This window comes from Nerophis ophidion, linkage group LG03 (assembly GCF_033978795.1).
Source record: "Nerophis ophidion isolate RoL-2023_Sa linkage group LG03, RoL_Noph_v1.0, whole genome shotgun sequence".
Lineage (NCBI taxonomy): Eukaryota > Metazoa > Chordata > Actinopteri > Syngnathiformes > Syngnathidae > Nerophis > Nerophis ophidion.
Genome location: NC_084613.1, coordinates 1167451 through 1232823, shown reverse-complemented (window position 1 = coordinate 1232823; position 65373 = coordinate 1167451). Strand labels below are relative to the sequence as shown.

Genomic DNA, 65373 nt, shown 5'->3' with positions numbered 1-65373 from the left:
CCCCTCTCTAATTATGTAGCACCACTTCAAGCTGGAGGGCTGCAAACATGATGTACACCCTCTCTCTAATTATGTAGCACCACTTCAAGCTGGAGGGCTACAAATATGTTGTACACCCCTCTCTAATTATGTAGCACCACTTCAAGCTGGAGGGCTGCAAACATGATGTACACCCTTCTCTAATGATGTAGCACCACTTCAAGCTGGAGGGCTACAAATATGTTGTACACCCCTCTCTAATTATGTAGCACCACTTCAAGCTGGAGGGCTACAAATATGTTGTACACCCCTCTCTAATTATGTAGCACCACTTCAAGCTGGAGGGCTGCAAACATGATGTACACCCTTCTCTAATTATGTAGCACCACTTCAAGCTGGAGGGCTGCAAACATGATGTACACCCCTCTCTAATTATGTAGCACCACTTCAAGCTGGAGGGCTACAAATATGTTGTACACCCCTCTCTAATTATGTAGCACCACTTCAAGCTGGAGGGCTACAAATATGTTGTACACCCCTCTCTAATTATGTAGCACCACTTCAAGCTGGAGGGCTACAAATATGTTGTACACCCCTCTCTAATTATGTAGCACCACTTCAAGCTGGAGGGCTACAAATATGTTGTACACCCCTCTCTAATGATGTAGCACCACTTCAAGCTGGAGGGCTACAAATATGTTGTACACCCCTCTCTAATTATGTAGCACCACTTCAAGCTGGAGGGCTACAAATATGTTGTACACCCTTCTCTAATGATGTAGCACCACTTCAAGCTGGAGGGCTACAAATATGTTGTACACCCCTCTCTAATGATGTAGCACCACTTCAAGCTGGAGGGCTACAAATATGTTGTACACCCCTCTCTAATTATGTAGCACCACTTCAAGCTGGAGGGCTGCAAATGGCTCCCGGGGCCACAAGTTGTACATCCCCTCTCTAATTATGTAGCACCACTTCAAGCTGGAGGGCTACAAATATGTTGTACACCCTTCTCTAATGATGTAGCACCACTTCAAGCTGGAGGGCTGCAAATGGCTCCCGGGGCCACAAGTTGTACACCCCTCTCTAATTATGTAGCACCACTTCAAGCTGGAGGGCTGCAAATGGCTCCCGGGGCCACAAGTTGTACACCCCTCTCTAATTATGTAGCACCACTTCAAGCTGGAGGGCTGCAAATGGCTCCCGGGGCCACAAGTTGTACACCCCTCTCTAATTATGTAGCACCACTTCAAGCTGGAGGGCTGCAAATGGCTCCCGGGGCCACAAGTTGTACACCCCTCTCTAATTATGTAGCACCACTTCAAGCTGGAGGGCTGCAAATGGCTCCCGGGGCCACAAGTTGTACATCCCCTCTCTAATTATGTAGCACCACTTCAAGCTTTATGCTCTTTTTTTGACAAAACAACAGTGTGAGCTCCTAAGCTAGAAAACATGTCCCAATATGTCCTTGGTTGGCTGCAAAAAAGTTGCAAATGGGTGTGAAAAGCAGACAATACGTACACGTTTGAGTATGATTGTGTAAATGTTGTTGCGATACATTGCGTCACGTGATTAGACAGCGCAAGTGTTCCTAATGTTGTGGCCTTTCGCAATACATGATTAACAACAACAAAATATGTTGCACATCAACAACAAAATAGCGTCCACAATCAGTTTGACAACATACGGCGTGTTATTTCAAGGTAAAACGCCAAAACGAAAGAAAAAACAAACAAAAAAAGGACATTGTGTATGATGGCCGTAAATGACGCATTCACGGTCAGTCGGATGCCGCAGTGCTGAGATGATTAAAGGCCATTTCTTTGTGTGCAAAGATCTCCTTAATACCTGTCTGGATGCGTTGGCAGACGTGTCCCGCCTGTCCGTGTGCAGCTGCGCGACCAATGATGACGAGCAGCGAGTATTTCTTGCCTTGCGGGAGCTTGGAGTCCACGCAGCGGCTCACCTCCTGCAGCCGGCCGGACGCCATGTCGGTGGCCGCCTGTGACGTCATCAGAGGAGCTCACTGCTGGAGTCCAGGATGGGAGGAGGCAAGGATGTGAGGACGTGAGGAGGCAAGGATGTGAGGACGTGAGGAGGCAAGGATGTGAGGACCTGAGGAGGCAAGGATGTGAGGACGTGAGCAGGCAAGGATGTGAGGACGTGAGGAGGCAAGGATGTGAGGACGTGAGGAGGCAAGGATGTGAGGACGTGAGGAGGCAAGGATGTGAGGACGTGAGGAGGCAAGGATGTGAGGACGTGAGGAGGCAAGGATGTGAGGACCTGAGGAGGCAAGGATGTGAGGAGGCAAGGATGTGAGGACGTGAGGAGGCAAGGATGTGAGGACGTGAGGACGTGAGGAAGGAATGTGTGAGTATAAGATCACATCTCCCAATCAATAGCCTGCCTTTAGATACTTTTCAGTAAGGACTTCTCGTCATTTATTTCCAGGCTGAGGTTTCTACATACTCAGCAAAAACAATCACATTGACACATTGCAATTTCTGATCATTATTCATATATCTTCCAATTATTTTGTTTATAAGCTATACATATTCAATTGAGGCAATTCATCATAAAATACATGAATTGACTGTTTTTTTATCATCATTTCAACATTTGTTTACGTTATTCATAGTATTTTGCATATTGTTCATACATAGGTAGATAAAATGTATTAATATATTTTTGAAAGTTGTTTTTAATATTTTAATGGAGATTATTGTGCAAAACGTTTTGTATAATGCATATATAGAGATTCACCTCAGGCAATTGATAATAAAACTCACAATATTTTTAATGTCTACTGACATTTTTTGAATTTGCTGTTTGTACATATTTGTTGTATTTTTCAATATTTTGTAACATACTGTACACTATACAAGACAATACATACTTGATAATGAATAATAATAAATCATTAAGTCATAGATCACAAAATAATTACTTTAATTTTCTTTTTTTCCCCGCACATTTTTTGACATGTTTTTTTTCCATTTATAGCTATTTATATATTTTCTGTATCATTTTGCATCTAATTTGATATATTTGGAAAAAATAATCCATCCAAAATCACCCAATTTATTGTTTACATTTTATTGTCATTTATAGACATTCTATAAAGATATTTTTTCTAATTTACTTTACATATGTTTCTATTATTTGGTCCAGCTATTATATAGATATTCAACTAAGGCAATTAATCATTGAAGACAAAATTATTTGATGTATTTGATCATTTCACCATTTTTAATGACATAATAGTAGAATTGTTCATATTTATTTATGTTTTTGAATATTTAGCATATAGTTTGTAAATATATTCTTCTAAAGTAATTGACAATAACAGACAAAATTTAATGGTATATTTTTGTTGTACTTTTTTTATTTTAACTGACATAACGGTGAACATATTTATTTGTATTTATTTTGCATATTGCCAATATAGATATTCAGAAAGGTAATGGATCTTAAAACCCACAATCAGCTATTTTTTTTTTGTCTACAATTTTTAGTTACATCTTCAGAATTTGCTATTCATGCATATTTGTTGTATTATTCTGCATTTCTAATGTACACTAGATAAAGCAGTAGAAACATAAATTACCAAAACGTTTATTTAATTTTCTTTTCATTTACACATGTTTTATTGAAATGATTTTAGATTTATAGAAATGTATATGGTTTTTGTAAATTAATTCATCACAAATCAATCTATTCCATATTTTGACTTGTACTGTTATTCATACATATTCCATTAATGTCTGCTATGTATTTACATCATGCATTTTTGTGTATTATTTACAAGATATTCAACTAAGACAATGGAACCCTAACTCGCTAGAATGTTTGACTTTCTTTCAATCCATACATGTTTTATTAACATGTTTAAAATGTATAGCTATATATATATATATATATATATATATATATAGCTATACATATATATGTATATAGTTTCTTAATATTTTGCATTCGCTTTCATACATTTAAAAAAGAATCCCTCAGAAATCACTAAATTCATTATTTATTATAACCCCGAGAGAGACAAGCGGTAGAAAGTGGATGGATGGATAATTTTTAGACTTTTTGTAAATATTTTGCTGCTTATTTGCATGATATATTTTCCTAATTTATTGTATGGTTTTATGTATTCAAGTCAAACAAAAGTTGTACTGCAAACTATTTTCATGGCATTCACAAATATTTGATGTAATTCCATCCATCCATTTCCTACCGCTTGTCCCTTTTATGTAATTGATTCAATTATTTTCTTGACACATTTGTAATATATTGCGATTACGGTACATATTTGTTATTATCTATTAATCTATAACAGGGGTGTGAAAGTCAAGGCCCGTGAAAAAAAATGATCTATGGCCCCCAGGAATTACAAGTGGCCCACGGGCCGCAGCCGCCTGCTGCACCAATACTTCATCACTGTTGGCGCTAGGAATTTTCCAAATGGGGTCCAGGGACCCCATCAAGTCATAAAAAATGTCTGTAAGCGTTTTGAAAACAAATGTAATTTCCTTTTATATCTGACATTCTATATTGTGTTTTGGAAAAAGCTTTATTCATTTAAAAAAATAATACAAAAGAAAAGACATTTTTATGCATATTTGTATGCAGTTATAAACATTCATTGACTTTCTTCTTTCCTTCATGGATCTAAACTTTACCACTGACGCTATTTTTTTCTAAATTTCTATTGTAATATTTCCAGAATATGTTTGTTCTACTTTTGGCCAAACTAAGACAAAAAAAAACAATTGGAAGTTGTCTTCATTCTTTAGTTTTAATGCCATGATTTGTGCACAGATATTATTCAAATGAGTTTGACGCCTGTGATCTATGTAGTATTTCATGTCGTATACATCTGTAAACAATATGAGTTGAATTGGAAAAAAAAAACATAGATTTGAATGTAAGTATTTGTAATTATTGCTACTAATCCAAAAAATGATTCTGTCAATGAAACAACATGCCAACAAAGGATGCGTATAGAAAAAGATCTTCCCTCAGCTTCACACTTTAGGCGATGATAAAATACAGCAAATTGTTTCTTCTTTTAATGAGAAATGTTCAGGAGGCCACACAACCACAGCACCATCCGATGCTATTCTGGCTTTTATAACAACATCAGATGTATTAAACACCAACACTCCCCTTCAACATTTGCAAAAAATCACAACAATTTTAATTTCACTTAAAAAAGAGGCTTCAACAAATGTTTGCTCACCAACCCCCTTTTCTTTTTCTTTCTTTTTTCTTTTTTATGTCAGGACTGTTCTCTTTTTTTTTTTTCACAAACACTTGAGGACATAAAAGTTACAGGAAGTCCCCCTGGGACAGCTGCAGAGCGTGCCGATACGTGCGCCTTTCCGCACGGCACAGGGCTCCCCGGCGTCGCACTGAGATGATGACAAAAAGCAGCAGAAGGAGGAAAATTAGGAGGATGAAGAGAATTATCATCAAACATCACATCGTGCTTCCAAGTCTGCAGCTTCACTCTATCGCAGATTGGTTCAATATTTTTTAATTCCACACTTTCACGCATAAAATGACTGGAGGGACTACAAGCAGAGTATGTGCTTTAGTATCATGGCCACTGATTGGCTCAGCTTCAGCCAGCATTACAATTAGGGATTAAATAAGTGTAAAGGGAATTATCATATGTTGTTTGTTTTTTTAAGTAATTAGAACAATGTTTTTATGCTGTAGCTTTGAAAGTATTTGATCTATAATTAATAAATCCTACTTTGCGGAAAACACAGTTAAGCAGTTAACAGCGATAAGCAAGTGTTTACTGTAAATGAACAGATAAATAAATCCAGAAAGGACTAAACACGACAACAAATATTCACATTATGTTTCATGTTGCATTTTTCTTTTCCTGCATGGGGAGAAAAAAATATTAATGTCATGAAAAAAAAAATACATTGACAGTCACAATGTCATTTAAGACAATAAAAAGCAACATACATGAAGAAAGGGTCTGATTTGGTAATTAGATTAAATTAAATTAAATTAATTGTTGGGTCCCATGTAAAATTTTAACAGATTTTAATGATTTTAACACATTTTAATGTCATTTCATTTCATTGACTTGTATGCTAAAATGTAAAAACACACATTATTTTTTCTATTAAAACATGGATAAATAACTAAATGAATTGGCAGCCACACTGAAATATTGAAGCAAAATAAGAAAATAAATATTTAACCAAATAATTCAATATAATTGAACACATTTTTTAAAGTTTTACACTGAAATGAAAAAAAAACACACACTAACAACTGATAATAAATGAGTTGAGCAAGACAAGAGTTAGATAAAAATCCAATAACTATTGATAGTCATACTGAAATAATAGAAGCAAAGTAAAGTAAGAAATATTTTGATCATTTCATTTCATTGAATTAAACCTCATTTGTCAAAATAAATGAAGAAAGTGAAGAAATGGGACTGCAATGAAATTAGGACAGTAACTACAAATCAAATCAAATCAGACTAAATTGAGTCCATGTTGATGAATAATGTGTTGTACTTACCGATGGAAGCCAGCCAAGCTTCTTCTCAGACGGCATCTCTTTGTTCCTCAACTTCTCCAGGACTTCTTGTAAAGCATCAATCTGCATTCAAAAGACATTTGCCAAAAACCCAACAACAACGCCAACCCCATTGTGTTTTTAATGAGCCATCATCTCACCAGGTCTTTTTCCTGCTGTCTTTTCAGCGGGAAGTCCAAGGAGCGCGTCTCCATGGAGGCGTCCTCGGCCCGAGTCAGCCGCAGGAAGTGGCTGCAGCAGCAGACCGCCACGGCGAGGAGGAGGGCTCTGCTGTTGACCATGGTGCTGCTGACGGGAAGCTTTCTAGGAGGCTCTTTATAGGGCTTTCTGACATCATCAGCAGCTGAAATATTGATGGAGACGCTGACCTGGGCTGCCCCGATTGCCACCTTTGGAGGGTCCATGGTGTCCATCGGACATATTGGATGAATGAAATGGTGGGATGAGTCATTGCGACCACAGCCAATATGTCCATAGTCCTGCATGACAGGACAAATAAAGCAGGAAGCAGGCTGGTTAACCCGTATTGACACCAATCTAAAATCCCCACACAATTTCCTCTTGTTGGAAAAAATCCAGTCTTTTTCAAGTAGTGGGGCAGATCTCCTTTGGGTGGCGCATGTGACCCCGGGAACAAGCTTTATCAGTATCATGAGTCAAACTGCGCTTCAAAAAACTGCGCTACTAAACCTGTTCATTGCAGCCATTAATCCTGACTTCCTCATTTTGATTAAAAAACATCAGCACAAATTGCTTTATTTGTTTTTTGTGTAAGTAAAAGTGGTTCTATATTGTGCTATTGAGTTCATATTTGGATTCATTATTATATATTATATATAGTTTGGGGACGGTGTGGCGCAGTGGGAGAGTGGCCGTGCGTAACCCGAAGGTCCCTGGTTCAAATCCCACCTAGTACCAACCTCGTCACGTCCGTTGTGTCCTGAGCAAGACACTCCTGATGGGTGCTGGTTGGCGCCTTGCATGGCAGCTCCCTCCATCAGTGTGTGAATGTGTGTGTGAGTGGGTAAATGTGGAAGTAGTGTCAAAGCGCTTTGAGTACCTTGAAGGTAGAAAAGCGCTATACAAGTACAACCCATTTATCATTTATTTATATTTCATTTAAATATTCTATTACAGACTAAAAACAATGTCAATAAAGCTATTCTTTGTTGTAAGGTGATCCATATTTTTTTTGTTTATTTTTTTTATGTGAATGAGGGTACAATGTTATGCAGAGGTGTTCTTATAACCATTTTATACATAAATGATACTATTTGTAGTCACAGTGTAGAGTGTAGGGTGCACAAAATGTTTTTTTGAATCCGCAACAGGAAATAACTTAGAAGCACTGGAATCTGGAATAACCTAAAGGCAGTCGCTTTGATGTACAACACCCAAAAGCAGTGAAGTCGTCACCTTGTGTAAATGCTAAATAAAAAGAGAATACAACAATTCTTTTTAAACTTATATTCAATTGAATAGACTGCAAAGACAAGATACTTAACGTTCCAGCTGAAAAACTTTATTATTTTCTGCAAATATTAGCTCATTTGGAATGTGGTTAAGTTTGGTTATCAGCACTTCAGTCATCAACAATGGTATCATGTGAGAAATGGTTACCATGAATTGATTAACGTGGAAGTTGAAAAACTTATCTGGGTGGTACCATTTAGTGGTCAATTCTAGGGAATATGTACTGTACTGTGCAATCTACTAATAAAACTTTCAATCAATCAATCAATGGACATTGAAACAGTGTAGGTGTGACTTAGTAGGATATGTACAGCCAGCAGAGAACATAGCATAAGAACAAGTATCCACATTTGATTATTTACATTTGATTATTTGCAATCTGGGGAAGTGGGATGTCGTGGGAGGGTGTTAGTCTAGGGTTGAAGTTGCCTGGATGTGTTCTTTTAGAGCACTTTTGAAGGAGGATAGAGATGCACTTACTTTTACACTTGTTGGGAGTGCATTCCACATTGATGTGGCATAGAAAGAAAATGAGTTAAGAGCTTTGTTAGATGGGAATCTGGGTTTAACGTGGTTTGTGGAGCTCCCCCTGGTGTTGTGGTTATGGTGGTCATTTACGTTAAGGAAGTAGTTTGACATGTACTTGGGTATCAGGGAGGTGTAGCGGTTTTTATAGACTAGGCTCAGTGCAAGTTGTTTGACTCTGGCCTCCACCCTGAGCCAGCCCACTTTGGAGAAGTGGGTTGGAGTGAGGTGGGATCTGGGGTGGAGGTCTAAAAGTAACCGGACTAGCTTGTTCTGGGATGTTTGGAGTCTAGATTTGAGGGTTTTGGAGGTGCTGGGGTACCAGGAGGTGCAAGCGTAATCGAAGAAGGGTTGAATGAGAGTTCCCGCTAGAATCCTCAAGATGCTTTTGTTGACCAGAGAGGAGGAGGAATCTCGTTCTTTGGTTGACCTTTTTGATGACCTTGGTTGCCATTTTATCACAGGAAAGATTAGCCTCTAGAATGGAAGCTAGGTAGGTGATCTCATCTTTCCTGGTGATAACAATGTCACCCACTTTTATAGTCAAGTCACTGACCTTCTTAAGTTTAATATGGGATCCAATTAGGATGGATTCCCTTTTACCTAAGTGTATGGATAGCTTGTTGTCAGCGAGCCTGGTGCAAATATTGAGGAGTTCAGCACTGAGGATTTGTTCCACATGTGACTTGTCCTTGCCGGATACCAGCAGGGCCGAGTCATCCGCAAACAGGAACAATTGACAGTGTCATGCTGATGGCATGTCATTGACCTATATTAGGAACAGTAAAGGTCCTAGTATTCTGCCTTGGGGGACTCCACAGCTTACTGAGAGGGGAGGGGACATGGTGCTGTTCACCTCTACCACCTGTTTCCTCCCCTCCAAGTAAGATTACATCCAGCACCATGAGGTTTTATCCAATCTGATTGCTGTGAGCTTATCCAAAAGTATGGCGTGGTTAACGGTGTCAAAGGCCTTCTGAATGTCCAGCAGTATTTATAATGTCCAGCATGACCATGCCACGGTATTTATAATGTCCAGCATGACCATGCCGCAGTATTTATAATGTCCAGCATGACCGTGCCGCAGTATTTATAATGTCCAGCATGACCATGCCACAGTATTTATAATGTCCAGCATGACCATGCCGCAGTATTTATAATGTCCAGCATGTCCAGCAGTATTTATAATGTCCAGCATGACCATGCCACAGTATTTATAATGTCCAGCATGACCATGCCGCAGTATTTATAATGTCCAGCATGACCATGCCGCAGTATTTATAATGTCCAGCATGACCAGCAGTATTTATAATGTCCAGCATGTCCAGCAGTATTTATGATGTCCAGCATGACCATGCCGCAGTATTTATAATGTCCAGCATGTCCAGCAGTATTTATAATGTCCAGCATGTCCAGCAGTATTTATAATGTCCAGCATGACCATGCCACAGTATTTGTAATGTCCAGCATGTCCAGCAGTATTTATAATGTCCAGCATGACCATGCCACAGTATTTATAATGTCCAGCATGTCCAGCAGTATTTATAATGTCCAGCATGACCAGCAGTATTTATAATGTCCAGCATGTCCAGCAGTATTTATAATGTCCAGCATGACCATGCCGCAGTATTTATAATGTCCAGCATGTCCAGCAGTATTCATAATGTCCAGCATGACCATGCCGCAGTATTTATAATGTCCAGCATGTCCAGCAGTAATTATAATGTCCAGCATGACCATGCCGCAGTATTTATAATGTCCAGCATGTCCAGCAGTATTTATAATGTCCAGCATGTCCAGCAGTATTTATAATGTCCAGCATGACCATGCCACAGTATTTATAATGTCCAGCATGACCATGCCGCAGTATTTGTAATGTCCAGCATGACCAGCAGTATTTATAATGTCCAGCATGTCCAGCAGTATTTATGATGTCCAGCATGACCATGCCGCAGTATTTATAATGTCCAGCATGTCCAGCAGTATTTATAATGTCCAGCATGTCCAGCAGTATTTATAATGTCCAGCATGACCATGCCACAGTATTTGTAATGTCCAGCATGTCCAGCAGTATTTATAATGTCCAGCATGACCATGCCACAGTATTTATAATGTCCAGCATGTCCAGCAGTATTTATAATGTCCAGCATGACCAGCAGTATTTATAATGTCCAGCATGTCCAGCAGTATTTATAATGTCCAGCATGACCATGCCGCAGTATTTATAATGTCCAGCATGTCCAGCAGTATTCATAATGTCCAGCATGACCATGCCGCAGTATTTATAATGTCCAGCATGTCCAGCAGTAATTATAATGTCCAGCATGACCATGCCGCAGTATTTATAATGTCCAGCATGTCCAGCAGTATTTATAATGTCCAGCATGTCCAGCAGTATTTATAATGTCCAGCATGACCATGCCACAGTATTTATAATGTCCAGCATGACCATGCCGCAGTATTTATAATGTCCAGCATGTCCAGCAGTATTTATAATGTCCAGCATGTCCAGCAGTATTTATAATGTCCAGCATGACCATGCCGCAGTATTTATAATGTCCAGCATGTCCAGCAGTATTTATAATGTCCAGCATGTCCAGCAGTATTCATAATGTCCAGCATGACCATGCCGCAGTATTTATAATGTCCAGCATGTCCAGCAGTATTTATAATGTCCAGCATGACCATGCCGCAGTATTTATAATGTCCAGCATGTCCAGCAGTATCTATAATGTCCAGCATGTCCAGCAGTATTTATAATGTCCAGCATGTCCAGCACTATTTATAATGTCCAGCATGACCATGCCGCAGTATTTATAATGTCCAGCATGTCCAGCAGTATTTATAATGTCCAGCATGTCCAGCAGTATTTATAATGTCCAGCATGTCCAGCAGTATTTATAATGTCCAGCATGACCATGCCGCAGTATTTATAATGTCCAGCATGACCATGCCGCAGTATTTATAATGTCCAGCATGTCCAGCAGTATTTATAATGTCCAGCATGTCCAGCACTATTTATAATGTCCAGCATGACCGTGCCGCAGTATTTATAATGTCCAGCATGTCCAGCAGTATTTATAATGTCCAGCATGTCCAGCACTATTTATAATGTCCAACATGACCATGCCGCAGTATTTATAATGTCCAGCATGTCCAGCAGTATTTATAATGTCCAGCATGTCCAGCACTATTTATAATGTCCAGCATGACCGTGCCGCAGTATTTATAATGTCCAGCATGTCCAGCAGTATTTATAATGTCCAGCATGTCCAGCACTATTTATAATGTCCAGCATGACCGTGCCGCAGTATTTATAATGTCCAGCATGTCCAGCACTATTTATAATGTCCAGCATGACCGTGCCGCAGTATTTATAATGTCCAGCATGTCCAGCAGTATTTATAATGTCCAGCATGTCCAGCAGTATTTATAATGTCCAGCATGACCATGCGGCAGTATTTATAATGTCCAGCATGTCCAGCAGTATTTATAATGTCCAGCATGTCCAGCAGTATTTATAATGTCCAGCATGTCCAGCAGTATTTATAATGTCCAGCAGTATTTATAATGTCCAGCATGACCATGCCACAGTATTTATAATGTCCAGCATGACCATGCCGCAGTATTTATAATGTCCAGCATGTCCAGCAGTATTTATAATGTCCAGCATGACCATGCCGCAGTATTTATAATGTCCAGCATGACCATGCCGCAGTATTTATAATGTCCAGCATGTCCAGCAGTATTTATAATGTCCAGCATGACCATGCCGCAGTATTTATAATGTCCAGCATGACCGTGCCGCAGTATTTATAATGTCCAGCATGTCCAGCAGTATTTATAATGTCCAGCATGTCCAGCAGTATTTATAATGTCCAGCATGTCCAGCAGTATTTATAATGTCCAGCATGACCATGCCGCAGTATTTATAATGTCCAGCATGTCCAGCAGTATTTATAATGTCCAGCATGACCATGCCGCAGTATTTATAATGTCCAGCATGACCATGCCGCAGTATTTATAATGTCCAGCATGACCATGCCGCAGTATTTATAATGTCCAGCATGTCCAGCAGTATTTATAATGTCCAGCATGTCCAGCAGTATTTATAATGTCCAGCATGACCAGCAGTATTTATAATGTCCAGCATGTCCAGCAGTATTCATAATGTCCAGCATGACCATGCCGCAGTATTTATAATGTCCAGCATGTCCAGCAGTATTTATAATGTCCAGCATGACCATGCCGCAGTATTTATAATGTCCAGCATGTCCAGCAGTATTTATAATGTCCAGCATGTCCAGCAGTATTTATAATGTCCAGCATGACCAGCAGTATTTATAATGTCCAGCATGTCCAGCAGTATTCATAATGTCCAGCATGACCATGCCGCAGTATTTATAATGTCCAGCATGTCCAGCAGTATTTATAATGTCCAGCATGACCAGCAGTATTTATAATGTCCAGCATGTCCAGCAGTATTTATAATGTCCAGCATGTCCAGCAGTATTTATAATGTCCAGCATGTCCAGCAGTATTTATAATGTCCAGCATGTCCAGCAGTATTTATAATGTCCAGCATGACCAGCAGTATTTATAATGTCCAGCATGTCCAGCAGTATTTATAATGTCCAGCATGTCCAGCAGTATTTATAATGTCCAGCATGTCCAGCAGTATTTATAATGTCCAGCATGTCCAGCAGTATTTATAATGTCCAGCATGACCAGCAGTATTTATAATGTCCAGCATGTCCAGCAGTATTCATAATGTCCAGCATGACCATGCCGCAGTATTTATAATGTCCAGCATGTCCAGCAGTATTTATAATGTCCAGCATGACCATGCCGCAGTATTTATAATGTCCAGCATGACCAGCAGTATTTATAATGTCCAGCATGTCCAGCAGTATTTATAATGTCCAGCATGTCCAGCAGTATTTATAATGTCCAGCATGTCCAGTATTTGCCGGCGTCCACCTCATGTTTGATGTGGTTGGTCAGATAAAGAAGGCATGTGTCAGTGGAGTGTTTAGTTCTCAAGCCACATTATAATTTGTACATGAGTTTATTAGTAGCAAGGTATCCATCAACCTGTTCATAAACTACTTTTTCCAACACTTTGGAAATGGAAGTGAGAATAGAAACAGGTCAGTAGTTACCATGTTTTAATTTGCTTCCTTTTTTTATAAAGGGGAGTTACTCTTGCTATCTTGAAATCTTTTGCTACTTCTTGGCCTTGTTTGATTGACAGGTTTATTATGTGTGTGATTATTGGGGCAATGGTGGTTTATTATGTGTGTGATTATTGGGGCAATGGTGGTTTATTATGTGTGTGATTATTGGGGCAATGGTGGTTTATTATGTGTGTGATTATTGGGGCAATGGTGGTTTATTATGTGTGTGATTATTGGGGCAATGGTGGTTTATTATGTGTGTGATTATTGGGGCAATGGTGGTTTATTATGTGTGTGATTATTGTGGCAATGGTGGTTTATTATGTGTGTGATTATTGGGGCAACGGTGGTTTATTATGTGTGTGATTATTGGGGCAATGGTGGTTTATTATGTGTGTGATTATTGGGGCAATGGTGGTTTATTATGTGTGTGATTATTGGGGCAATGGTGGTTTATTATGTGTGTGATTATTGGGGCAATGGTGGTTTATTATATGTGTGATTATTGGGGCAATGGTGGTTTATTATGTGTGTGATTATTGGGGCAATGGTGGTTTATTATGTGTGTGATTATTGGGGCAATGGTGGTTTATTATGTGTGTGATTATTGGGGCAATGGTGGTTTATTATATGTGTGTGATTATTGGGGCAATGGTGGTTTATTATGTGTGTGATTATTGGGGCAATGGTGGTTTATTATGTGTGTGATTATTGGGGCAATGGTGGTTTATTATGTGTGTGATTATTGGGGCAATGGTGGTTTATTATGTGTGTGATTATTGGGGCAATGGTGGTTTATTATGTGTGTGATTATTGGGGCAATGGTGGTTTATTATGTGTGTGATTATTGTGGCAATGGTGGTTTATTATGTGTGTGATTATTGGGGCAATGGTGGTTTATTATGTGTGTGATTATTGGGGCAATGGTGGTTTATTATGTGTGTGATTATTGTGGCAATGGTGGTTTATTATGTGTGTGATTATTGGGGCAATGGTGGTTTATTATGTGTGTGATTATTGTGGCAATGGTGGTTTATTATGTGTGTGATTATGGGGCAATGGTGGTTTATTATGTGTGTGATTATTGGGGCAATGGTGGTTTATTATGTGTGTGATTATTGGGGCAATGGTGGTTTATTATGTGTGTGATTATTGGGGCAATGGTGGTTTATTATGTGTGTGATTATTGGGGCAATGGTGGTTTATTATGTGTGTGATTATTGGGGCAATGGTGGTTTATTATGTGTGTGATTATTGGGGCAATGGTGGTTTATTATGTGTGTGATTATTGGGGCAATGGTGGTTTATTATGTGTGTGATTATTGGGGCAATGGTGGTTTATTATGTGTGTGATTATTGGGGCAATGGTGGTTTATTATATGAGTGATTATTGGGGCAATGGTGGTTTATTATGTGTGTGATTATTGGGGCAATGGTGGTTTATTATGTGTGTGATTATTGGGGCAATGGTGGTTTATTATGTGTGTGATTATTGGGGCAATGGTGGTTTATTATGTGTGTGATTATTGGGGCGATGGTGGTTTATTATGTGTGTGATTATTGGGGCGATGGTGGTTTATTATGTGTGTGATTATTGGGCCGATGGTGGTTTATTATGTGTGTGATTATTGGGGCAATGGTGGTTTATTATGTGTGTGATTATTGGGGCAATGGTGGTTTATTATGTGTGTGATTATTGGAGCGATGGTGGTGGCAGAGTCCATGAGGAATCTGGAGGGGATATTGTCAAGGCCGGTGGTCTTGTTTGGGATGAGCGCGCTCAATTTATTAAACACCTCGTTAGCTGAGAGCATTTCTAAATTGAAATTGTTGTTGACTACTCCTAGCTTTCTGTAGAAGTCTTCAATGTGTTCTACACCAAAACGACCAGAGTGGTGGGACAGCTTGTTTACGAGAGTTGTGGCTATGTTGGTGAAAAAGGTGTTAAGTCTGCTTGCTACCTCCATTTTGTCTGTAACCCTCCTTGATGTTGATGTTGGTGAGTCTGCTTTTAAGTTTCTGGCTGCATCCAGGAAGCTGCTTGTTGGGGATTTTCCAGACCTCATGTGGCTTATTTGTGTTTTCCTCTATTTTGTCATTGATATAATTTTTTTTTTAAGGATTCAGTCAGGTTGTTCGTCTTATTTCTTAATTTATTGCATTGCTTTCTGAGCGTTGAAAGGAGTGATTTGAGGTTATTGTTATTGGGTTGTTTATTTACTTTGGTTTTACACTTTTGGTATTCAAAGTATTTTCTGTCTCTGTCTTTTATGGCAGCTAATAGGTCTGGATTGATCCATGGTTCAGAGCGGGCTTTGATCCTGACTGTTCTCACGGGAGCCATATCATTTGTTGATCCCCCCGGGATCAAAAAAGTACTTTCTATTATATTCTATTCTATTCTAGTATCACTAGGGACGCTGTTTTTAAGTGATCCCAAGCATCATCGTGTGCACAGGGGACCATGCAGTCCCACTCACCTAGTTTTAGGTTGGAATTATCACTGGAGTATGTTTTAAGGGATCTGGATTGAGCTCTTATGTGGCCGTTGGCTTTAGGTTTAGTTATTTTGCGCGTGCAGAAGGTTAGATAGTGGTCACTAAGACCACAGATCATGACCCCACTATTTTTTATGTTCGGCCGGTCTGATGTAAGGATGAGATCTATGGTTGATCAATCAATCAATCAAAGATTTACAGTTATTATACAAAAATGATATTTTAGCACATTTTTATCTTCAGAAGTTTGGGTAGCGTCATTGGATAGATCAACTAATGTCTAATTCTATGTAAAAAAAGAACTCAAACTATATCATTCGCCACCGGTGTAATAGCTCCCTCCATCCACACGGGGCAGCGCTTCCCGTTGTAATAGCTCCCTCCCTCCACATGGGGCAGCGCTTCCCAGTGTAATAGCTCCCTCCGTCCACATGGAGCAGCGCTTCCCGGTGTAATAGCTCCCTCCGTCCACACGGGGCAGCGCTTCCCGGTATAATACCTCCCTCCGTCCACACTGGGCAGCGCTTCCCGTTGTAATAGCTCCCTCCGTCCACACGGGGCAGCGCTTCCCAGTGTAATAGCTCCCTCCGTCCACACAGGGCAGCGCTTCCCGTTGTAATAGCTCCCTCTGTCCACACGGAGCAGCGCTTCCCGTTGTAATAGCTCCCTCCGTCCACACAGGGCAGCGCTTCCCGTTGTAATAGCTCCCTCTGTCCATGCGGGGGAGCGCTTCCCATTGTAATAGCTCCCTCCGTCCACACAGGGCAGCGCTTCCCGTTGTAATAGCTCCCTCTGTCCATGCGGGGGAGCGCTTCCCGTTGTAATAGCTCCCTCTGTCCATGCGGGGGAGCGCTTCCCATTGTAATAGCTCCCTCCGTCCACACGGGGCAGCGCTTCCCGGTGTAATAGCTTCTTCCGTCCACACGGGGCAGCGCTTCCCGGTGTAATAGCTCCCTCCGTCCACACGGGGCAGCGCTTCCCAGTGTAATAGCTCCCTCCGTCCACACAGAGCAGCGCTTCCCGGTGTAATAGCTCCCTCCGTCCACACGGGGCAGCGCTTCTCTTTGTAGCACAAAAAGGTGCTGTCACGCCAAATTTCTTCCCCCTACAAAAACCTTCCCCCCCATTTACTTCCGGGGTCATGATTAATAGACGTTTTGTTAACATTATATTATAAAAATATAACGCTATATTATAAAAATACAGACGTTTTGTTAACGCTATATAATAAAAAAATAAAAAATTAAATAAAAAATAAAAAATTACAAACACAAGCTATGGGATGACGCATTTACTTCCGGGGTCACGTTTCCTCACGTTTCCTCTTACGTCATCCCATAGCTTGTGTTTGTAAATAGTTTTTTTTAATTTAATTTTATTTTTTTAAATATAGCGTTAACAAAACATCTGTATTTTTGTAATATAGCGTTATATTTTTATAATATAGCGTTAACAAAACGTCTGTATTTTTATAATATAGCGTTATATTTTTATAATATAACGTTAACAAAAGGTCTGTATTAATCATGACCCCGGAAGTAAATGAGGGGGAAGGTTTTTGTAGGGGGGAAGACATTTGGCGTGACACCTCCGCCTTGAAGGGACAACCCGGAAGTGTATTTTGAAGTTGGAGCAGAGAACAACAAACGGAGATTATCACTAAACTCCTCACTTTACAAGTCTAACAATGTCGGAAAGAAAAGTATTGAATGTAAGTATGAATCTAAAAGATAGCACTGTCTCGTAATCCTTACAAATAGGTGTGAATAAACTACGCCGACTACCGAACGAGCTAGGCTACTATTAGCTTAGCTTAGCTTAGTTTAGTTTAGCTTAGTTTAGGCTTGCCCAAAAAATGCACAATTCATAGACAATATATCCTCATAGACAATATATCCTCGTAGACAATGTATCGTTGTTGTAAGCACAGTACCAAATTTAATATCAAATCAAATATTTTTAGGAATCATCACTATACAGCAGGGGTCAACAACCTTTTTGAAAGCAAGAGCTACTTCTTGGCTACTGATTAATGCCAAGGGCTACCAGTTTGATACACACTTAAATAAGTAGCCAGAAGTAGCCAATTTGCTCAATTTACCTTTAATAAATGTCTCCATATATATTTTTAAAAAAATAGGTATTTCTATCTGTCATTCTGCTGTACATTTTTTTTCTTTTACGGAAGGTTTTTTGTAGGGAATAAATGATGAAAAAAATCACTTAATTGAATGGTTTAAAAGAGGAGAAAACACGAAAAAAATTAAAATGAAATTTTGAAACATATTTTATCTTCAATTTCGACTGTTTAAAATTAAAATTTCCACTGGTAAAAATGAAAAGAAAAACTAGCTAATTCGAATCTTTATGAAAAATTAAAAGAAATAATTTATGGAACGTCCTTAGTAATTTTTACTGATTAAGATTATTTTAGAATTTTGATGACATGTTTTAAATAGGTTAAAATCCAATCTGCACTTTGTTAGAACATATAACAAATTGGACCAAGCTATATGTCTAACAAAGACAAATCATTATTTCGTCTAGATTTTCCAGAACCAAAATTAAAAAAAAAAAAAATCAAAAGACTTTGAAATAGGATTTAAATTTGATTCTACAGATTTTCTAGGTTTGCCCGAATAATTGTATTTAAATCATAAGTTTGAAGAACTATTTCACAAATATTCTTCGTCGAAAAAACAAAAGCTAAAATGAAAAATTTAACTAAAATGTTTTTATTATTCTTTACAATAAAAAAAAAATACTTGAACATTGATTTAAATTGTCAGGAAGGAAGAGGAAGGAATTTAAAAGGTAAAAAGGTATAAGTGTTTAAAAATCCTAAAATCATTTTAAGGTTGTATTTTTTCTCTAAAATTTTCTTTCTGAAAGTTATAACAAGCAAAGTAAAAAAATAAATGAATTTATTTAAACAAGTGAAGACCAAGTCTTTAAAATATTTCCTTGGATTTTCAAATTCTATTTGAATTTTGTCTCTCTTAGAATTAAAAATGTCGAGCAAAGCGAGACCAGCTTGCTAGTAAATAAATAAAATCTAAAAGAATAGAGGCAGCTCACTGGTAAGTGCTGCAATTTGAGCTATTTTTAGAACAGGCCAGCGGGCGACTCATCTGGTCCTTATGGGCTATCGGGTGCCCGCGGGCACCGTGTTGGTGACCCCTGCTATGCAGTGTACATCCACGACTAAACTACTGACTAAACTATTACCACAACTTGGTTTACTATTTATAAAATATAATAATGTAGGGTTACCTATAACTTGAAATTGGCCACCCGGCCTGAATCCACACTTCCCTTAGTAAACCAAGTTGTGGTAGTAGTTTAGTCAGTAGTTTAGTTGTGGATGTACACTGTATAGTGATGAATCCAATAAACATTTGATTTGATTTGACATTAAATTTGCAAAATGCGGTTGTGCATTTTGCAAATTGCGCCCATTGGTATTGTGCTTACAACATCCTCAATGAGTTTGCAAACGTTGAGCTACGAAAAATAAGGACAACATCTATTACATACCCAATTCTTCCCAAAGTTAAACAAAATACATTTAAAAAAAATATTAATGGAATATACCCTTCAAAGAATGTTTTGAAACTTCAATTTAATTGACATGGAGCTTGATGGCTGTTATATCTGTGTTATATCTGTGGAGCTGGAGAGGCTGTCAATCATCTATTTGTGGAATGTGATACTGTACGTGTGTGTGTGAGAGAGATACTGTACATGCGTGTGTGTGATACTGTACAGGTGTTTGTGTGAGAGTGTACATGTGTGCGTGTGATACTGTACGTGTGTATGTGATAATGTACATGTGTGTGAGAGTGTACATGTGTGTGTGATACTGTATGTGTGTATGATACTGTACATGTGTGTGTGAGAATGTACATGTGTGCGTGTGATACTGTACATGTGTGTGTGTGTATGTGTGTAATACTGTACGTGTGTGTGAGAGTGTACGTGTGTGTGTGAGAGAGATACTGTACATGCGTGTGTGTGATACTGTACAGGTGTTTGTGTGAGAGTGTACATGTGTGTGTGATACTGTACATGTGTGTGAGAGTGTACATGTGTGTGTGATACTGTATGTGTGAGTGATACTGTACATGTGTGTGTGTGAGAATGTACATGTGTGCGTGTGATACTGTACATGTGTGTGTGTGTATAATACTGCACGTGTGTAATACTGTACGTGTGTGATACTGTGTGTGTGTGTGTGTGTGTGTGTGTGTGTGTGTGTGTGTGTGTGTGTGTGTGTGTGTGTGTGTGTGTGTGTGTGTGTGTGTGTGTGTGAGAGAGTTTACATGTGTGTGTGTGTGATACTGTACATGTGTTTTGGGAAGAGCTAAGAAATTGTCTGAGAGACAAGGTTGTGGAGATGTCCCCATTCTCTATAGAAGAGATGAAATTTGGTATTTTTTATAAGCGACTGTAATCTAGAAATGTTTGTCAACATTATTATGCTTCAGGCACATTTTTTTCTACATAAATGTCGATTTATGAAAGTTCAGTTCAGTTTCAGTTTATTTGGAACATGTAATGTTTTAATACAAACGAAATGTAATGCATCACACAATTCCAGTTGTTTCATTACAGCACGTCCGAAAAGGAGTAGGAAAAAGCAGAGCTTATTTAATCCTACCCTTTTTTGTACCATAGCAATGGTATCCAATGTCCTTGTTCTCTGTAACAGAACAGTGAACACATAAATAAATATTATATCGTACAGTGTTTCCACCAGAATAATTGTTATTAAAGGTGGAGTCTCTCCAGGGGACAGGCGGAAGGGGCTGTTTGGGTGTAAGGAACAGAAGGAACAGTGTAAATTGGCCTGTAGCCACCATCACATCTCCATCTCATCGCTGCCTGGGAGGGCAATAGACTACAGACTGTGGTGAAGTAGGCCGGCTTCGTCACATGAGGAATCCTACAATTTTTGGTTGTTTTCCACTCCATTTGCTGAATGGCAATATATACGATATATTCCGTAAAGTAAAAACAAAACACAAAACCGTCCTAGTTACCCGAGATACTAAGTATGACATTATTTTGACTTAGTAAATATTGACTTACTACGACAAAATAATGACTAAGTCAAATTACGACTTACTTACTTAAATAATTGTTTGCAATAAGCGTTTGAAATAAAGAGTTAAAAGTGGGGCCACATGCTGACATACAGTGGGGCAAAAAAGTATTTAATCAGCCAGCGATTGTGCAAGTTCTCCCACTTAAAATGATGACAGAGGTCTGTAATTTTCATCATAGGTACACTTCAACTGTGAGAGTCAGAATGTGGAAACAAAATCCAGGGATTCACATTTTAGGAATTTTAAAGAATTTATTTGTAAATAATGGTGGAAAATAAGTATTTGGTCAACCATTCAAAGCTCTCACTGATGAAAGGAGGTTTTGGCTCAAAATCTCTTTCCTTAACACGGATCAATAGTCATGTCCCCTTAGCAGAAAAACAGCCCCAAAGCATGATGTTTCCACCCCCATGCTTCACAGTAGGTGTGGTGTTCTTGGGATGCAACTCAGTATTCTTCCTCCAAACACGACGAGTTGAGTTTATATCAAAAATGGATACATGGATGATACAACAGAGGATTGGGAGAATGTCATGTGGTCAGATGAAACCAAAATAGAACTTTTTGGTAACCTTTTTTTTCTAGTCATACGCTCAGGCATCCGATTCACTGTTACAAGCTCAGGAATTTTCCTGCATGTTGCACAGCACATTAATAATTTTTTTCCATTATAACATTTCTATGATGGAAAAAAGGCAACATTGAAATTGTGCTCTAAATATGATTAATTGTCCAGCCCTAGACTAAAACTTCATTGTATTGTTGGTTGTTGACTACTTATAGAGATCATTTCCGCATGTCCTCCTTGTTTTACAGAAATACTACCCTCCGGACTTTGATCCGGCCAAAATCCCCAAACTTAAACTCCCTAAAGATCGACAGTATGTGGTCAGATTGATGGCACCGTTCAACATGAGGTCAGTGAAGGTCTCACCGTCCCTATTGAAAACAATGCAGACTTGGGGTGAGTGGGCTGTTTTTTCCTTATTGTTGTTATCATACTCATCTGCAGGTGCAAAACATGTGGTGAGTACATCTACAAGGGAAAGAAGTTTAATGCTCGTAAAGAAACAGTCCAGAATCAACTCTACATGGGACTTCCCATCTTCCGTTTCTATATAAAATGCACTCGCTGTTTGGCTGAGATTACATTTAAGGTGAGTTTTTGCTTTTATAATTGCAGCGAGATGGTGAAAATGTTTTGTTTTTTAATTTTTTTAAATTATTTAGACAGATCCAGAGAACACGGATTACGCCATGGAGCACGGTGCTACCCGCAACTTCCAAGCGGAGAAACTCATCGAGGAAGAGGAGAAGAGAGTCCAAGAGGAGCGAGAAGAGGAGGAGCTAAACAACCCAATGAAGGTAACCATCTAACATCTAGAGTTGTGATGTTCCCCAACAAATTGAGTCATTTAAACAGTTCTTTTAGGTGATCGATGAAAACCCATTATTAGTTCTGAGCCGTGTTTTTGGGTGCCATTTTTTTATGAATTTGCACATTTAGCGTTGGCACTTTCCTTCTCTGCACATGAAGGCTACTTAACTAGCAACTGGACGAGCAAATGAGTCAGCGTTAAAGGAAATATAGCAGCATTTGTGTTCACTTTTTTTTTTTAAACAATACAGTTTTTATAAGAAATGATATATATACCGTATTTTCCGGACCATAGGGTGCACCGGATTATAAAGCACACTGCCGATAGAATGGTCTATTTTCAATCTTTTTTCATATATAAGGCATACCAGATCATAGGGCGCCTTAATGGAGTCATTATTATTATTATTTTTTGTAAATTGAAAACAATTCCTTGTGGTCTGCATAACATGTAATGGTGGATCTTTGCCCAAAATGTTGCATAGTTTGTGTTTTACATATCATCTTCAAGTTGCTTTCTGACAGTCGCTTCCGGTTGCGCCGTTTTGTGGGCGGTCTTATTTACGTGACTCACTTGCAACAGCGTCTTCTCCCCGTCATCTTTGTTGTAGCGGTTAGGAGAAGTGTCAAAAGATGGCACTAACTGTTTTAATGACATTCACACTTAACTTCAATCAATAACGGAGCAGCATCTCCTCATACGGAAACGACAACGACGCCGGAAATGTGTCCTGTGAAAAAACGTCCGACCGAAACTCTCTAAAGTTCCTTAGGTAAATAATGTAAACTCAATACCCCGGTATGTTTTAGCGCTTTAATGGCGAGTTTACTGACAGATATAAGTTAGAACTTTACACTACTATATATTAGAAATGGCGACAGCGCAGGATGAAAGTCACATACCAAGAAGATAGAGAAAAAGAAGAAGCTTATGGACGACTGTGTCTGCATGGACCACAAAACAGAACGCCAGATAATGTGTCTCTTTATACTCACACCATAATAGCACTCCTATGATGAAGCACAGTACAATCCATCAAGTGGTGTGGCTTCATAGCTTACCAAAGTCCTACTAAAACATTTTGATAGATTTTTGAGCGCCGTGTGTAATGTTCTATATTCTCAAGAGAACATAAAAAATGTTGGTGTGTTTACATGAGTCATATTGCAGTTTACATGTATCTCTTATGTGTGACTGCCATCTACTGGTCACATTTATCTTTACACCATGTACCAAATAAAATACCCTGTAGGTCGGTAAGCAAAACCAGAATTATTCCTGTTTGGCGCACCGGGTTACAAGGCGCACTGTCGAGTTTTGAGGGGAAAAAAGGGTTTTAAGTGTACCTTATAGTACGCAAAATACGATTGAGGGAACAGTTGTGTAGAGATGAAGTAGTCTTGTGATTTTTCCCCACACACATATATATGTATATATATATATATATATATATATATATATATATATATATGTGTGTGTGTATATATATATATGTGTATATATGTATGTGTGTGTGTGTGTGTGTGTATATATATATATATATATATATATATGTGTGTGTGTATATATATATATGTGTGTGTGTGTGTATGTATGTATGTATGTATATATATATGTGTGTGTATATATATATATATATATATATATTTTTTATTTTTTTTTTATTTTTTTTTTTAGCTTGGGACTTCTCGATGGCCATGGTTTGGTGACCCCTGTTCTAAACAGTAGTAGTTCAACCAGATTTGGCAGTATAGTTTGTAATCCCATTTTTATTGCGTGCAGATTTTTATTGTAATTTTATCGATACTTTTTGTATCTATTAATGCATTTTATTCTTACTTATTGTTTTTTTTCTTTTTATATTGTTAAAATGATCCACATTTTTTAGGTGAGGGAAAATTCAAACTAGTGATGTCACTGCCAAAGCATGGAAATATGGCACTGCCCTATGGAATGTTTACAATGAAAAGGCTACAAAAAAGTTATAGCCAATATTTGAAAATAATTCCCACCAATAGAATATTGTTTGTGTAAATTAAAGGATTCTGATCTACTTCTTTTCATATAACTGATACTCATGATTGTTTCCTTGGTTTAAAAAAAAACAGCTCGAAAAAGAACTCCAGTGTTTTAAACAGCTCTTTGAAAGGAAGTGTTCTTCAAGATCCAGCTGCCTTCAAAGAGCCATAAATCCCATCTCTACTAACGTCACAAGGTGAATCTATACATTCAGGAGTGAGACTCAGTGGTTTGTGGCCAGGTGTTGGAGAACCGCACGCGGGATTCCAAGATGGAGATGGAGGTGCTGGAAAACCTCCAGGAGCTGAAGGATCTCAACCAGAGGCAGGCTCAGGTGGACTTTGAAAGCATGCTCGGTCAGTACAGAGAGCTGGAAAAGAGAGAGAGGGAGCGAGAGAAAGTGGAGGACGAGCTGGAAACCAAGTGAGTGAGGACTTTTTTTTTGCTTTTTTCTTTGAACAATTGCACTCTCTAAAAGCTCAGTGTGTTTTACAGAGACATGTTGGAGAGAGCCCTCGTCAAAAGACTAAGAGACTCCGACTCTGACGGTGGAGAGGAGGGCAGCAGCAACATCCAACCAAAGAAATCCAGCAGCGATAATCCGACTGATATCCTTACAACTGACAAACCCACCGAAACACAAGTTAGTTTTACTTATTGTTTGGACAAGTAGTTGTAGACCACCTATATGTACAGTATGTATGCCTTCTCATAAATTGAAATGACAATATTCATAGCAGCTCCAAGTTTATTATGGCTAAAATATATAATTTATGTCTATGTCACGGGTACAAGCGGCCGAAATGAGTTTCCCCCGCCGTGTGGCGGCGCTCTCCCTTAGAGATAGTGTGAGAAGCTCTGTCATCCGGGAGGAACTCAAAGTAAAGCCGCTGCTCCTCCACATGGAGAGGAGCCAGATGAGGTGGTTCGGGCATCTGGTCAGGATGCCACCCGAACGCCTCCCGAGGGAGGTGTTTAGGGCACGTCCAACCGGTAGGAGGCCACGGGGAAGACCCAGGACACGTTGGGAAGACTATGTCTCCCGGCTGGCCTGGGAACGCCTCGGGATCCCCCGGGAAGAGCTAGACGAAGTGGCTGGGGAGAGGGAAGTCTGGGCTTCCCTGCTTAGGCTGCTGCCCCCGCGACCCGACCTCGGATAAGCGGAAGAGGATGGATGGATGGATGGATGGATGGTCTATGACAGTTCTCATCCATCCGAGTGGTTGTCATCTCAGGGCATTCAATCCATCACAACTGCACTTTGGGTTGTGTTGGAGGACGTTTCGCCTCTCATCCGAGTAGGCTTCTTCATTTCATGATCATAGACTAAGATTGGTCAGATCTAGTCCAGCGGCTGGTGCCAAAACCCCAAATATTTATACTCCAAAAAGCAGGACGGTGTGCCTGGGCAAGGATGGTTTCGCCATGCCGTAGTGAGAAAAACTACTGTTTTAATACAAAAGAAATGTAAGAATTTTGCAAGGTTGCACCTGCTGGCCATAACGCGTAACTGCACTATTTGTTCATATACTGTAGATTAAAATAGTGTTAATGTATGATATCTAGACTTAGACATAGGGCTGCACGATTATGGCCAAAAATACTTCATATTATTTTCGATCAATATTGAAATCACGATTACTGATGATTGTTAAGTAAAACAGAAGATGTTAACGTGAGGCCATCATGTAATTTGTAATGTCTAATAAAAAGACTACAGATAAAAGCTGTCCATATATTTAAAGACAAATATTTGACTTTTTGTTCGTTAATAGAATCAGCGTGTCATCTTTTTGTCATTAGATGATGCCTTTATCTCTATTTTTACATTTTAATAGAGAGAGGTATTTCTTTTGAAGTTATGTCCATGCACATGTAGATGCTGTATTGGAACAGATCCATTAAGAGTTTGAGCAGAAACATGGCGTATATGAATGTACTCTACACAAGTTTTTAAAGTACTAACTTTGTGACATGAAAAAACCCACAAGTAATGTAATAAAACAGGCTTTTCAAAATGAAAGCATACTAAGAAGTTTGGCTAATGAAGATAAAGTATAATAAAGAAGCTTTGTTCTTCTCTAACAACTCCAAGTGGGTCAGTGCAACAACAACAAAACAGGAGTGACACCTTCACAGCCTGCGTTCAATTGGATGAGATGACCAAACATTGAGCTACTATTGATGTTATCTGAACACTGATACAGTTTGCACTTAAATAAAGGAGGAGTAAACATCCTAGTAAAACAACTAAAGAAGTTGTGACAAGGTTCACGTCACATGTTTCCCCACCTCATTAACTCTCAGTCACAGCAGCTGATGGACGCTGTATTGAGAAAATAAAAGCAACATCAAATAGTTTTCTACCCTGTATACTTTTAGTGTGGGACAAGTGCGCCTGTCTCCAATATTGTCCACACCTGTCGCCATCTAAAAACAGCAGTGCGCACAACGAAACTCCACGGAAATGAAGCGGAAGAAAATGAAGTTAAACCGAGCACTCTGCTCTGTTTACTCTGAGGGAAAATCTCTGTAGCAAATTCCGTGTAGTTTAAAAGTACCAATGATTGTCACACACATACTAGATGTGGCGAAATTATTCCCCGCATTTGACCCATCACCCTTGATCACCCCTTGGGAGGTGAGGGGAGCAGTGGGCAGCAGCGGTGCCGCGTCCGGGAATCATTTATGGTGATTTAACCCCCAATTCCAACCCTTAATGCTGAGTGTCAAGCAGGGAGGTAATGACTCCCATTTTTATAGTCTTTGGTATGACTCGACTGGGATTTGAACTCACGACCTACCGATCTCAGGGCGGACACTCTAACCAGTAGGCCAGTGAGTAGGTATTAGTAGTAGGTATTAGTTGTGTTCCGCCATGTTTTTTCAAGTGGAACAACGCAAGTGTGCATGCGTCAGTGCTGCTTTGACTCTGTTACCAGGAAGTAAGCAATGTTGCCTAAAATGCATTTGTAAATAACCGTTTTTCGGTATTTAAAAATGTAAATGGTATTACTTATTGTCTGGAATTTTACCGCAGTTTATCTTTATCCCGTTTACCTTTGCGTCCCTAAAATAGCATGTACCCTTAATGGGCGTGTTGCGTGCGATTTAGTAAGACTGCGAGTGCAATTGAAAAGTGTTGCAGACCGCCGTATTTCAATGAGGTTTTAGCTTGTACAATACGGGGCATCACCACGGAGACACTCATTTACTGCACATCCTCTTTTCATGTTGCATTTTGCTGTGTTTTCACACAAGCAATAGACATGTACTGTATGTACAGTCCTACATTGCATGTGCCAAGATAGGCTCTTTGGTGAGAGGCTGCACGTTACTCTGCTCAACTTTCTAAAGATTGTTTTTATTTTATAGAATATATATTTTATTTTTTTAAAACAAACATCAGTAACAAAAGTTAAAGGAAAACAAAACCTTTTAATTGAATTTGTTTTATTCAGCCCCGTAAGTCCTCCGGCAGCTATAACATTTTAAAATGATATTGCTGAATAGACTGTCCAATATTTATTTATTTCTGACTGTCCAAAATGTTGACACACATGTAGGATGCAGGATTGTCATCTGTCAATGGTCTGTCTGCGCAGCGCAAGCACTGATCCCGCAGCCGTGTGTGGGACTGTCACTTTGCTAAATAAAAGGCAAAATAGCGCTTGCAAAACGGTGGCCGTCTTAGCGCTGCAAAGCAGAAAGGACCACTGCTTTTATCTACTAACTTACTCTATACTTCACTATTTTTAATACTATGTGTTTGTACCATATGTGTGTATATTTTGTCCGCTGATGTATTTCTAAAAAAGGAAAAAAAAATATCGGTCATTACCGTTCAAGAAGGCTGATACCGATATGTGTCAAATTGCTAAATATCGGCACCGATAATCGGTCGATGTGTGCTTTTCTGGTTGTCATATGTAGCGTAACTTTGCTTGATTTTTGCAGGCCGCCTGTGTGAAGAGGGTGAAGGTGGAGAGCTGGGAGAGGAGTGTGGGCACACTGGTGGGTAAGGGGTCACTGGGATCCCTTGTAGTGCGCAAGAAACCTGCAGTCAACAACACGGCGAGTCCAGCGCAGACATCTGGTGCAGGTATCTCACTAGCAGCTAACAGAAAATGAACTTAAAGGACAGTATATGACATATCACCTTTCTCCATCTCACTGCTCTCACTGTGCTTTTCCATGCAGCTTCAAAGACTTCCAGTGTCAGCACGGCCACACAAAATGGATCGTCGTCTCTCAGCTTGCTGGGCGCTTATTCTGATAGCGATAGCAACGACAGCGAATAAAGACGGAACAGGCATGAAATGGGAGTGCCGCTGTGTACAAATCAAGTAACACTGTCATTTTGTAAATATATTTTAGTCTATAATAAAATTGACTAAGCTGTGGGGTTCTGGAAATGATTTGTACCTGCAGGATATTCACTTTAAAACTGTTAATTAGAAGTGAATAGGATTCATCAATTATAGATAAAATATTTTCATAGCTAGACCATAGAAAAACCTGTGTATAACTTTCTAAACTCACCCGTTGGACACATTTTCACTCTCAATCTAACAGCAATGCTGAGCCAATCAATAGCTGGGATACTAAACAGTGCGCTCTGATTAATACTAAAGCAGCGTATGATATTTTTAGTCGAATTAGCCATTTGTATGCTGAAATGTTTTTAATGTAGGGCCAAAATGATTGAAAAAGAATATCTGCGATGTGGTGAACCACAATATGGCGAGGGACGACTTGTGCGTGGATGTAAGGATGTCATAGAATCCGTCATATTTGATTATTATTGTGTAAATGCTCCAAAGTATTTCACTTTTTTCTACACCAAAATGTATCTATTTATTCTTCATCTCCAGATGTTGGCGGGCTTTACCCTCCACATTTTTCATCCGATTCAAACCGTTTTTTTCAAACAGCCTGTCCGGGAATTGCAGGCTTTCCCTTGACAAATTTCAAAAAATTCCAGATTTCCGAGAATTCCAGGTTTCCGGGGACATTTTTCCCATTCAAAATGAATTGACCATTTTTCAAACTTCCACCATTTCCACATTTTTCAACCGATTCAAAGCATTCCACCTTCAACATATTCCACATATCCTGCACATTCAAACTATCATTTTCCCAATTTAAAAAAAAGTTCCAGGAATTCCTAGAATTCCCAATTTTCAAAATCCTATTTTCACCCTTTTTTCTGTCGACGACTCCTCCCACGTTTTTCAACCCACTTCAACCGTTCCACAGTCAAAACAGTCCTCTTAATCAGGACAAAAAACTTGGTCGTTTTTTTGAACTGGAAAAATTCCAGGAATTCCGTAATACCACTTCTCAATTAAAAATGTTACTTCTTCAAAATTTCTTGAACATTTTGAAAAATTCCAACACATACCATTTCAACTCCTTCAGACCATTCAAGTAATTTATCATTTTCCAAAAAATTCCCTCTTTTCCCAAAATTCCCAAATGTTTATGAAATTTACATTGAAAAGAGTGGGAGATTTTTCAAAATTCCACACCTCCCAAATTTTTCTTCTAATTTAAACCGTTTCAACTTCAAAATATTCAGCCTGTTCAGGAATTGTGTGCTCTCCTTCAACAATTTAAAAAAAATCCCAGAATTCCCAGGTTTTAGGGACATTTTTCCCATTCGAAAATAATTATCCATTGTTCAAACTTCCACCATTTCCACATTTTTAAAACCTTTTCAGAGCATTCCACCTTCAACATATCCCACATATCCTGCACATTCAAACTGTCATTTTTTAAATTTCAAAAAAATTCCAGGAATTCCCAGTTTTCAAAACCCTATTTTCACCCTTTTTTCTGTCGACAACTCCTCCCACATTTTCCCACCTACTTCAACCGTTCCACCGTCAAAACATTCCTCCTAATCAGGACAAAAAACAAAGTTGTTTCTTTAAAATGGAAAAATTTCCGGTTTTCCCGAAATTCCGTAGTACCATTTCTCATTTAAAACTGTTACTACTTCAACATTTCTCGACCGTTTTGAAAAATTCCAACACCAACCATTTCAACTCATTCAGAACATTCAAGTTTATACCTATTAAAAAAAAACAACAACCCTCTTTTCCCATAACTCTTAAATGTCTTTGAAATTTCAGTTGAAAAGAATGGGAGATTTTTCAAAATTCCACAACTCCAAAATTTTTCATCTAATATGTTTCAACTTTAAAATATTCATCCTGTTCAGGAATTGTGTGCTCTCCTTCAACAATTGAAAAAAAAAAACACATTTCCGGATTTCCTAGAATTCCCAGTCTTTAGGGACGTTTGGGGCGGCATGGCATAGTGGGTAGAGCGGCCGGCCAGAAACCTGAGGGTTGCAGGTTTGCTTCCCACCTATTGACATCCAAAAAATGGCTGCCGTTGTGTCCTTGGGCAGGACACTTTACCCTTTGCCCCCGGTGCCGCTCACAATGGTGAATGAATGCTGGATGAATGATAGGTGGTGGTCGGAGGGGCCGTAGGCGCAAACTGGCAGCCACGCTTCTCTCAGTCTACCCCAGGGCAGCTGTGGCTACTGATGTAGCTTACCACCACCAGGTGTGAATGTATGATGAGTTCCCACTTCTCTGTGAGCGCTTTGAGTGTCTAGAAAAGCGTGATATAAATCGAAGTTATTTATCCCATTCCAAATGAATTATCAATTTTTCATCCTATTCAAACACATTCCACTCATCCGGCACATTCAAACTAACACTTTCCCAAGTTCCAAAGCAAATTCCGGTTTTCCTGGAAATTTTAACTGTTCATCATTCAAACTACTCTTACATTCATACTACATTCTATTTTGTTTTCTTGTATAAAACCTTTCATTGTTATATCCCCCTTTTTTATCACACATTTTTGTTTGGAAAACATTGCATATTCTTATGACCAAAAGGTGCTTGCTTTTTTTATTTTATCAAAAAAATAATATCGTTGTTTAGGTCTACAGCTGTTGGAAACAATATGCTTTTATTTTGTGAAGTACTTTTTTACGAGAGGGACGTTACAAGACCTAATAACAACAAATGACGTTTCAGGACCTTCTAATAACAACAACATATGTTTCAGCACCTTCTAATAACAACAAATGACGTTTCAGGACCTAATAACAACAAATGATATTTCAGGACCTTCTAATAAATGACGTTTCAGGACCTTCTAATAACAACAAATGATGTTTCAGGACCTTCTAAAAACAACAAATGACGTTTCAGGACCTTCTAAAAACAACAAATGATGTTTCAGGACCTTCTAAAAACAACAAATGATGTTTCAGGACCTTCTAAAAACAACAAATGATGTTTCAGGACCTTGTAAAAACAGCAAATGACGTTTCAGGACCTTCTAAAACCAACAAATGACGTTTCAGGACCTTCTAATAACAACAAATGACGTTTCAGGACCTAATAACAACAAATGACGTTTCAGGACCTTCTAAGAACAACAAATGACGTTTCAGGACCTTCTAAGAACAACAAATGACTTTTCAGGACCTTCTAAGAACAACAAATGATGTTTGGTATTAAAAGAATCAAACTGCCCCAAATAACCACAATAAAAGATATAAGTTGATTATCATTTTTATGAGATTCTTTGGTCAAGTATTGTTTTAACACGGTGTGTAAACAATAGAGGTAGTTTTTTTAATTTGGCCCATGCAGAAAAGAAACATGCTTTTTAATTTGGCCCATGCAGAAAAGAAACATGCTTTTTAATTTGGCCCATGCAGAAAAGAAACATGCTTTTTAATTTGGCCCATGCAGAAAAGAAACATGCTGTTCGAGCCTGTGAGCCGCTGCTAGGCTAACGCGGCTAGGCTAACGCGGCTAGGCTAACGCGGCTAGGCTAACAAGGATAGGCTAACGCGGCTAGGCTAACGCGGCAAGCAGCCAGAGCTACCGAGCTGCCGGCTAGTGCCTTACACGATGGTTGCATTTCTGACTTAAAAGTGCCACTAAAGAAGCACTAGATGATACAAACAAGTGGATTCAAGATAAGCGCAGAGCCATCAATGTGAAGAAAGAAGGTAACGAGGGTAAAGAAGGTAAGTAAGTCATCAAAGTAAAACCCAACGCTATGTAGCTAGCAAGCTAGCTTAGCTTTAGCAGATAGACATTTCTCTTCATCAACTTGTGCTTTTGTCAACTATATACTACTTTTAAACTGTAGGAGGGAAACATTTATATACTACCCTACATTTAAGCTGTAGGGGGGAAACATATATATACTTCCCTACTTTTAAACTATAGGAGGGAAACATCCGCGCTAAGTCATTTGAAATACAAAAAAACAAAGCAAAGCCATTTTTCAGCGTACAAAGCCATGCTGAAATGTGAGCTAGCAGGCGAACAATAATTACTAACTTTTGGTTGAATTTATGACTGCAAACACAAAATTCCCCTTTGTATTCCTTCTTTTTTCTTTGGTTTATTTTGAACATAAACACGCTTCCAGCCTGGTACATCACACTATTTCATATCATTTCACTTTACTTCATGTCCGAAAAGGAGTAGGAAGAAGCAAAGCTAATTTAATCTTACCCCTTTTCCCACTTACAAATGTATACGTTCATTTACCGACTTCTTTTTGTAGATTGATTGAAACTTTTATTAGTAGATTGCAAAGTACGGTACATATTCCCTACAATTGACCACTAAATGGTAACACCCCAATACGTTTTTCAACTTGTTTAAGTTGGGGTCCACCTTCATCAATTAATGGTACAAATATATACTATCAGCATAATAAAGTCATCACACAAGTTCATCATCAGAGTTTATACGTTGAATTATTTACATTTACAATCCCAATGTAAGCATTGTCATTGTATTTGTATTGTAATTACAAGCACAATGATATCCGTGAATGATTAATACAACAGTTTTGTAATATATCAGTCAGTCATTAACATACTGAGATGAAGAATATCTTATTGTCAGTAAGGTTGAAAGTATTTTCTCACCATTTTTCTTTTTTGTACTTTGTAAGTGTTGTAAGCACAATACCAATGGGCGCAAATGCGGTTGCGCATTTTGCAAATTTGTAGTAAAACAAAGGCAAAAATTCACGAATTACACTCACGTAAAATGTCGACAACTTACCGGACTTGAAGATAAAGTATGCATTTTACTTTTGTGTGGCAAATATTCCTTGCTTTAGCTCCAATTTGGCAGCAACTCCACAATTAGTCTGGAGTTGCTGCCAAATTGGAGCTAAAGCAAGGAATATTCTGACGTTTTCCCACACAAAAGTAAAATGTATACTTTATCTTCAAGTCCAGTAAGTTGTCGACATTTTAGGTGAGTGTTATTTGTGAATTTTTGCCTTCGTTTTACTACAAATTTGCAAAATGCGTTTGCGCATTTTGCAAATTGCGCCCATTGGTATTGTGCTCACAACATAAGGACTATTCATTTGAACAACCTCTTAAAGAGCAGGCAGGTGATTTTTCCGTATAAAGTCGGAATTCCGTCTTTTTTAATGTCGGGAGGGGCGGGGGGTAAAATGTAAATGATGTCGGTTCTCGAGAGAAAGGACGCTTTCACTCAAATAAAAATAATTATTTGAGTGTTTGTATATGCAAATCTTTCGTTTTTATTTGTTAAAGTTTTTGTTCTTACTTTTTACAACGAAAGACACGTTTGCTGGGAGCGTCCTGTCCGGTTTTGGTGACGTCATGTTAATCAACTTCCAGTTGACGTTGCTTCAGTATCGATCGATCGATCACTCTGTCTTGACCTCACAGGCCTAAAAGAATTGAAGTGAAGTAATGTGGTAATACTGTAAATAAACTGTAGATGATAACACTGATCAATGTGACACCTGTGGATGTGAAATGAACACAAGATGTAAATATTAGTGACTAAATACTGTTGGGACTGAACCATATACAGTGATTCATTAGGATAATTGGGGTATGTATTAATGATGTTTTCATGTCTTTAAATACTAAAATATTTTCTTCACATGGTGCAGCCTTTGTTAATTTTAGCATGTTAAAATTGGTGAAAAACCAGGAGCTTCGGGGGGCGTTGCCCCACCTTGTTCCCCCACCAGGGCACCGCCCTGGACCTGGTTGGGGGCCTTCGTCCTCCAGACCCCCGGAAATGTTTTCAGTCTTTTTCATTGTGGTCAAATCACATGTCTGAAGGAGGATCATATCAGTACACTGTCTAACTTCTTTAATGAATCCATTCCATCATTTAACTGCACATACGGATATGCTAAAGGTTCTAAGTGTTGCACGTGCATACAAATGTTTTAAATTAGATTTTCCTCTAGGGTTATATTTCGCCTCTTTATTACAGAAGAATTGTTGTACGTTCTTTGGTAGCTTGTTATACTTTGCTTTGTACATCATTTGAGCTGTTTGCAATTTTACCAAATCACCGAATTTCATTATTTTTGTCTCATTCTGAGAGCATTCTGACGTGTTTGTTGTGCTTGACGTTGTTCATTGTGCTAATGCATTCAAACGGAATAAGACACGTTTTGAGTTATACTGCACAATGCATCTTTATCTGAGCTGCACGATTGGGATTTTTAGCTGTCACAACATTGCACAATCAAATGTAGGTAGGTCTTTATTGTCATTGCACAAGTACAGCAAAACTTTGTTTTCAGCACAAACCCATTCAAGATTAGACAAACAAACAGTGTACGGGGCTACAGAACAGTAACGCTGATGGGTCGCCACAGGGCGCCTCGTAAAAGATAGGAAAAAGGTCAACGCTGCTGAAGGATGAGTAAAAAAAAATACAATCTAGAATGGGCCCAGTCTGGAGTGGGAAAAAAAACCCTCATAGCAAAGCACATATACATATTACAACGTACATTTCGAGATATGTAGCAACAGAGGGGAGGGAGTAGGGATGATGTTTGATAAGAAATTATCGATTTCGATGCCATTATCGAATCCTCTTATCGAACTGATTCCTTATCAATTCTCTTATCGAATCCAAATAGGTTGTTGTATATGGAAAAAAACACACAATACTTTGTTTAATCAAAGCTCACTTTTATTTTATAAGAAAAAATAAAACAAAATAAATATTGACTGATATTAACCCCCCCCTTTAAAAAAAAAACAAAAGTTATAAAATCAATAAATAACTGTTGTTACCCAAAGTATATTAAGTGGGATTTTTCAGAAAAACAAATATATACAGTAACACAAAAACATATATACAGTAACACATTGATCACTGACTGTGATCTATCATATCCTGACAGTGCCCCTTTAAGTGGAACACCTAAGAAAAAATCCTGCATTCATTTGTATTGTACAGCACTTTATATTTTAAACAAATCTCACAGTAATGGTGTTGTTTAATTTTTGCTCCATTACATGTCAGAAAAATACAATTATTCGTATCGTCTGTGTTCACCAAGTTGAAGGGGAGGAGATGTTTCACCGTCATTCTCGTTAGCTTGCGAGTAATGTTGTTACTCTCCTCCTCACTCATCTTTCTGCGCTCTGCGTCATACCTGGCCTTGTTCGATGGGTTAACAATCACTGCCCTGGCCACTCTGGCTGTCATCATCTGAAAAAGGATAAGGTTGACATTAACTTCATTCACATCTTGCAAGCACTAGTTTATTAGACAGACCTGCAAGATACCGGGCGGCAAGATACCGTTAACGACACATACAAAAAGGCTAACGTTAACGTTAGCCACTCACTATGCTTAGGTAACGTTAGTCTAGCTAACATTACTGCAGTCCTGGTTGACATAAGAGGTAACGTTATTTTAGCCTAAAGGCTACAAGTGAGCAGATACGGAATAGAATAGAATAGAACAGAAAGTACTTAAGTGATACCTGGGAAATGAACCGTAACGTTAGTTACTCACCGGCACTATCACTGGAACTGCAGGTTGAAGCAGAGGAAGGAGGGCGTGCTTCGTCATCTCTGTCGCTGCTTTTCTAACCTTCAGGTTATGTACGGCCTGAACATGTTTCAACATGCTTGTTGTACTGCTCCCCTTACATGAGAGTGAAGCCAGGCAATAATTGCAGATAGCCGTTTCCTCCCCGTATTTTTTAGTAAAATGAAGCCATGCCTTGCAGCGTTTTTTTCCGGTCCATTGTTTTTGCTGTTTCTGTATCTGCCGCCAAATGACCGAGCTACGTCATTTCATGTGATGTCCCACAGGACATTTCCTGTGACACGGGATTCGGTCCCAGGGATTCGAATAAAGAACCAAATCTTTTTCTTTACTATACTGGCTTCGATAACGGGAACCGTTTCCCAAATAGGGATTTGAATCCATGGAATCGGTTCTTTTCTTATCGAACAATCGGGATGACCGGTTTCGAACATCATCCCAAGGAAGGAGGGGGGGGGGCTATGGGGAAGGCTGCAGCTCTTCAGGCGCTGTCCATCCGTCCATCACCCCTATGGGATTTGCGTCAAGGGCGTTGGATTGGGGGATGGGTATGTGTGTGTGGCCTATATTTTATGTTTGCATGTGTGTGTGTAAGCCTGCAGTGGGTCTCTGTTCCGCGGCCTTGATGTTGTGCCACCGATAGTCAGTCCAAAGTCAACAACAACAGGTGTGTGTCCATGAGAGACAAGAAGGTAGTTTGTTGTGTCTTCGCTGCACTGTTCTTCGGGACAGCCTCCAAGCCAGGGAAACAATCCAAGTTAGAATGTTTTGTATGCCAGTGAAAATGACATTTGCTTTTCACTCTAAATTGTCTATGACTGATCCTCTAAATCATGTGGGGCAGACAGGCCGATGTGATCCAAAATCACAAGTGTCCACAGTTCTTCCCGCATCCTCCAATCATTTGTGGCAGCTTTGGGGTAGTTTGAAGACTGCCAGCAGCTTCCTGTTTGTAGACAAACCAGAGCAAGGCTTACTCCAATCAGCAGACGTCCCGCTGCCTGCACCTCTTCCACCGAAGGGTCGCCAGGCACACGACACTCCTACTTCTCCCAAGAGTCCGTGGCGTATCCAGCAACAACCGCTCCGTCACAACAAGCAGGTTCCCCCAAACCCAAGATCTTGTCAATTTGGTTGAGGCCAGTTAAATAGTTCCAATGTTTAGATTTGGAGAGCAGTGCGAGAAAAAAAACAAGACAAAGAAGCAAGCAGGAGATTCTGGGAAGGGGAGCGTCCGCCCTCCATGAGTGCCAGTGAGAAAGCGGGAAATGTGACTGGTTTTTCCAGTGTTGCTTTATTACATTTTAAACTTTTTGTTGTTTTACATGCTGCACGGCGACCTTGAGTGCTTCGAAAGGCGCCTTATAAAATATTTTTGATTTTTGCTTATTTATTATTAATATTATTTATTCCTACAAATGTATCTTATTTTGTGCCTCAATGAGGATGAAACACGCATTAAACTATGGAGTTGAATGACACACAGCAGCAGCCATGTTGGTAGAAATCACATTGTTGTCTTTGCTCCCAGATCCATGGCAAAGTGGTTGAAGGACTACCTGAACTTTGGCAACCGGCGTGATCCCCCGCAGCCTCCGAGGCCCGACTACAGCGAGAGCGAAATCCTGCGCGCCTACCGAGCCCAGAAGGACCTGGACTTTGAAGACCCGTACAAGTGCTCGGATAAGGAGCCGCAGAATGTTGCTTACGACGCTACCAAAGTGAGCCTGCCCGTGTTCCCTATCTTGAACGGTGCAGAGGTATGTCATTCATTTGTTATAGAGTGTGTATAAGACATTGTTATTCCTGACATTTCCACACATAATTCTGGCTTTGTCTTCAATAGACGCCATAGATCTTCCACAAATAAAGGTCTCGCCTCAAATAAACACCTGGAAAAATACAAATATCACTTTAGCAGTCTGTAATTCCAGACTTGTGATACTATTGTAGATGTAGTCGTGTAAATACCAAATTAACACCTCATTCAATCTTCATTTGTGTATTCATTTCCGACAATACCATTTATTTGACATATTTTGTCATACTGTGAGACTTTATATAATAATATAAGTATTTTCAAAACCATAAAAAATCTAATCAAACAAAATAAAAAAATGTGCACAAAAATAAATGTCACATGTCATTTTTTAAATCACATGTGGAAGTAGCAATATTTCATAATACTCAAAAATTGTTACCAATTTTAGACCAATATTTTTAAATTCCCAAGATTTGATAATATATAATTGTTTTCACATTCGTATTTACTCTTTTAGATTGTCTATTCACGTATTTTTATTTATTCTTTAGTTTCATTTGATACATTCAGATGTATTGATCATCACACATTACTAAAATAATGACCGTGATATAATGTTGAATTTTACATGTTTTATCATTTGTTTTGTTGTTTACAGCATTGGTTCTCAACCTTTTTTCAGTGATGTACCCCCCTGTGAACATTTTTTTAATTCAAGTACCCCCTAATCAGAGCAAAGCATTTTTGGTTGAAAAAAAGAGATAAAAAAGTAAAATACAGCACTATGTCATTAGTTTCTGATTTATGAAATTGTATAACAGTGCAAAATATTGCTCATTTGTAGTGGTCTTTCTTGAACTATTTGAAAAAAAAGATATAAATATAACTAAAAACTTGTTGAAAAATAAACAAGTGCTTCAATTCTAAAGAAAGATTTCTCCACATAGAAGTAATCATCAACTTAAATTGCCATCTTTGGGGATTGTAATAGAGATCCATGACGCGTTGTCACCCCAGGGATGCACGAGGACCAAAGACAGGCAGGGCTTGCATGTAAGACTTGATTTCATTCAAACATAAAAGAACACTGATACAAAAACGACAAAGAAAAGGCGTGCCGAACGCACTGTAAACTAAGCTAAAACTTAGCAACGAGAATAGAGTCCAAAAATAGACGTGCAGAGCGCAATCGAGGCTAAGGCGAAACTTCGCAATAGTAGAATACAAAGAAATACCAACGTGTATGTTGAATGGACCAAACAAACCATCCAGAATGATCAACACGAAAAGGCAGGCTTATATAGGAAAGGTGATGACCAGTAACAGGTGTGCGGGACCCGAGAGTAGCAGGTGTAACTAATGAGGAACCATGGAGACAAAGCAAACAGGAAATCAGGAACTAAGCAAGTGGAACGACGGAGAGTGATACAAAAAGGAACAATTAACTACAACGTGTAGAGATCCGAGTAGCGGCTCGCAACAATCCATCTGGATTCATCAACTTCATTCTAAACATTTCTTCACAAAAATAGAAACCTTTAACATCAATATTTATGGAAAATGTCCACAAAAAATCTAGCTGTCAACACTGAATATTGCATTATTGCATTTATTTTCACAGTTTATGAACTTACATTCATATTTTGTTGAAGTATTATTCAATAAATATACAGTATGTATAAAGGATTTTTGAATTGTTATATTTTAAATATTTTCAAAAAATCTCACGTACCCTTTGGCATACCTTCAAGTACCCCCAGGGGTACGCGTACCCCCATTTGAGAACCACTGGTTTACAGTACATATTTTCTCCCTTTTGATAAATGCAGAGATGTGAATCATAAAAAATTCATGATATGATTCGATAAAGGTTCAAACCGAGTCTCGCAATATATTATTTAATTTGAAAATTATAATAACTAGTAATATTTAGTATTTTCAAAACAGATTACTGGTTAAAAAAGCTAATTTTGGTTGCAGATGTATGAAGTATTAAAATACCAGAGGAGTGGAAAAACAAGTTGATTTTATAGGCTTAATTGTGTTTCATTGTATCCGTTAAACCATATCTAATTGTGTTTACAATCCACAAAGTATGTGAAAATACTGACCACAATATCAGATCAGTCATACTGAAAATACGCAAAAATTAGAGTGAGAAGTGCTATTTATCATTTTCAATCCCTATTTAAGACATGAACACACATTTTTAAAAATTTTTTTATGCATTCTAAGTCATAAATCAATGAATACATAAATAGTCCGTCAATCAAAACCTCTAAATAACCATCCAAAAGCCGACAATAATAGTCCATGTACATATCGTGACTTGAATATAGGCTTGTACGGTATACTATACTGCTACTAGTATAGTACCACAATACTAATGAATCAAATTTGGTACTATACCGCTTCTAAAAAGTTCCAGTAACCCGCCAAAACCTCCTTTTTTTAAACCGGCATGACGGCGCGTCGTAACGTCATGACATTGCTTGTTTTACGAGCAGAGGAGCATCTTCGGCAGCGCACAATCACAGAGTACTTACAAGCAGACACAGTGTGTAGACGGAAAAGGGAGAATGGACACATTTTGGCTTAAAAAGTAAATATAAAGGTGAAGCTATAACACTGAAACACCTTCAGGAAGAAGTGCTTTAAGACATGGCTAGCTAGCGGCTAACATCCATCTGCGGTGTTGCAGCTACTTCTAAATCACTAACCCTCGCCTCCATGGTGACAAATAAAGTAAGTTTCTTACAAGTATCATTATCACTGCAGGACGAGTAATAGCTAAATATGCTTCACTACACACCGTAGCTCCCTGGTGTCACAATGTAAACAAACACCATGGGTGGATCTACACCTGACATCCACTGTAATGATACCAAGTACAGGAGCGTATCTGGTCGATACTACTATGATTACATTGATATTTTTTAGTATCACAACATTTTTTTTCCTTTTATTAAAAATGTATATTATGTTTCTAAACCCAGGAAATATTTCACTGGACACCAGGACTTAAGTTATGACCATTGTATGATCCTGTAACTACTTTGTATTGGATCAATTCCCAAATTTGAGGTATCATTCAAAACTAATCAAAGAAGAGAAGAATAAGTGATTTTTACATTTTAACAGAAGTGTAGATGGAACATGTTAAAAGAGAAAGTAAGCAGATATTAACAATAAATGAAAAAGTAGATTAATAATACATTTTCTACCACTTGTTCTTAATAATGTTGACAAAATAATAGAATGCAAAATGACACAATATGTAACTGCATACGTCAGCAGACGAATTAGGAGTCTTTGTTTGTTTACTTACTACTAAAACACAAGTTGTATAGCATGTTCAATATTTTATTTAAGTTGCGATAAGAAACTTGTGTTTCATGTACCCTAAGATATTTTTGTTCAGCAAAAGCCAATAATGCCATTTTTTGTGGTGCCCTTTATTTAGTAAAAAATCGCAAAGTATCGAAATACATTTAGTTACCGGTAGCAAATATTCAAGTGGGGTTGTCCGGACAACCTTACTTGAATATTAACCAAATATTACCAATGTTGTTGTTACAAGCGCTAATGGGGACAAATTATTTTTTTAGCGGTGCTTTTATAACATGCAGCTAAGGCCATGTCCACAGGAACATACTCTACTTTTTAAAAAAGTGTACAGCCTTTTATATATTTTTTGTATTGTGTGTATTTTCTAGGTTGATTGGCAACACTAAATTGGCCCTAGTGTGTGAATGTGAGTGTGAATGTTGTCTGTCTATCTGTGTTGGCCCTGTGATGAGGTGGCGACTTGTCCAGGGTGTACCCTGCCTTCCGCCCGATTGTAGCTGAGATAGGCGCCAGCGCCCCCCGCGACCCCGAAAGGGAATAAGCGGTAGAAAATGGATGGATGGATGGATGGAAATTCACATCAATTGATCCGTCACAAATCACCAAATAAATTAATTATATTTTATTTAGCAAATTTCTTTGTATATATTTTGTGATCTATTGCTATTTATTTGTAAATGTTCTGTTTTTGCATTGCCCATTTTTATGGTACTTACGGTTCAGCCACTCTTTTTGTGTATTTACGGTACCTCCCAGCATGCATTGCTCTATGCGCGGGCTCGGTTGTTCGTCGGTAAATGTGAACGCGGTGGCTTGTTTGTTATTGTGTTCCTTGAATTTACACTGAGTAAAAATATACTTCTACAAAGAAGAAGGTTGTCGTCATTGAGTTAACATATTTACAGTACATATTGTGATATACGGTTCATTGAATTCTGTTATTTTACCTTTCGTACTTTTTTCCAACCATTTATGCTTTTTGTGGGTTAGGGTTAGTCCATAAATTGTGATAAGATGTCCGTTAATTAAATGGCAACATTCAATACATCATTTGACAATTTTGCCCATTATTTTAAATCAAAACATTACAATTTTGTAACTTAAAAGTACTAATGAGCACTTAAAGTACAAAGTGCTATTGTAAGCTTTTTTTTTTTTTTTTAACTTTGATTTTGATTGCACATGGAGCCCTATTTAATGGTTTAATGTAGTTTAGTTCATATTGTAATTAGTTTAAATACCACATAGATTGTATTGGGGGCATTCATTATTCTTTGTATCGCAAATGTTTTCTTTATGTTTTGTAAAAATATATCAAATACAAATTACTATTAAATATTGTGATAAAATGCATTTGTTAAATTTACTAATGAAGAGTTCCTCTCTTGTAAACCGGTACTCTCTGTAGTTGACTATGTGAACACCGTAAATGAAGTGAACACATTAAATAGCATCTTTATGGTATTCATAGATATTGAAGGCAATTGTTAATTTGCAGGTGAGAGTGCTGTCCCCCAAACACAGATTGATCAAAGTGGACTCTCAGGAGTTTGGCCACTCTAAGGATCCTCTGAGTCCTGTCACTGTTCAAGTGGAGCCTGTAAGATTTTGGAAAAATCCATTTAATGGGGCAAAATCATTATTAAAGTTTGTCCCTCCTTACTACCTAAGGTGCTGCCTTCCGCCCCAGTAGCGCCAGACGCAGACACGGACTACTCCGACCCGTTCGACGCCTGCCCAGATTCAAGGACTCGGCCCAGCTGGGAGCCCAAATCCTCCCCATCGGACTGTTGCAGCTACATGGAGCCGTTTGAGGCTCAGCTGATTATTTCAGGTTCATTCTTGGGTTTTTTATCTCTAACGAGGCAGCAGCTCTGCTCCATGTTTACGACTAATTTTGTTGAACGAGGTCGCGCCTCGTGTATTTTACAGCTCCTGTATTTTATTGTGTAATGTAGTTTTTACATTTTGCAGGTATCATTATCTATGTGTAAAAAATCATTGAATATTGGGAAATATTTAAAAAATGAAATGATACCAAATAGGGGTGAACGGATATTGAGATAGGTCCAATATTGGCAAAATACACATTACATCAGCCAGTTAGCATCTAAATGTACTCCAATAAACACACAAGGTAGGTCTTTTCTTCTATTGTAGTCAAGTCATTAACAGAAAGTTAACATAGTAGGCGATACGCCACTAAGATACAGCAGCTACACAACAGCTAAGCACACAATAGCGAAGAAGCTAGAAATACGTAATACGTGTCCTTCATTGAACAATATTGCAGTCTAAAAGAGTACAATCATAGTTGCCTATTACTTCCACATACAAGTCTAAGTCTAGGCAGTAACAAACATGTCTGCATCATTTAACCGACTGTTGAATGATGCTACATACATGTATACGTAGATCCACGCTGATGTCTGTGTTACCTATCTATTTTCATATAAAGGCTAATTTTTAGGGTGTGTCGACTTATGTTTTGCAAAGTAGTAGTCGTAGTAGCAACGTCTTTGTTTATTTACGGAATCCGGTCAACTTCCTTTGTTTTCACTTCATGCAAATGACGTGGAGGTCACACTGGGGCCACATTGGGGTCTGCAAGTTTGTAATGGTGTCTGATAAAGATCACATTTTACTTGTACTCGAAAAAATCAGATTTCCAAAAGTCCCATTTGGTCCACTCTGGACGCGAGTGTAAACATAGTCACAGTCACACAATCTATGTTGGAATACTATGTTCTGTGTAATCACTTATTAACACATCGTATTGGTTCAAAGTAACATTTTAAAGGCCATGCAAAGCTCCATAAAGTCGCTGAACTCATGATGCATACACTGCCCTCTTGTGGAGTTCATTAAAAAAACATAAAAACATCAAGGAGTTGCCTACAGCCACGGCTGTTGATGCCCTGGAGAATATTTTTTTCGTTGGCCACACCTGGGCAGTTTACCCGAAAAGAGGCGTTAGTTGCTGCATGAGAAACATGGGTCAATCTTCCTGTGCAGAAATGCAGCATAACAAGTGCACCAGTGGGAGCGCCAGCCAGCTGTACGACAACCCGTACGAGGAGAGGACCCGCCAGCAGGCCAAAGTTGCCTTGACGGTGCCGCAACAACTTGACGCCGGACTTTCCCCCATCAGGGAGAGCAGGCTGCCCCAGAACGACGAGCGGCCGGCCGACGAATACGACCAGCCGTGGGAGTGGAAGAAGGACAACATCTCCAAAGCTCTCGCGGGTACATGTGGTCACTATTTAACCATCAACCTTATAAGACCAGCGCTAACCTGCCTCTTCTCGTTTGACAGTTCAGTTTGAAGGTGCCGAGAGGGAGCGTTCTCGCGTCCATACGGAGCAGAGCAGGCTCGCAAAGACCGGCGGCTCCAGCACGTCAGCGGACTCCAACACACTGCGTCTGGTCTGTGACGCCCTCCCCCTTCTGGGAGAGCGTGTGGACCCCTACATGCCGCTAGAAAGACAAGTGTGAGTAGCAGGAATGTGTGTGCATACCGTTTGGATTGCATTGAAGTTGATGTAAAAAAAAAAAGTCTATGAAATGTCATACATTTAATATAAATACATGTAAAAAAATAATGGTCATTATTTAAATTGTTAGACAATTAAAAAACATTAAGTCCATTATACTAAAGGCAATTAAAATGAATATTACTTCATTAATATTGATTTAGCAGCAGCATCATTTTAAACTTTCCTTTTAATGAGGTCTTTATTTATTTAAAATGGTTAAATTCAAGCCATTAATGCAAAGGTGTCAAACTCAAAGTCCAGGGCCCAGATCTGGCCTGCCAGGTTATCTTATATGGTCCACAAAAGCCCAGAAATGGTGTGCGTCAGTAAAGTAATTTTTATCTTTGCTTACTGAATGTACTCTTTATTTCCATTTTGACAGGAACAAACTAATTTGTTAGTATTTACTAATTAGGGCAGCAGATATGGGCATATAATCATATTATCTTTAGAAAAGGTTTGATCAAGTGAAATTAGTCAAACAGAACATAGTTTGGTATGAAAAAAACTTCCCTATTTATTATTAACCACTGTCATTCTATTGATGTAGAGTGGTAATGGCTTTTGGCCACAATAATTGATGAAGTTAAGCCAGAAAAGACATTTTCACGCTGGAAATAAGAGTAAACTAAAAAGTTACTTAATATATCCACAATTCATTCATCTAATTTTTAACTGTTTGTCTGTGAATGTTGCGGGGGGGGCTGGAGCCTATTCAGGCCTATACAAGTTGCCACCTCAAAGCGTCACACAGAAAAGATATTTGAAGCCAACGAAGTCAAACATCATTTTAGTGAGGTATTTACATTATTAAATGTTATATTGTTAGTTTAGTTTTACATTTTCCAGACTGACATAAAAAATGACCACTGAAGAGGACACTTTTGTCCCATAATGTAAACGTTGAAAGACACTAAACTGTACATTGTTGTTTTCACTGGATGTTTGTATTGTTACTTTAAGGACATCAACTGTAAGGTATTCTTTTAAATATTGACTTGAAACAATAAGTGTTCCTGCAATTATTTGCACTTGAAAATACTTGTTTGTACTAACAAATATGATTAAAAACATTTCAGTGTTAGGTTTGTGTTTAATTACAGTAAGTTTGTTCATCGTAAACATTCCTGCCACTTCATTTTACACACTATGGCATTTTTACAAAGCTTTTTGGGGAGGGGGGCATACACCACAAAACTATTGTACCCTGACCTTATTACTAGGGCTGTGAATCTTTGGGTGTCCCACGATTCCATTCAATATCAATTCTTGGGTCACGATTCCATTCAAAATCGATTATTTTTTTCAATTCAAAAACATTTTTTTTTTCCCGATTCAAAAGCATTCTCTATCCCAGTGGTTCTCAAAAGGGGTTACACGTACCCCTGGGGGTACTTGAAAGTATGCCAAGGGGTATGTGAGATTTTTTTTTTAAATAGCAACAATTCAAAAATCCTTTATAAATATATTTATTGAATAATACTTCAACAAAATATGAATGTAAGTTGATAAACTGTGAAAAGAAATGCAACAATGCAATATTCAGTGTTGACAGCTAGACTTTTTTGTGGACATGTTCCATAAATATTGATGTTAAAGATTTCTTTTTTTGTGAAGAAATGTTTAGAATGAAGTTGATGAATCCAGATGGATCTCTATTACAATCCCCAAAGAGGGCACTTTAAGTTGATGATTACTTCTATGTGGAGAAATCTGCATTTATCATTGAATCACTTGTTTATTTTTCAACAAGTTTTTAGTTATTTTTATATCTTCTTTTCCAAATAGTTCAAGAAAGATCACTACAAATGAGCAATATTTTGCACTGTTATAAAATGTTAATAAATCAGAAACTGATGTCATAGTGCTGTATTTTACTTCTTTATCTCTTTTTTTCAACCAAAAATGATTTGCTCTGATTAGGGGGTACTTGAATTAAATAAATGTTGGTTGAGAACCACTGCTCTATTCATTCAATACATAGATTTCAGCAGGATCTACCCCAGTCTGCTGACATGCTAGCAGAGTAGTAGATTTTTTTTTAAAAGCTTTTATAATTGAAAAGGACAATGTTTCATCAACTGATTGCAATAATGTAAATTTGTTTGAACTATTAAAGGAACCAAAAATATGACTTATTTTATCTTTGTGAAAACATTGGACACAGTGTGTTGTCAAGCTTATGAGATGCCATACAAGTGTAAGCCACTGTGACACTATTGTTCTTTTTTTTTTTTTAAATGTCTAATGATAATGTCAATGAGGGATTTTTAATCACTGCTATGCTGAAATGATAACTAATATTGATACTGTTTCACTACTTTTGGTTTGTTCTGTGTGGTGTTTGTGTCTCCTCAATTGCTCTGTTTATGGCAGTTCTGAGTGTTGCTGGCTCAGCTTTGCTTTTGGAATTGGATTGCATTGTTATGGTACTGCTGTGTATTGTTTTGTTGGATTGATTTAAAAAAAAAAAAAAAAAATTTTTTAAATGAGAATCGATTCTGAATCGCACAACTTGAGAATCGCGATTCAAATTCAAATCGATTTTTTCCCACACCCCTACTTAATACTGTGATGATATCATACCTATAACTCTAGGGGGGGGTGTTGCCCACATATGCGGTCCTCTCCAAGGTTTCTCATAGTTATCATTGTCACTGCCACTGACGTCCCACTGGGGTGAGTTTTTCCTTGCCCTTATGTGGGTTCTACCGAGGATGTCGTTGTGGTTTGTGCAGCCCTTTGAGACACCAGTGATTTAGGGCTATATAAATAAACATTGATTGATTGATTGACTATTTGGATGAAAACCGATATAATCGGATACTTGCTAATATTGGACTAATATCAATATTGACAAGGGACACTCATAGCCGGTTTGCAAACAAATAGAGTTGTAATACCAGTTTGAAGAAATGGGCCATGAATGAAGCATCAAACAACTGTCCAGCAGCTAAAAATCCTTGTATACGGTCAGTCCTGTTCATGTATTGTGTCTCCATGGAAACACTGCTAAAATGTGCAGACAAATGAGCTTTGGGGGTACTTACTGTACGTTGTGTTTGTAACAGATGGTACCACGGAGCCCTGAGCCGCTCGGAGGCTGAGACCCTGCTGACTTTGTGCAAAGAGAGCTCCTACCTGGTGAGGAACAGCCAGACCTGCCGCAACGAATACTCCCTCTCACTCAGGTATACGCTTCATTTCAATCTCAAAATGTCATTTTTTTCTGCGGCGCCTGGAGTGCTTAAATGACGCTTGCTCGGCTTCCCAGGAGCTGCAAAGGCTTCATGCACATGAAGTTCACTCGTTTGGCCGACGGATGCTTGGTGCTGGGGGAGAACAGCCCGCCTTTCGCCACCATACCGGAGGTTATCCACTACTACACCACACACAAGCTGCCCATCCGGGGGGCCGAGCACATGTCTCTGCTGTACCCCGTCATTGTGCAGACGCTCTGACACTACTGAGGATGACATTACTCCATATTTACTCTCACCTTTCTCCCCCCCAAAAATACACTTCCAGCAGGCAGCTAAATCAACTCCTTTTGGACTTTTGCAGCCAGTACAATGTTTCTCTTGGCTTTACGTACTCAGAGACCCAAAGTACAGTAGATCCGGTTTGAGTGGAGAACTGTGACTCTTCCCTTCCTGTAGGTGTTAGTCACCCATCTAGAGGACTTCTTCAAAGCACACCTGAGAGTTTCCTAGGCCCGTGAATGTTTGAAAGGATGCTCTTTATTTAGTTGAATTTTCAATCTTTGTCATCCTGACCTTTTTGGAAAGGAAAACAAATGATATCGCTTTGTTGTGTTTTATAAGCTTTGAAAATAAAGTTCTGTGATTTTGAAGGAGATCCATTCTGTCATGTGGTCTGGAACTTGTCTTTGGTTCTCTGTGCTGTTATCTCATCCCCCCACAGGTGGACCATGTGATACCTTAGCAACCAGCAGACTGCGGCTGACTGACAGGTAAACACACCTTGACTTATTTGGAAAATGGATTCATCCAGAAGGAATATATTGGTTGCTGTGTACAGTTTTCTGTATCAGACAGGAGGACAACATCTTCATCCTGCTGGAAAAGTCTTCACTTGGTGTACGGGAAAAAATTTTCACCAGGTTGTATTGTGTGACTACTAATTAAATATTTTCAATGTAGAAAGTATTGAAATATTCTCCAGTGTTATACACAGTAATCAGCCACTCACCAACCTGGAAATACTAACAATTATCAACTGCTGTGTAACAAATATATTAGTTTCCTGTTTGGCAATGTTTATGCTTTGCTTTGTTTCAAATATGAATAATGAAGTTCCATTGAAGGACGTCACCTTTACAGTTACACAATTTAACATGTCTGAAAAGGAGTAGGAAGATGTTACCACGTCTTCCTCATGCAATAACTAATGTTACTGTTTAAGGGCTTTCTGTGTTCAACATGGGCCAGTTTACCTTTTGAAAAATAAATCGGGCTAAATGTGTAACGGTAAGTTGATAGTTTGTGTGGATGATAAATTACTGGATAAATTAAATATTTAAAACACTGGAATGAGGGCCTGCTGTTTTTTATTTTATAGTTTTTCATTCTAAAAACCCAATATTTTACATTTGTGTTTTAAACACATTGTTTACATATTTTTTCAACTACATTTCTAATGTAATTGCCTTATAATTGTGAAGGCTTTTCCTTTTAACATTTTTTAAGTACCAATTTATATTTAATTCACTCATTATTTAATAACATAGGTTTTTTTTTACTTTTTAAAGTTTAATGGATTAAAAACCTTTTTGAAATTCTAAAAAATATAAAGAATTAAATATTTATTTGATTTTATCCCATTTGACCTAGCATAGTGTTTGTAACTATTTAAGAAATAAGAAATTGCATAATTAATTAAATAAATATTTAGATAAATACTTCAATTATTAAATGTACTTATAAGAAATTGCATAATTAATTAAATAAATATTTAGATAAATACTTCAATTATTAAATGTACTTGTAATTAATGACACATTTGAGTAATTATTGATTTGTGTATGTATTTAATTTTGTCCCATTCGACCTCCATAATAAAAGAACCACCTCAAGTTGTTCATTTCTTTTTCTGGTTCTTGTGTTTGATCAGTGTGCCACATCCCATGCCATTACCATGACAACCCGCATCCAGCAGCTGGCTCAACCCAGACCTGACCGACTTCCATATCCTGACCGGTATGATTTGAAAGAGCCGTGTCTTTTTTTTTTTTAATTCATTTGTTTTATTTATTTTTAAATCTGTTAATCGCCTTCTGTTTGCTGGCCTGCAGTCGTTCTGTTCACTGGCTGGACAAATTGCCCTCGCAGAGAAGCAAACTTCCCACTGAGAATGGTATATTTGTCACACACGTGTGTTTGTGTGTGTGCGCGTGTGTGTGTGTATATATATATATATATATATATATATATATATATATATATATATATATATATGTGCGTGTGTATATATATATATATGTGTGTGTGTGTATATATATATATATATATATATATATATATTTGTGTGTATATATATATATATATATATATATGTATGTATATACATATGTATGTACAGTGACGTGCGGTGAACTAAACACCAGGTGAGGCATGCATACTTTTTTTTTTCTTTTTTTTTTGTACTTAAATTGATATGTGCAGCTCTAGTCACTGTTGATTTAGGTTGCACATTAGAGTTACAGGGAAAAAAGGGAGTTATTCCCTTTCATAAAAACGTTATCATGATGATATTATGATATGATAAATGGGTCCAAACAGTATTTGATAAAGTTGTTATTAAATACTTCTTGGTCACATTTGCTTTTAACAAAATAAATCAAGTATTGTGAGTGTATATTACCTTTCTGTATTTGTATCTGAAGCAGCAATAGTTATTCTTTATGAAAACCTCTTTGTGTGATCGCATTCATTTTGTCTTAAAGTCCAGTTTAGAGAAGTACTTCATCTTGGATACAGTATATAATCCACCATATTGGCAGAAACATTCATTTCATTCAATTTCATGCCAAGAAATTAAACAATATTTTTGCATCCGACAAAAAACCCCCACAAACGCTGGCTTACTCTAATAAAAATGCCATGTTTGTTATAAATACAGTTAAAAAAAAAGAAAATAAAAAAATGCTGGCTTCCGCTGTAGAGACCTGCGTCTGCTAGCTTGAGCGCCCCCACTTCTCCCAGTGTGGCGAGTCAGAGTACTGCTGAGGCGTTCAACTGCAAGTTGACAATATATCGCCCCCTACCTTGAGGCAGAGGTACTTGCTGCCTCAAGACCTGCCTTTTCCACGTGGCAACAAGCATGCGCTCCCTCGCATGCACGCCCAATACACACTGTGTTTAGCCGTGGAGGCACCGGCTGTGTCTGCCTCACTTCTCATCTGCTGCATTGTTTTGATCATGAAAGATGGAATTTCCACGATTTTGACCATGAAAATGATCAAAATATACAGGAACCTCACCAAAATCATATAGAAAGCATAAACTAAAAAATAAATATTAAAACTTGTTTTATTTTATGACCTCATTTTGGAACACGTCATGGTCAAGCCACCTGGTGGCAGGTGAGGCACTGCCTCACTTGCTACTACCCCTGACAGCACGTCACCGATATATATATATATATATATATATATATATATATATATATATATATATATATATATATATATATATATATATATATATATATATATGTCTTGATTGGATTATCCGGAGAATAGTGCTCGATACCGTGGTAGAGCGCAATATGTAGGTGTGGGAAAAAATCACAAGACTACTTCATCTCTACAGATCTGTTTCATGAGGGGTTCCCTCAATCATCAGGAGATTGAGGGAACCCCCTCATGAAACAGATCTGTAGAGATGAAGTAGTCTTGTGATTTTTTCCCACACCTACATATATATATATATATATATATATATATGTGTATGTACCCCGCCTTCAGCCCGATTGTAGCTGAGATAGGCGCCAGCGCCCCCGAAAGGGAATAAGCGGTAGAAAATGGATGGATGGATATATATATATATATATATATATATATATATATATATATATATATATATATATATATATATATATATATATATATATATATATATATATATATATATATATATATATATATGTGTGTGTGTGTGTGAAGTGAATTATATTTATATAGTGCTTTTTCTCTAGTGACTCAAAGCGCTTTACAAAGTGAAACCCAATATCTAATTTTTACATTTAAACCAATGTGGGTGGCACTGGGAGCAGGTGGATAAAGTGTCTTGGCCAAGGACACAACGGCAGTAATTAGGATGGCAGAAGCGGGGATCAAACCGGCAACCCTCAAGTTGCTGGCACGGCCGCTCTACCAACCGAGCTATGCCGCCCCATATATATATATATATAAATATATATATATATATATATATATATATATATATAATGTGTGTGTGTGTGTGTATCTAAATGTGTATGAATGTACGTATATTTATATGTATGCATATTGTGTAATAACAGCAGCCCTGTTTTATTTAAAACAATATTTTCTTCACAGAGTTAACACCTCGCCTGGCTGAACTGTGCAGGAGTAAAACATTCCAGACTCAACTCTCGTAAGAAAGCAAAATATCTTTGTGTATTGTTAATGAAATGAAAATAAACTTAAAAGTGTGTCTACATTTTTATAACTGCCAAAAAATAGCTGTATTATGGCAACAGATTTGTTTTAAACTAGGTTTTGCATGTTTGGACATGACTAAATGACACAAAAAATTCCTACAAAAATTGTTTATTGTTTTTTGCTACTGTAAAATTTTCCTAACTTGCGGCAGCACCCCCAAAAGAGACAAGCGGTAGAAAATGGATGGATGTTATGATTAAAGAAATGATTAATTACATCATGAAATCAATAATTAATTAAATATTTTTTTAAATTATCAAATTCTTTTTTTAAACTAATATGTTTTTGCATGTTATTGTGGTTTTATGAACATAGTGGACATGAGTTAAAAGACACAAAAATTGCCAGCAAAAATAGGTAGTTTTTTACTACGTTTACTTCCTTCCTATTAAAAATATATTTGTAATCATTACAACAAGAATGTATTACATCGTGAAATAAATCATGAAATTGAATCAACAATAAATATTTAATCGGTCAAATGATTTGTTTCAAAGAGGGTTATTTTTGCGTGTTATTGTGGTTTTATGAACATAGTGGGCATGACTTAAAGGACACAAAAAATGCCAGCAAAAAAGTTTACATTTTTTAGTAGTTTTACTTTCTACCTTTTAAAAATATATATTTGTAATCATTAAAACAATAACATGTTACATTGTGAAATAAATCATGAAATAATGAAATCAATAATGAATATTTAAATGATCAAATGATTTGTTTCAAACTCGGTTATTTTTGCGTGTTATTGGGGTTTTATGAACTTCGTGGACATGACTTAAAGGACACAGAAAATGCCCACAGTTTTTTATAACGTTTTTTTAACTATTGTCATTTTTTTGTAATTAGAAATATCAGTATCAAATACCATTTTTGTTCACTAAATTCATATAGTAAAAATGATTGTAGTGGCAATCTTCACCTTCAAATGTTCAAATTTATTGTCACTACTCAACAGGTTTAAGGGAGTGATCCTACGCAGCAGCAAACATTGCAATGAAGTGAGGTCCAGTCAGAAATCCAGTTAATGCATATTTATTAATAAACTTGCAGGGTGAATGAAACATACCATGGATTATTGTAGTGACATTGTGCCATATGTTCTCCTGTCTTTCCTGCCTTTTGCTGTGTGCGGTTGTCTGCTGTGGTTGTCTGCCGTTGTTGTCTGCCGTTGTTGTCTGCTGTTGTTGTCTGCTGTTGTCTGCTGTTGTTGTCTGCCGTTGTTGTCTGCCGTTGTTGTCTGCTGTTGTCTGCCGTTGTTGTCTGCCGTTGTTGTCTGCCGTTGTTGTCTGCCGTTGTTGTCTGCTGTTGTTGTCTGCTGTTGTCTGCTGTTGTTGTCTGCCGTTGTTGTCTGCCGTTGTTGTCTGCTGTTGTCTGCCGTTGTTGTCTGCCGTTGTTGTCTGCTGTGGTTGTCTGCCGTTGTTGTCTGCCGTTGTTGTCTGCTGTTGTTGTCTGCTGTTGTCTGCTGTTGTTGTCTGCCGTTGTTGTCTGCCGTTGTTGTCTGCTGTTGTCTGCCGTTGTTGTCTGCCGTTGTTGTCTGCCGTTGTTGTCTGCCGTTGTTGTCTGCTGTTGTTGTCTGCTGTTGTCTGCTGTTGTTGTCTGCCGTTGTTGTCTGCCGTTGTTGTCTGCCGTTGTCTGCTGTTGTTGTCTGCCGTTGTTGTCTGCCGTTGTTGTCTGCCGTTGTCTGCTGTTGTTGTCTGCCGTTGTTGTCTGCCGTTGTTGTCTGCCGTTGTTGTCTGCTGTTGTTGTCTGCTGTTGTTGTCTGCCGTTGTTGTCTGCCGTTGTTGTCTGCTGTTGTCTGCTGTTGTCTGCTGTTGTTGTCTGCCGTTGTTGTCTGCCGTTGTTGTCTGCTGTTGTTGTCTGCCGTTGTTGTCTGCCGTTGTTGTCTGCCGTTGTCTGCCGTTGTTGTCTGCCGTTGTTGTCTGCCGTTGTTGTCTGCCGTTGTCTGCCGTTGTTGTCTGCCGTTGTTGTCTGCCGTTGTTGTCTGCCGTTGTTGTCTGCCGTTGTTGTCTGCCGTTGTCTGCCGTTGTTGTCTGCCGTTGTTGTCTGCTGTTGTCTGCTGTTGTTGTCTGCCGTTGTTGTCTGCCGTTGTCTGCTGTTGTTGTCTGCCGTTGTTGTCTGCCGCTGTTGTCTGCCGTTGTCTGCTGTTGTTGTCTACTGTTGTTGTCTGCCGTTGTTGTCTGCCGTTGTTGTCTACTGTTGTTGTCTGCCGTTGTTGTCTGCTGTTGTTGTCTACTGTTGTTGTCTGCCGCTGTTGTCTGCCGTTGTTGTCTGCTGTTGGTAAGAACGGTTTGTGCTCCCAGACCTGAGTCCTCCCTAATCAGCTCACCTGTGCTCCTATATGTGCCTTCAACCCTGCACTGCTCAACCAAAAAGCCCGCCACCTAGTGACAAAAAAAAGTAATGCCAACACAAAAATAAGGATGCCTAAAATGGCTCCTACAATGATTAATGTGAAACTTGTCTTGTAATATTTTAATTTTAATGCACTTGTGTGTTTTTCAAGTCATGACAATACAATCTGTTCATTATTAAAATATTTGTTATAAAAAAGCTTAAATATAGGGGGTATGTAAAATACTTGACTCCCCAGGCGTTCCCCAAAGTGGCAAGTGAGTGAATCAGCTCTCAGGGCTGTAGCGTCGGAGCGGTTGTGTCTTCTTGCCCAGCCCCGGGGGCCCCCTCCTACTTGGCAGCCGGCCTTACAACTGCCTACCCCTGTGAGTAAACCACCACACTTCTATAGGTTTCCAAGAAAGCAACTTAAAATCCAAGGCCTGAAATGCGGCGTTTAGCTGAGGAAGGCAACTCAGACGGCGGTCGCCACTCCTCGGATTTGCCAGCTCGCCCGACCTAAGACGAGGCCCCTGGTTGCGGGTCACGGATGCCAACTCGGTACCCCCAAGATACCCCGGAAAGCTTCAGCGCGCACAGAGCTTCTTGCCAGTAAGAACACATGGAGTTGTTTTGCTCAACATAACAAGCATAAAGCTGCTTGAATTGTGTAACTCATTTTCATTCATTGCAGATTAAAGTTTGATCATATATTATAAACCAATACAGATGTTTTCATCCTAAAGCCCCCAAGCAAGAACACCCTAAACACCAAGGTGGGCGCCCAGTGTGCTGGCCCGTGTCCCGAGCAGCCAGAACCTGTGTACCCAGTCAGAGACTCGTGGCGCTGTCCAGTCCCAAGCAAAGAAAGTCTCTCTTTGAGGGCTACAAGCAGTATGGGGTTAGTTCTGCAGACCTCTCGCCTCTGAGATAGCACCTCTGACAATATGTCTTCTTCTTGTGGTCACCTATGTATTATTGTCCTATCCAAATGGAGGCGCAGAGTCATTTTTATTAAGATGAAACTGTATTGTTAAGAGTGACACAAAAACATTCAAATGATTAATATTCCATAAAACACAGAATGAATGTTACTTATTTGTCAAATAAACAACAATTAATGACACTCAGTTTGTGGACGTGGTCAAATCTGGGAAAAATCTTCTTGTTGCGGTTTATTTATTGCTTTTGATTCAAAACAGAAGTAAATATTGGATAGTGATGTCATACACCCCTGTCAAGTAAATGGTAAATGGGTTATACTTGTAATGCGCTTTTCTACCTTCAAGGTACTCAAAGCGCTTGGACTCTATTTCCACATTCACCCATTCACACACTGAGGGCGGAAGCTGCCATACAAGGCCCTAACCACCACCCATCAGGAGCAAGGGTGAAGTGTCTAGCTCAGGGGTCGGGAACCTTTTGGGCTGAGAGAGCCATACAAGCCAAATATTTTAAAAAGTATTTCCATGAGAGCTATATCATATTTTTTTAAAGACTCAATACAACTAAATGTGTGCATTTTTAAGTAAGACCAACATTTTTATAGTATAATAAGTGTCTTATTATTTTTAATACCATTGTTATGCTGAAGCTAACCAACAATAGATAAAATACTTCTTACCATTAATGCGACTTCTTGAACAGGTGCGGTAGAAACTGGATGGATGGATTAAAATACATGAGAATGTTTTATATTTTGAACGTTATTTTTGACACCAGCGGAATTATTACTTATGTTATACTTATTATACTTATCGTGTTAAGCAATGTCAGCTAAGATTTATCTGAGAGCCAGATGCAGTCATCAAAAGAGCCACATCTGGCTCTGGAGCCATAGGTTCCCTACCCCTGGTCTAGCTCAAGTAGAGGAGGAAAGTTTCGCCAGCTAACCACAACTCTAGTAAATTGCAATGGTCCCCTGCGGTGATTTTTGTAAGGCATACTTAATGTATTTCTGGCCTAAATTCACCATATTCACATAACCCCAATCATCACGATATAATCACATATGTTGTCTAAGTAAGTTTTTCTGAAGACTGAATGGCTACTTGAATACCAGCGGCATCTTGTGGTCATTATTAGAAACTACAGTTGCATAAAACAAGCCAAATCACATTGATTTTAGCGCTTATATTCACTGTGCTCACAGGGATTCTATTTGCCAGCCAAATAAATATTTTCAATTGGAGAAACAGTTGTCCCTTACCGTGTCGCCATTGGCAGATTTTTTCAAAGTATATTTAACGTATTATGGGCCTAAATCAAGCCCTTTCAGATATATAAATGGCTAAATAAGCTAAAAATATCAACTCTATTGCAGTCTTAGCCACTGGATGAGACCAAATCAATCAGAACCGTGAAGATATTCATACTTCTTCTAAACCAGCCTTTGGATTTTGCTTTGTCCTGTGACGTTTTCTGAGCCTTGAGGTCAGCGGATTGTCCCTTTGTGGCAAATTATGGCCACAAGCGGCCCGTTAAGATTTCAATCTGGCCCGTCGGAAATTCCCATATCATTTTTTTTAGATCTTTAAGATGGAAAGTGGAGCTGCCATGATGATGTGCACTCATGTTTACATATGACCATAATTCTTGAACTATACAAAGTATTCCAATACTTAAAGTAAAAGTACCCATGATTGTCACATTGGAATCTGCGCTTTCTTTTGTAGTTTGACTCGTTCAAGATTCAAGAATGTTTATTGTCATTTGCACAGTTAAACAAACAGTTTGCCGTACAATGAAAATCTTACTTTGCTAGTCCACCCTTCAACAAGTCACACGGTACTTAGCTAAAATAAAAAAATGTTATATACAAAGCACAGTGAGTAACATAACATTATTGCACATCGTGATTGACAGTCAACCGTATAAATATGGAGGTGACCTTGGGTCACATCAGCAGTTTAAAGTGTCTTTAGTGATCAAAGGTAAAAAGTGTCTACAGTGATGGTTCACAGTTCGGGGGTGGTCATGGTACCTGTCTTTTGTTCAAAAGATAAAAGTAAAAGGGGGGGGGGGGGTAGCTGAAAGAGCTAGCATTCACAAGTTAGCATTCACAAGCCTGATGGCCTGTTAGGGTTAGGTTTAGGGTTGGGGTTGGGGTTGGGGTTGGGGTTGGGGTTGGGGTTAGGGTTAGAGTTAGGAGTTAGGGTTAGGTATAAAGAGAAGGAGAGATGGGTAGGTGTTAGGTGTAAAGAAAAGAGAGATGGGTAGGTTTTAGGAGTGAAAAAGGAGAGTGGTTAGGGTTAGGGTAAGGGGTGGGGGAAGGGCGATAAAAGAGTGTAAAAAAGAATATAAGAGGGGTGTGCACGGTCCGTCTATGGCCCAGCGGGCTCGCACTCACGCCTCATTGAGGCCCCCCGGATGTCTGGTCCCCAACTTTGTGATCCACAGGCGTTCGGCCCGCTTCCGTTGGGCCACACTCCATCTCGCGTCAGTCTGTACAACGCACACCCGAACAGAAGTCCACCCGTGCCGGATAAAATGTTGTACCAGGTAGGTGGTAGTGTTCTTCTGTCGGATGATGTTGTACTTATGTTGGTGAAACCGGGTGGCGATGGTGTTACCCGTCTCACCAACATACATGGCATGACATCGCTGGCAGAGGATGACATAAACGCAATTTTTTGAGTTTCTGTGTCCTCTGCACAGCGGCCGGAAGACCTTACCGCTGTGGCGGTTCAAAAGCCAGGGGATGTGCCGTAGGGGAATGTTGCTCTTGGTTGAGGGCGGGTTCCCGGGGGGACTGACTCGGGCCCTGATCAGCAACTCACCCAAGCTAGGGTTTTTGCGGAACGCCGACACCAGGTAATATTCTTTCAGTCGTTCACTCTTCTCCACGAAGGTCCTAAAATTATCCTTCACTTTTCTAGCGATCTGTGTCGCTGCAGGTGAAAAAGTGGTAATGAAGGGGATCATGTGTGTACCAGGGGGAGGCTTCTTCGGGTCCAGGAAGCACCTGAATTGTCTCCTGAGGAAGGTTCTAGAATACCCCCTCTTCCTCAGGGCAGCAAACAGGGTTCCAGTGGCCGTAATGAAGTCCTCCCGCCTGGTACAGATCCGGTGGAACCTTAATAGTTGTGACTTGACCAGTCCCGCGTAGGTGTGAAGGGGGTGGAAACTGGTCTTGTGGAGGAGGGCGTGGGTGTCAGTCTGCTTAAAAAAGACCTTAATGTCCAGATGGTGGGTGGACAGGAAGTCCGGGCCCTTGAATGTGGTGGTGTCAAGGAAGTCCACCGATACAGGACTGGTGGTGGACTTGATGGTTATGTTGGGGTTGTGGGTGTTGAGGGTGTGGAGGAAGACCTGGAAGTCATCCATTGAGTGTGTCCACACACCCCAAATATCATCAAGGTACCGGAAATATTGAAAGGGCTGAATTGGGCAGGCGGTAAGGGCAGAGGTCTCCCATTCTGCCATGAATATATTCGCGTAGGCAGGGGCAAACTTTTTCCCCATGGCCGTGCCTTTAATTTGTAAATAGAATTTTCCATTAAATTCAAAGTCATTCCTCCTAAGGTTAATCTCGAGAAGTTGGAGAAGTTCTTTCTCCGGTCTGCTAACATCTCGATATTTGAGGAAGATATTTTTTACGGCTTGGATGCCCTGGTCTATGTCTATATTGGTATATAGGCTGTCTATATCTATGGTGAATAGAAGGGACTCCTGGGGAATGACTATGTTTTTGACTGTATCTATAAAGTGGTATGTGTCCTTAAGGTAACTCTTATGTTTGATGGAAAGTGGGGTCAGATAGTAATCAATGTATTCCGCCGTCCTATAAGTTTCACTCCCGCAGTCGGAAACAATCGGTCTGCCAGGGGGTATTTCATAGGGCCGGCTCCACTTCTGTGGTTCCTTATGAATTTTGGGGAGTAAATAGAACCTGCGGGGACGGGGTTCCGGTTCCCCCAAGAGGTAAGTATGTTGTTTACTATTAATAAATCTTTTATTTAATAAGTTATTAATAATTTTTTCTATCATAGGGATAGTGTCAAAATAAATCGGTGCGGCCAATGGGGAGTAGTAGGTAGTATCGTTCAGTTGTCTGGTGCCCTCCCAGATATACTGAGTCCTGTCGAAGATAACAACTGCGCTTCCCTTGTCTGCCGGTTTTAAGACTATGTTATTGTTCTTTTTCAGACTCTGGAGGGCCTCTATTTCGTCCCGCGTCAAATTGGGCGCAACCGCGAGGGCGCAACCCGAAAGGAGCGACGGGTGCTCGTCCGCCAGGACCAGTGTGTGGACCTCTGGATGTAGCAGACCCGGTGAAGGTTCCCACTCGGACCTCGGGGTGAAAGGTCGCGGACCGAGGGCACCCTGATGTTCGTAGAATGCTGCAATTTTAACACTTCTGTGGTATTCTTGCAGGTCAAATTTGACCTGATGGTGCCAATCGGAGCTGACGCTAGTGGACGGGACGAAGGTGAGGCCTTTATCGAGGAGGGAGCGCTGTGCGGAGGTAAGTATGAAGTTTTTGGAAAGGTTTACAATGTTTTTGTTGGTGTTGTTGTTGTCGTCGTTGTTGTTGTTGTGTGTGTTTGTGTCACCCCCCCGACAGGTCGGGTTTTTGGGGACGCCAGGTTTAAATGTTGAAGCCAATGCTTCAGCATATTCCTGGCCGTGTTGTCGGTCCAGTGCAGGTTGTCTCTACCTGTTGCGAACTCGTCGCTGGAAAGTGCTGGAATGAAATGGTAATTTTTGTGGATGTAATTATTGATTTGCCGGAGGTTATCTTTGTGTTCCTCGGGCAAATTGTCAGAAAAATTGAGGATGGGAATGAAAATTTCGGCATTAGGAAAGGTGATTTTGGCCGTCTTGAAGGCCTTTTGGAGCTGTTTAAAAGTGGTAGATTTGGGGTTTTGCTCTTTGTTGTTGATGCCGAAAGATAGAATGACCATTTCCACCTCAGCACTGACTTTTGTTTTTTGCAGGATGGCCTCTGCATGGCGGAAGTTGGCCCCCGGGTAGCTATCCATCTGGAGGTCCTGTAGACTGGTGGATGGAAGGCGACTAATGTTTGAGTCCCCAATCACCAGGACCTTCCTGTGAACGGACAGGTGCCAGTCCACCATCTTACGAGTTGTGCTGATGTGCCTTGTAGGCCTTCTGCGTGGACTCGTTGGCGTGGCAACCTGTGCCCCGTCCGTGTCCCCTGTCGGCTGAGAAGCCGAAGTAACAGCCCTTGTCCTTTTCTGGTTTCCAGTAAAGAACGAGGACCAGCTAGCACGCGCATCCGGAGCGGACGTGTCCGGAACCGGCGTGACTGGAGGACGAATGTCTACCAGAGGCACGTCCGGCAGAGGCGCGTCCGGGAGGGGCGCGTCCAGGAGCGAGGAAGTCGAGGTAGGTGGTCTCGGTTGGCTAGAACCAAGTTGGGACCAGCTTGGAGGCGTGTCAAGGGGCAGCTGGGACCACTCTGGAGGCACGTCAAGGGGTGACGCGGGCCGCTCAGGTGAGTGGTGGGAAGTGTCTGGCTGGCCAGGCGTCCCCTGTGCATTGTCCGCTACATGGACTAGAACTGGTATATTTTGTTCCACAGGTAGCGGTGGCGCCTCGGAGACCGCAGGAGGGACCCTGACCTCTGTCTCGACACGCAAAGGCGGACTGGGAGGCGGAACCAGGGGAGCCTCGACAATGGAGTAGTCGGGAGGACTGCTACATGGCTCCTGGTGTCGTGTCGCTCTCTGGGGCCTAGCTGGTGCCGCAGCCAGAGAAGCAGGCGACAAAACCGGGAAGGGGACCGGGGTGACCGGTCCCCTAGGACCCGGAACCTGTTCCACCACAGGGGACCAATCCCCGCCCAAAGGGTCGGTCATGGTCGACACCGTGGCGCGTGCAGGAGCGTGCGGTGCTGGAACCGGCAGGGGCAGCGGCAGCGGCATGGTGGACACCGTGGCGCGCGCAGGAGCGTGCAAGGTTGGAACCGGCAGGGGTAGCGGCAGCGGGGGCTGCACTACCTCCATTACCACTCGGGTGCTGGACGGATCCAAGTGGACTGGTGACCCCGTCTGCTGGGATCGTGACGGACTACCCCCCTCGTCCACGCCACGAACGTCCACACAGACGGAGATCACCAGACCCTCGGCCAGCCGCAATGTCTCAGTGGTCAACCTGCGTCCCAGATGTGTCCTGGTCCAAGCCGAGGCCACCTGGAATGGGTCTCTCCAATTTTGCCCAATAAAAGCACTCAATTTGTTGATTTCCGTTTCTAGTGATTTTTTGTAATGTTCTCTTAATATTTGTACTGTTTTTTGTGCCCAATTGTGTGCATTCTCTTTTATTAGGGCTTCTGTGTCCGGGTTGGTGACCGCTGGTCTAATTCCGGTCGTCAAGGTGAGTTCCATATTGGTTATGGTCTGTGGCTGGGTATCTCTATCTACATTGATTTGGTGGTGTATGATTTTGATGATATTGTACATAGTTTTAGCTTTGATGCTAAAATCACTATCTTGATCGTTAGGATTAATTTCCCTAGAGGGACGTGTGATATTAATATTCCTGGTTATATTGGGGCGTTGACCCCGTCTAAATCCAGGTTTGTCCGCTCTAAAAGTCCTCCTGGGATTGGGAGGCTCATAGTGTGCAGGTCGGAAATTAACCCTGTTTTTTTGGGGTCTATTGTGTGCAGGATGTTGGAAATATTGAGGTTTGTATCCTCTGAAAAAATTGTTTTTATTTTTTTGGAATGTGTTATGTTGATTTTCCCACCGTGGGGCACCATAACGCTGGCCACGCCGGCCGCTGTTACTCCTGTCACGAGAGGCGTTGCCCTGGCGACGTGTGTTGTTGGTGGAGTAAACATGGCGGCGTGTGTTGCGTGTGGGGTAATCGCGGCGACGTGCGTCGCGTGTAGGGTAGTCCCGGCGACGTGCGTCGCGTGTGGGGTAGTCCTGACCACGTACGTCACGTCTCTCACGCGATCGGTTGCCGTAGCGACGCGTGTCGCTGCGGAGGCGCACCCGCTCGTCCTCCTCCTCTGCAGGATAGCCACGCAGCACCTCCGCGTAGCTCCTACGAGGCGGTTGTTGACGACGGTCCGCAAAATGATAATCTCCATCATCATAGCGGCCGTGTTGTGGTTGAGGACGAGGGGGCGGGGTGATCTCGCGCCGCGATCGCTGTTTGCGTCCGCGAGGACGGACGAGGACCCATTCCTCGTCGTTCCACGCCGCCATTTTTCGACAACCGAACGTGATATTAAATGTAAAATAGGTATTATGTGTAAAAATATAATAGGAATGAAGGTAGGTAGGTAGAAAGAAAAAATTAATTGATAGAGAAGAAATAAAATGGAAAGACTCCGGCGCGCTTCAGTGACGTCACGTCAGCGCAAACCGGATGTCTTTCGAAAAAAACCACAGAAGAAGAAGACCAGCTTCTTCGAAGGAAAAATAATATAAAGAAAATAAACAACTAAGGGCGGTTCTATGCAGCACGATAAAAGACTCCAAGGTAAGGAGTGGAATAAATTAAATTAAATAATTAAGGCGTATAAAATGAACGTAAATTGAGCGAATTATCGACGGACTTTTCGCCTCGTGGGAAAAGTTCCGCACGGCCACAAACAAAAAGAGAGAGGGAGGGTAGAGGAAAGATAGTGAAAAGGTGAAAAATAATGTATTGCAAGTCTTATAAATGCAACGTTTCGGCACGAATGTGCCTTCTTCAGGCAGAGACTTGCTAATTGGAATAAGAAATGAAAAAGTCGGCTAGTGTGCAATGAGAGCGATGTTGCTCGTTCGGTGGTTGGCTGTAGACTGAGGCTGATTGGCTGCTGAGAGTGAGGTGGAGTCGTAGCTGGCAAAATTTTAAACAAGAAAGTTTTTAGAGAAAGGGTTAGGGTTAGGGTTAGGGTTGGGGTTGGGGTTGGGGTTAGGGTTAGAGTTAGGAGTTAGGGTTAGGTATAAAGAGAAGGAGAGATGGGTAGGTGTTAGGTGTAAAGAAAAGACAGATGGGTAGGTTTTAGGAGTGAAAAAGGAGAGTGGTTAGGGTTAGGGTAAGGGGTGGGGGAAGGGCGATAAAAGAGTGTAAAAAAGAATATAAGAGGGGTGTGCACGGTCCGTCTATGGCCCAGCGGGCTCGCACTCACGCCTCATTGAGGCCCCCCGGATGTCTAGTGCCCAATTTGGTCATCCACAGGCGTTCGGCATGTCGCCGTTGGCCTGTACTCCATTTGGAGTCGTGCTGGATGACACAAACCCGGACAGAATCCCACCCGTGCCGGAGGAAGTGTTGCACCAGGTGGGTGGTGGTGTTCTTCTGTCGAGTGATGTTGTGTCTATGTTGGTGGAAACGGGTGGCGATGGTGTTTCCCGTCTCCCCAACATACAGGGCGTGGCAACGCTGGCATCGGATGACGTAAACGCAGTTTTTTGTGCGTGCGTCCCCCCTGCATAGGGGCCGGAAGACCCTCCCGTTGTGGCGGTTAAGTAGCCACGGGATGTGTCTGAAGGGGACGCTGCTCCGAGTCGGGGGAGGATCTCTCGTGGAGGGGACCCGAGCCCTGACCAGCAGATCGCACAGGTTGGGATTCTTACGGTATGCTGACACCAAATAATGTTTTTGGAGCCTGCCACTATTATCCACAAAGTCTTTAAAGTTTTGTTTGACTCTTCTAGCTACCTGTACCGCCGCAGGTGAGAAGGTCGTGATCAGGGGGATCATGGACTCACCAGGGGGAGGCTTCTTGGGGTCCAAGAAGCACCTGAACTGTCTCCTGAGGAAGGATGTCGAATATCCCCTCTTCCTCAGGGCAGTGAACAGGGCTCCCGTGGCCGTGACGAAGTCCTCCCGCCTGGTGCAGATCCGGTGGAATCTTAACAGCTGGGACTTGACCAGTCCCGCGTAGGTATGTCGGGGGTGGAAACTGGTCTTGTGGAGGAGGGCATGGGTGTCAGTCTGTTTAAAATAAACCTTTATGTCCAGATTGTGAGTGGAGGGGAAGTCTGGACCTTTGTATGTGGTGGTGTCCAAGAAATCCACCGACATGGGGCTGGTGGTGGACTTGATAGTGATACTGGGGTTGTGAGTATTGAGG

The 65373-nt window shown here is 39.9% G+C and overlaps 4 protein-coding genes and 1 long non-coding RNA gene across 6 annotated transcripts in view; 3 read left to right on the top strand and 2 right to left on the bottom strand.

Annotated features, from left to right (window-relative positions):
* The window catches only part of LOC133548668 (microtubule-associated protein 1S-like), a 30205-nt gene extending 28015 nt beyond the window's left edge, over positions 1 to 2190 (bottom strand). The window contains exon 1 of the mRNA XM_061893642.1: positions 1828 to 2190. Within this exon, the coding sequence (XP_061749626.1) occupies positions 1828 to 1993 (166 nt within the window). The 5' untranslated portion in view covers positions 1994 to 2190. The remainder of the gene's footprint in view (positions 1 to 1827) is intronic.
* A 2556-nt stretch (positions 2191 to 4746) lies between these two features.
* Positions 4747 to 6964, bottom strand: LOC133548899 (cocaine- and amphetamine-regulated transcript protein-like). Its single transcript, XM_061893854.1, has 3 exons — positions 6693 to 6964; positions 6535 to 6615; positions 4747 to 5393 (listed from the first exon to the last, which is right to left on the bottom strand). Exons 1-3 carry the CDS (start codon positions 6954 to 6956, stop codon positions 5286 to 5288), a joined length of 453 nt encoding a protein of 150 aa, XP_061749838.1. The 5' UTR covers positions 6957 to 6964; the 3' UTR covers positions 4747 to 5285.
* A 10814-nt stretch (positions 6965 to 17778) lies between these two features.
* Positions 17779 to 29134, top strand: LOC133548895 (splicing factor YJU2-like). The gene is made up of 8 exons (XM_061893849.1): positions 17779 to 17936; positions 22150 to 22250; positions 22346 to 22490; positions 22564 to 22698; positions 24973 to 25154; positions 25227 to 25374; positions 28689 to 28833; positions 28932 to 29134. Exons 1-8 carry the CDS (start codon positions 17913 to 17915, stop codon positions 29030 to 29032), a joined length of 981 nt encoding a protein of 326 aa, XP_061749833.1. The 5' UTR covers positions 17779 to 17912; the 3' UTR covers positions 29033 to 29134.
* Positions 29135 to 32600: 3466 nt separating this feature from the next.
* Positions 32601 to 49142, top strand: LOC133548894 (SH2 domain-containing adapter protein F-like). Of its 2 annotated transcripts, XM_061893847.1 has the most exons (8): positions 32602 to 32799; positions 38175 to 38403; positions 43252 to 43353; positions 43425 to 43587; positions 44769 to 44999; positions 45070 to 45244; positions 48361 to 48480; positions 48564 to 49142. In XM_061893847.1, exons 2-8 carry the CDS (start codon positions 38179 to 38181, stop codon positions 48748 to 48750), a joined length of 1203 nt encoding a protein of 400 aa, XP_061749831.1. In that variant the 5' UTR covers positions 32602 to 32799; positions 38175 to 38178; the 3' UTR covers positions 48751 to 49142. The 2 variants fall into 2 exon arrangements, with proteins under 2 accessions (XP_061749832.1, XP_061749831.1); XM_061893848.1 differs by lacking the exon at positions 43252 to 43353 and having other exon boundaries at positions 32601 to 32799.
* A 15994-nt stretch (positions 49143 to 65136) lies between these two features.
* The window catches only part of LOC133548906 (uncharacterized), a 3066-nt gene continuing 2829 nt past the window's right edge, over positions 65137 to 65373 (top strand). Inside the window, exon 1 of the long non-coding RNA XR_009805998.1 lies at positions 65137 to 65373. This exon is cut by the window's right edge and continues 1370 nt beyond it. This is a non-coding gene — a long non-coding RNA (uncharacterized LOC133548906).

What these genes read in the sequence shown, in the direction of transcription:
- LOC133548899 (XM_061893854.1), bottom strand. Translation starts at nt 6,956, where the DNA reads ATGGACCCTCCAAAGGTGGCAATCGGGGCAGCCCAGGTCAGCGTCTCC. An exon ending in GACAGCAGGAAAAAGACCTG is followed by an intron (nt 6,616 to 6,692) that starts GTGAGATGATGG and finishes TTTTGAATGCAG; the next exon opens with ATTGATGCTTTACAAGAAGT. An exon ending in AGCTTGGCTGGCTTCCATCG is followed by an intron (nt 5,394 to 6,534) that starts GTAAGTACAACA and finishes TCATCATCTCAG; the next exon opens with TGCGACGCCGGGGAGCCCTG.
- LOC133548895 (XM_061893849.1), top strand. Translation starts at nt 17,913, where the DNA reads ATGTCGGAAAGAAAAGTATTGAAT. An exon ending in CGGAAAGAAAAGTATTGAAT is followed by an intron (nt 17,937 to 22,149) that starts GTAAGTATGAAT and finishes CTTGTTTTACAG; the next exon opens with AAATACTACCCTCCGGACTT. An exon ending in AGCGCAGACATCTGGTGCAG is followed by an intron (nt 28,834 to 28,931) that starts GTATCTCACTAG and finishes TTTTCCATGCAG; the next exon opens with CTTCAAAGACTTCCAGTGTC.
- LOC133548894 (XM_061893847.1), top strand. Translation starts at nt 38,179, where the DNA reads ATGGCAAAGTGGTTGAAGGACTACCTGAACTTTGGCAACCGGCGTGAT. An exon ending in ATGCCGCTAGAAAGACAAGT is followed by an intron (nt 45,245 to 48,360) that starts GTGAGTAGCAGG and finishes TGTTTGTAACAG; the next exon opens with ATGGTACCACGGAGCCCTGA. An exon ending in GAATACTCCCTCTCACTCAG is followed by an intron (nt 48,481 to 48,563) that starts GTATACGCTTCA and finishes TCGGCTTCCCAG; the next exon opens with GAGCTGCAAAGGCTTCATGC.